At 38.3% G+C, this 70,872-nt stretch overlaps 4 protein-coding genes across 4 annotated transcripts; 1 reads left to right on the plus strand and 3 right to left on the minus strand.

The window, feature by feature from the left end:
• Positions 1 to 4,374: 4,374 nt before the first annotated feature.
• On the minus strand, positions 4,375 to 5,361 carry LOC306761253 (olfactory receptor 1E16-like; the record flags this gene model as incomplete). The annotated part of the gene is made up of 1 exon (XM_079247376.1): positions 4,375 to 5,361. One exon carries the CDS (start codon positions 5,359 to 5,361, stop codon positions 4,375 to 4,377), a length of 987 nt encoding a protein of 328 aa, XP_079103502.1.
• Positions 5,362 to 8,475: 3,114 nt separating this feature from the next.
• Positions 8,476 to 9,444, minus strand: LOC306761149 (olfactory receptor 1E16-like; the record flags this gene model as incomplete). The annotated part of the gene is made up of 1 exon (XM_079247246.1): positions 8,476 to 9,444. The coding sequence occupies one exon, from the start codon at positions 9,442 to 9,444 to the stop codon at positions 8,476 to 8,478; it is 969 nt and encodes a 322-aa protein (XP_079103372.1).
• Positions 9,445 to 17,852: 8,408 nt separating this feature from the next.
• Positions 17,853 to 19,223, plus strand: or30bu1 (odorant receptor, family 30, subfamily BU, member 1; the record flags this gene model as incomplete). The annotated part of the gene is made up of 4 exons (XM_079247377.1): positions 17,853 to 18,075; positions 18,237 to 18,414; positions 18,502 to 18,805; positions 18,930 to 19,223. 4 exons carry the CDS (start codon positions 17,853 to 17,855, stop codon positions 19,221 to 19,223), a joined length of 999 nt encoding a protein of 332 aa, XP_079103503.1.
• A 6,387-nt stretch (positions 19,224 to 25,610) lies between these two features.
• ubl3a (ubiquitin-like 3a) lies at positions 25,611 to 60,374 on the minus strand. The gene is made up of 5 exons (XM_079247767.1): positions 59,736 to 60,374; positions 34,625 to 34,733; positions 30,897 to 30,983; positions 28,071 to 28,148; positions 25,611 to 25,932 (listed from the first exon to the last, which is right to left on the minus strand). Exons 1-5 carry the CDS (start codon positions 59,757 to 59,759, stop codon positions 25,880 to 25,882), a joined length of 351 nt encoding a protein of 116 aa, XP_079103893.1. The 5' UTR covers positions 59,760 to 60,374; the 3' UTR covers positions 25,611 to 25,879.
• Between the last annotated feature and the right edge of the window lie 10,498 nt (positions 60,375 to 70,872).

Genomic DNA, 70,872 nt, shown 5'->3' on the forward strand with positions numbered 1-70,872 from the left:
TATTTGCCCCAACCAGTTGCCCTGCTCATTCCAGTGACATTTTAGTGTCAACCTCATCAGTATACCTTTGAAACGTTCAATACATGAACATTTAGCTGGAAGGGCAGAGAGAGGAGAAGCTTGGTAGTTAATCTCTCTCTGAATCTCATAGGTAAAAAAAAAAAAAAAAAAACCCCACAAACTGATTTACAAATAAATGTATTTTACCAATATTTTTTGGTTTTTTTTGGTTTTTGCTGGGCCCATTCTGGTTGTGCACAGTGTAAACAGGATTCTTCTTGTGTCTTCTTTCTATCACCACATACACATTATCTTCCCAGTATAACCTGAGCTTCCCACATCTGTCCTAGGCTTTGTCTTCAAAAACCTTGCACTAACACTGTTTCCTGGCTCCAGTTCTATTCCATAAGCTCTCCAGTCATACCATACATTTGCTCTACTTTGTTCCTTCTGAAATGTCTCTGACGCCAACTTATAGGCCTCTCACATCCGTGTTTTCCACTTACTGGCATTTTCACTATGGGAAGCATTCTGGTTGCTTTGAGTCAATACAAACACGATGTCCACAGGTAAGCGAGAGCTGCTGCCACATAAACACTAATATGCCGTGTATCCTGTTGCTTCACTGTTGCAATGGCATACATGTACAACTGTGGCTAGGGAGCTCATCCAATCTGACTTAGCCTCCTCTGCCAGGTTTTTGAGCATGGAAAGCAGTGTCTGACTGAATCTCTCCACCTGACCAATTACACCAGAGTGGTGGGGTGTGTGAACCCCAGATGCCACAAGATTTCCACCTTCAATGTAAATTTTCCAAAGACCTTCTCATCAACATATAAAACATATGACTGGTATCGGAGTTTGGTCCACATATCTGGCAGTAAGCTTGATCTGTTTGTACTCCAATCATACTGTTCCTTGTCTGTTCTGAACTTTTTCTTTCTTGACTTGTCCTATTTTTTTTCCACCTCCTGTCAAAAATGACATACCCAAAATAAATTTAGTATGTCTCTGGACTTACAAAGTATGCATATCTTGGTCACAAAAGAAAACTGAGACAGATATGATTACACAAAAATCGCAGAATCAAGATATTTGTTATTTTATCAAAGTATATTCACCTAGACCACGGAGGAAAATTAAATTACCATTAATTAAAAGGAACATTTGCCACTCTTAGGTATTTTATTTCATTCTTGACACATCAGCCGGGTAGGATTTTCTTCTCAGGTGGATCCAAGAAGTATTGTGTGTTTGGTCGGACATTTGAGGTGGGCGTGGTTAACATGGAAAAGCATTAAGTAAACAGTTTCTGCTTCTGCATTCTGTTCAGATTGACCATAAAGTTATAGTAAAACAGCTGATCAAGGTGGTGACAAAGTATGAAAATCTTTACAATAAATGTGGCGTTTAAAGACATAGACCCATTCATATGCACAACCTGCCCTGATGTGGACGAAGTTTATTCTTAAATATGAAATAACCAGATTCGTTGCACATGAAAGCACAGACATTCCCCCGCAGGAAACCTTTCCTGTTGCAGACAAACCTTCTTGTGGAGTATGAATTGACCAAATGAAAAGAAATTTTTTTCTTGCTCTTGTGGCTTCATGGGAAAGAAAAAAAGTTCTTGCCTCTTGTTGAGTATGTAACAAGCTTAAATGTGGTAGAGGGAGGGGGGATTGCAGGGAAACTGAAAATCCTGGCAATTATAGTGTTACCTAGAAATCACTTCTTTACAACTAAGCCAAGTGCTTTGGAAGGGTCACAAGCATTTTAGTAGGGCCATGTTGTAGAAAGGACAGTTTGGAGCACATGGGAGACGTACATCCCTGTTACCATTCTAGCGTATTCAACAGGAGTTTGAAGTGTTTTTTGAGGCTGTAGAAACTGGAGGGGATGACAAGGTTTATGTTCAGTGAATAGAGGCCAAATCTGCTTGCCGTTTGGTCTCCTTTGAAGATTGCATTATAATATCGAAGGAATTTCACATTTATACTCACCCTTATGTAACAGTATTTTGGAACAGCACTGATCTCCTTTACTTTAACAAATGCTCTTCCCCTCTCATAGTACTTTTATGCCCAAATGTAAGGAGGATGGCCGATATGTGCAGGGATCAAAAACTGTCATTCAGGTTTCAAATGTTTTAGTGCTGCAACATAAGTGATTCAAATTGATCAAGTTTGATTAAATTTTTTGTTTGTTTGTTTTTGAGGGCTGGTAATACTCCTGACAACATAAAATGTAAATATAAAAATTTTTAAAATGGCATTAAAGAAAAACTCAGTTCTTTAATTAATTTAGATCACATTCTTTCATGTGGAGTAAATATCCCTTATAAACCTATGAGTTGTATTTTTCTAATAAACAGACCTGTAAAACAGCACTGTTTACAGTTTAACCTGATCCTAGTTTGGTCCCAGTTTAATATCATCATGTTAAAGACACTAGCAGTTTATGGAAACTGTGTTCAATAGGTGTCTTATTTTTGGTCTGAACACTGTCAGTGGAGCCAGTCTAATGGAGTTAACATAATTTTAATTCAAAATTAGTAACAAGCCACTATGGCTTTTAGCTATTTCGAAACACAGTTGAAACATTAGCTTACATAATGCAGTGATCAACCTTTCCAGGTGTGTTTTAAGGTGGATCAAGATGGACCCAGCATCTTGGATATCACAAATGCTGCTGTTTGTTGCACTCATATTGATTAGTTTTTATTAAGTTTTTAGTCTTAAATACCAAATGATTACAATGGTGCTGCAAGTCTGGGGAAATGACAGCAGACACGAGATCAAGACTGGGAGGAGATCATGAAGAAAATAATGAAAGATTGTTCGGGAGTCTCGAATTACAAGATTGAGTCGAGTTTCACGTGTTGCTGTGAAGATATGATCATAAGTCTGGATCTGTGAAGTTCAACAATGTTTATTTAAAAAAACAAATTACACTTGGCCAATATGAGTTTGACATAGAAGCTCAAAGAGGCCAGTGAGATTTTAAAGATAGAGATGATGTGCAAAAACAGTTACCCACAGAGAGAGGAAATATGAAACTGTTCTGTCTTCAGGGCCATTCATATACTGTTCAAATTAGAATTAGTACCACATCAAATGAGAAAAATTATGGTTACACAAGCATACAAAGGATAATGAAAAGATTTCTTTCACACAAGTATTTTTAGTTTACAGTTGTGCTCATATGTATTCATCCCCTTTCATTAAAGAAAAGGCTGAATTTAGAACAGTCACTCAAATAACTGGAGACTTAAAAAACGGAACAATAACTACAAATTTCCAAAAATATAATTTAGTTAAATAAGACATGTTTTTTTCATTTAATTGAGTTGACGGAATTAAAAAAAAAAAATTTAAAAATTGGTCCTGGAAAAATTAAAGCACTTTTCTGTTGAACAGTGGGACAAAATACCTGTCAACAGGTGCAGAAGTCTGACTGAGAGGAACAGAAAACACCTGACTGGAGCGTTAAACATTAAAGGATTGTTCAACAAAATATTAATCATAGTGATGTAATATGTAATAAATTATCTTATTTGTTTTCTTTTTAAAAAAGATATTTCTATTGAACCAGAATTAGAAAATAATGTAAGGATTTTCATAAAATTTTTACTTATTATTACTTTTGACAATTTCAGTTTATTTTACAGGCAGCTCTTTTTTTCCCTTCTTTAATGAAAAGGTATGAATAAATATAAGCACAACTGTAAGTCCAAACTGAGTCTCAAGATACTCTAGTTTTAGAAATGTAACTTAAGCACGAATGGAGTCCGAGTCCCAGATTCAAGTCCCCATCTCTATAATTAACATCCATGTCATCAAAAGTTTAATTTGTATGAGCTTTATCAGACGAGGCACAAAAAAATTCATACTTGTTTGTACAGCAGTAACTTTAAATGTAAAAACTAATCCCTGCGATGGACTGGCAACCTGTCCAGACCCTTGATCAGATTAAGCGGTTTCAGAAAATGAATGAATGTAAACTAATCTTTACCACAGAAACTCATGAGTTACATTTAAGTTTTAAAAAAGATAAACAGGCACACTCAATAAGTCAAGTATATATCCTCAGTTGAAAGCAAACATAATAAAACATTACTTCAATTTCTATTTCCAACATGACATATATTCTAATTTGCTTTATTTACTAAACACTCACACAGTTTTGTGATTTATATGGGAAGGTGTATGTAACAGAAACATGAGCAATTCATTATTTTTTTAAACATATGCAGTTACTTTGTGAAGGGAAAATGTGTAAAACAAACAACAACATATTTTGATTTAGCAGACTTCTGTAGTGAAAGAGGTTATGGTTTGACTTTTTCTTTGGACCGTAATGATCAAGTTACATTCACCTTGTCAGTGATTTCCTATTATTCACTTTGGGTCTCCCAACGACTTTTAAAATTTTTTTCATTGATACTTTGATTTCCTGTGTCTGCAGAACATAAATAATTGGATTTAACATTGGAGGAAAAACTGAGGTCAAAGACAAATTTATAATCCTGGCATTTGGATGTATATTTGCACCCATGAAAAATGTGATAATTATTGGGGTGAAATAGATTGCCACTAATGAAAGATGAGCTGTACAAGTTTTAAAAGCCTTTGCTCTCTCTTGAACTGTAGCTACTTTAGCTAAAGCCTTGCCGATTAAAATATAACTACACAAAATTGTTGCAAAGGGAAGATAAAGAATAAGAACTGGCAACAAATTGCCAATGACTAGGCTTGGAGTACAGTCATTGCATGCAAGTCTAAATATCTGACCATGGTCACAGAAGTAGCTGTCAATAACAACAGAAGATTTACAAAAGGAAAGTCGTGTAAGAAGACCAACTGCTGTGAGTGTAGCAGTTATCACAACAATCCAGAAAAATGCAATCAAGGAGATCATAAATCTGTTGGTCAACTTCATTTGATAGTGCAGGGGATAGATGATGGCCACCAGTCGGTCATAAGCAAGAGCAACCAGATTAAGAGCCTGCATTGAAAGGCATGTGTAACAGAAAAAAAGGAATGTCAAACAGTCATTGTAAGAGATGTAGTTGTGATTAAATAAAAAGATGTCTATCACCTTTGGAACTAGAGCAGAACTACCTAACAAATCCACAAAAGCAAGATTAAAAACTGCAACATATTTAGGGGTTTTTAGGTTATGATCCAGGTATATTATAACCATTACAGCTGTGTTTCCCAGTACTGAAACGATGTAAAGCAAAAAGAGAAAGACATAGTAATACTTCATGTTGGGTATACCAATAAATCCACTTATTATAAAATATGCAGGACGGACAAAGGTGATATTTTTTCCAGAAGCAGAGTTGAAAAAGTCCATAGTGAATGGATGGTCAAGCCTGTACTGTCCACAGTTGATGTAGACAGCAATATTGAACAGCACTGTAAAATATGTTGTCTGCTCTTCTCGCTTTCTTTCTCTCTCTGATTCTGAAGCTCCAATGAGTTTTAACTATTTTCATACTAGATGGATGTTGATGTGTGAGATCCCTTGAGTTTATTCTCTTGGAAACAAAGTCTCTCAACCAGTTAAGGAAGTTGTCTTTTCTTAGGTCGTAAAAGTGTATTATTTATCTGTAGATGTGCAAAATCAGGTTTTTCATATAGGAAAATCTTCTATTTCAATTATAAATTTTGATTTCTGATTAAATTATGTTGTAATCTTGGACTTGAATGGTAATGATTGTTATGACTCCCTCTCCAAACCGTCTGTTATAGGTAGATATTTACAGGGAGTACAACATTGATAGATTCTATTTAATCGTTTCCCGTAGGTTCTCCTCCATTAACACATCCCCACCCAAGATAGTTTTTTTCTGCTTTTAAATGAATAAATAGTGAGATAAACTCTAAGCACTCTTTGTTTCCTTACTTTGGTGAAAACACTTTATCAGAGACATTTCAGCCCTCTTCCTGTTTGATCTAACTGGAAAGGAAAGGAAGTTGCTAGTAAGAAACTAGCGTGGTAGTTAATCAAACCACAAACTGATTCACAAATATATATATATATATATATATATATATATATATATATATATATATATATATATATATATATATATATATATATATATATATATATATATGCTGCAAAACCTTTATCACTCTACATCCAATGTGCACATTACAGAAAAAAGTTATAAGGATCATTAACAAAGTGGGATTTCGAGAACACACAAACCCACTTTTTATAAGTTCACATGCATTAAAGTTCATGGACTTGATTAATTTTAAAACAGCTCAAATAATGTACAAAGCAAGAAATAATTTACTGCGAAAAAAATATTCAGAGAATGTTCACAGAAAGAAAAGGAAATGATAATTTAAGGGGAAAGCTACAATTTAAAAACCAAAAAGTAGGAACAACAATGAAAAGTATGTGCATATCAAGCTGTGGAGTGACTTTGTGGAACAAGTAGATGGATGAGGGATAAAATAATGGAAAAAAAAAAAAAAAAGATATAAGGAATATTATAAGCAGATGGATATGTAATATTTTGTAGATATGGTTGTAAGTATATGTATGTATGTAGAATATCTGTGTGGATGTGTTTATATGAATGGAGGTATATGGAAATGTGTGTGTAAGTGTAAACAGGTGAATGAAAATATAGATTGTAAATTGAATAAGTATGTTGTGACGTGCAGTAACTGAATGGAAAACTAGATGAGTAGAAAGGGTGTGAGAATACCAAATAAGTGTACACTTCTTCCCACTCCTTTTTTGAACTCCTTTTATCTCACAAATTTATTTAATTATGAAATTGATGAGGAATTATTATCATTATTGATACTAATATTAATATTTGTGATTATTATTATTATCTTAATTAGTATGTGTATGTATGTATATACATATGTGTATATACATATTTAGATATGATAGATGTATATACATGTTTAGGTATGTACGTACTTTTTTTTTCTTATTTCCTTTCATTTGTTTGAAATAAATAAACTAACTAGCTAATAAGTATAAGAAAAGCATGACATTTTACATTATTTTCAAGAAAATGCTATTAAAAATAGTTAATAATAAATTGAAGCTATGGTACATGCTCCTTGAGCTGTAAATATAAGCGCTTGTAAAATAAGTAATCAAAATTTTCTTTCTTTATTTATTTATTGTAATAATTTCCCAGAACTTTTCTTCTAAACAGTAAGTGTTAACATTAACTGTGGTCACAGTGACAATATCAAAATGATGAGATGAACTGAAGATGCAGTGTGTGACAATCCATTTCATCCTGCAGCATCAAATATTAAGTATGACACAAAAGCTGGCAATGCATACATTTAATAATATGAGTTTGACTGGGCTTTGCAGGTCCGGGCCTGCTGAGGACTGTGGGAGACTCTGGTTGGGGCCCCCCTCTACCACCTCCTGGGTGAGTGCATAGCTGGCTCTGGAGTGAGGCCGTTGGGGTCTGTGCTTGGGGATGGTTGCCGGCTGCCCGGGTCTCTGGGTTCTCCCGGCCTGCCTCTCGCCTTTATGTGGGTCGGGTCACATCGGCACGATCAATCTTCTCCGAACACGTTCCACTCTCTATGTTCTGCATGTGACAGTCACTGAGTCGTCCTGCAGGTTTATTCACTAACAGCAGCTGGTCTTCTTTTTATGTCTCTGATTTAGCTTGTTAATTTCTGGTTCTCCTGACAGTTGATGGTTTCGTCCTTGTGCAGGGGGAACATGACTTCGATATGTATCGGTGTATAGGTGTATGTTCTATTCTATTCTATTCTATTCTACAGTCATTTAGCAGACGCTTTTATCCAAAGCGACTTACATATGAGTGAGAACAACACTAGCACAAAATTAAACAGTAGAGGACATTGTAGGAAGATGCTAGTGGACTGTCCACTTGGATGCAGATCCTTGCATGAAGTGCTACAGGCTTTTTTTTTTTTTTTCCGTTTTTTTTTTGGGGGGGGGGGGGTTTGTTGTTTTTTTTTTTTGTTTGTATGTATATGTGTATATATAGGTGTATGGTAATGTATGGTTTATGCTAATGTATGTAGGTTGTTCTCTCTCATTCTCTCTCTCTCTCTCTCTCTCTCTCTCTCTCTCTTTTACCCTACGAGGTGTTTTTGTTTTGTTTAGTCTTCTTTTTGATTTTCTTTCGTTATATCTATAATGCTCCCCTTGGCAAAGTAAATTTGCTCAGCAGAATACAGCATCCGGGTTATCATTCTGCTTGCTTAAATGCAGGATAAGACAAAAGAAATTCATGATTTTGAGACTGCTTAACGATCTGTTTGGATACACGTCTTTTAAAATCACTGTAATAAAATATACTACCTCATCTTAAGAGTGGATTAGTTATGAAAGCCTCAACTCAATCTATAAATGTGTGCTCTTTAATTTAAGCATATTAAACACCAACATAACAACAAATGATTACTCAGGAGAAAGAAAGCTCGCTTTCCTCTAAACTCACTTTAGCAGAATTTTGGATTGCCTCCTATCTTTCAATATTCTTTTCATTGATACTTTGATTTCCTGTGTCTGCAGAACATAAATAATTGGATTTAACATGGGAGGGAAAACTGAAGTCAAAGATAAATTTATAATTCTGTCATTTGGATGTATTTTTTCACCCATGGAAAATGTGATTAGTATAGGAATGAAGTAGACTGCCACTAATGAAAGATGAGCTGTACAAGTTTTAAAGGCCTTCATTCTTTCTTGACCTGTGGCTGCTTTAGCTAAAGCCTTGCCAATGCAAATATAACTACACAAAATAATTAAAAGAGGAACATAAAGAATAAGAACAGTCAAAAACTTTGCAACTATTTTGTTAAAGGTATAGTCATTGCATGCAAGACGGAAAATCTGACCATGGTCACAGAAGTAGCTATTAATGACCACAGATTTACAAAAGGAAAGTCTGGTAAGAAGACCAATTAAGATTAGCATAGCAATAATAGCAATGAACCAGAAAGTGACAATCAAAGAGAACATAAATCTGTGGGTTACCTTCATCTGATAGTGCAAGGGATAGATGATGGCCACCAGTCGGTCATAAGCAAGAGCAACTAAATTAAGAGCCTGCATTGAAAGGCATGTATAACAGAAAAAGAGAAATATCAAACAATCACTGTAAGGGATTTGGTAGTGATGAAATAAAAAGATGTCTATCACCTTCGGAACTAGAGCAGAACTACCTAACAAATCCACAAAAGCAAGGTTAAAAACTGCAATATATTTAGGGGCTCTTAGGTTAAGATCCAGGTATATTACAACCATTACAGCTGTGTTTCCCAGTACTGACATGATATAAAGCAAAAAGAGAAAGACATAGTAATACTTCATGTTGGGTATACCAATAAATCCACTTATTATAAAATATGCAGGACGGACAAAGGTGATATTTTTTCCAGCAACAGAGCTTAAAAAATCCATTGTGTATTGATGGTCAAGTGTATGCTGTCCATGCACTGTTGGTACAGAGAGCAGCACTGTACATTAGAGCTGTACCTTATCTGTTGTCAGCTCTCATCTCTTTTAGTCTCTCAGACTATGAAGCTCTGATATGCTTTAGTTTTTTATGCCTTAGTCATGGTGATGTGTCAGATCCCTTGAGTGTACTGTCTTGGAAACAGTTTAGTCAATCTGTCTTTGTAATAGAAAAGGTTTTTAAAAACCTGTACATTAGAAAAATGTTATTTTCCAGATAAAACTTTGTTTACTAATTTAGCAAATGTCATCCTACTTCTGTTATTACTTAACAGAGATGACTGAACAGGAAAAGCTCTTATGTTTATTTTGACCTGAGGATTTCCCTCCTCTGTGACTTCCACGATAGAACAAGCAATGAAAGACAGGCGAGCGGCTGCTTTCACTGTTACAGAATAATGTCACAATATAGTGATCACATGAATTTAACTGTCATCCATTCCTATCAAATCCCTTTAGACAGGAACGATAGAAGTGAGAAATGAGAGAGCAGTTCATCTTCTAACCATTTGGTATCATGGGTTGACCATGGTAGAGTAGGTTATTTAATATTTTAATTCAAAGGTGGCCATTTTTTTACAACTTAAAATTTAGCCATTATTCACAAATGATCATGATTAATTTACATATTACATGACATCTTATCCAGGTTCCACATGTGAAACAGAAGATATTCTGCAGCCTCTTATAGAAATCACAGCGAACAATCATCAGGAGCACCATGTAGGAAGCCATACAGTGGACAGTGAAAATCATAAACAACCTAAAATATGTATATATTGGTGGGTCACTTTATGAAATTCTTCATAAAAAAAAAATAAAAAAAAAGACCCTATATTAAATACAACTGTGTCACATTCATTCATGTTTCTGTTATTTTTTTAAGCTGACAGTGTATACACCCAACACCCCACTTGTTTTATTATATGATGATTTTTATTTTGTTCACTTTCTAATGTCTTTACACTGCCATCTTTTACTACATCCCCTGTTCGCATCATTTTACCAACATCATTAACATTTTCACAAATTTGCTCCCATACAGCGTTTATTTGTGTGGCAGTCAGATTTCTTTGCTGTATCACATCACGGGCAAAACCATCATATTGGGAGTCTCAAACATGTTTGCACCTGCTTCCCATTTACGCAATCATTCTTTATAAATCACCTGCAAACTTTGGTTTGCCCCCCCACGCAAAATTCTAGATTGTCTGGGTAGCTGCGGGGCCATGTACTGTGGTCCTAATGCCTATGATATGGGCGTGTTTTTCTTTTTTTTCTTTTTCAGATTGAACTCTGTTGGACTGGTTGCATGTCTTCAAAGACAAGAAAAAGATAAACAAGTTGATCAAGAGGACTGGGTCAATAATTGAATTGACAACAGACTCACTTGAGGTCATTCCTTCATTCATTTATTCATTCATTCATTCATTCATTATCCTAACCGCTTTGTCCGAGGAAGGGTCACAGGGAAGCTGAAGTCTATCCCAGCTGTCTTTGGGCGAAAGGCGGGGTACACCCTGGTCAGGTCGTCAGTCCATCGCAGCCCTTGAGGTCATTGTAGAAGAGATTAAAATCAATACTGAGAACAGTTCCATACTCTGAAGCCTAACCCATGTATGAGAGTTTTGAGAGACTCAGAAACTCTTTTAGTAAGTGTCCAGTGTTGCATCTTCGCTTCACTTGGCAACTGAAAAGTTATTTTGTCCTTATAGCTGTTAGAATTGTTTTATTCATGGTGTTTTAGCTTTTTAATCTCTTTACAGCTTTTAATGGCAGAATTATTGTTTTATTGTTGTATTTGATTATGATGTTTTTGGTTATATGGGCTGACCTCCATCTATCCATCCATCCATCCATCCATCCATCCATCCATTCAATTTCTGCCACTGATTGGGTCGTGGGGGCAGCAGCCTAAGCAGGGAAACTCAGACTTCCCTCTTCCCAGGGATATTTGCCGGCTATTTGGGAGCTGGTCCACTGTTCTGCGACCAGGACAAAAATTGCACTTCTCCTTCTCAATCCAAGATTTGACTAGCTGATGGACCCTCCTCTCCAGGACCCTTGACAGCCAGGACACCCCCACACCATCCAGAGCCTTAGGAAACTCAGAATTTCATCCACCTCTAGGGCCTTGCCACCAAAGAGCCTTTTAACCACCTCAGCACCCTCTGCCTCAGAGATAGGAGAGTACACCTCTGAGTCCCTCAGCTTTGTTTCCTCATCGGAAGACATGTTGGTAGGATTAAGGAGGTACTTGAAGTATTCCCTCTAGTGATCCACAACATCGGAAGGGGAGGTCAGCAGCTCCCCATTCCCACTGTTGACTGAGCACTACTTCCCCTCCTGAGTTGCAGGATGGGGAACCAGAATCTTTTTGAAGCCATCCAAACACTTTCTCCATGGCAAAAAAAATTTCTACAGTGGGATTAATAAAGTATTCAATCTATCATCTACCCCATATTGGTTTTTTTAGCAGGCTTACCTCCTCCTGTATATTTGTTCATCCAACCATTTCCTATACCACTTAGTCCAATTCAGGGTCATGAAAATCCAAAATCAGTCCCACCAATTGGCAGGCAAGAGGCTGGGTAAAACCTGCATAGCTCACCAGTCTATCAGGCTGTATTTTCGAGTAACTCACAAATCCCAATTATTTGAATTGTGTACTGAACAAGGTTGGTAATGTCAACCCACTCACTGACTCCTAACTACAAATATGTTCTTTAAGGCACCAAATCAGGTTGTCACCCAGCTGTCTTGCAAAAATGGATATGGTGAGATCCTGAATTTTGCATGTCACCATTTGATGTAGTATTTTCATGAGTGGTATCAATTCAAGGCCTAAGTCCTCTTTTAAGTAGGGATACATAGGTTTAGTTTTATTTTTAATTCCATGGTGCTCAGTATTTTGTAGTGAAAACAATATCAGAATGTTGCTCAAGATACCATTTAAGCTCCCAGGAATGTGAAGAAAAACTACTGCATCAAATATAATCATAGGATATCACCTCCCATGGGACTCAATATGTTAAAACTAATAATAATAGTTTAAAGAAAGCAAAAAAAGGAAAAAAAAAAAAAAAAAAAGAACAAACAAATCCACACAGATATTACATGGTGTCTTCATCTAAAGGGCTAGAAAGATAATCTGGATTTCAAACTGTTCAATGTTCAACAGGTAAGAATAATACCAACAACACTTTGGCATATGTTAAAATTTATTTTACAAACAAATATACTAAATCCAACCTTAGCGACTATCTAAAAATCCAAACATTCTTCTATTATTTTTTGTTTTTAACATAAAATATTGTGTATTTCATTAAAAAGTTAGAGATGTACAAGTAAAAGTACTTGTGCAAGTATGAAAAGCTGCACTGCCCGACACAACTGTTTTTCACTGACAGGCTGATGAACTAAAGAAAAACTCATTAATTAGGCTGTTAATGAGTTGTTTGTTGTTTCTCTTTCATAGTGATGACACAACCATGGTAGTGATGAGGGACTCCTTGTCTCCAACTGCAGAGGCCTCTCAGGGGAAAAAGGAAGGTATGTTAGTTAAACTTTAAAACTATAAGAAGTGTGTTTCCTTGTTACGTCAAAAACTTTCCATGGTCTGGATAATTTCTTTCAGACTGTCTCGAGAAGAAACCCTATTTTGACAATTCTGGTTAAAGGACAGAGGGATTGAATTTATAAAGCACTTCAATATATATTTGACAATATACACTGCTCAAAAAAAATAAAGGGAACACTTAAACAACACAATGTAACTCTAAGTCAACCACACTTCTGTGAAATCAAACTTTCCACTGAGGAAGCAACACTGATTGACAATCAATTTCACATGCTTGTGCAAATGGAATAGACAACAGGTGGAAATTATAAGTAATTGGCAAGACACACTAAATAAAGGAGTGGTTCTGCAGGTGGTGACCACATACAGGCACATGGAGGCCACACACACACACACACACACACACACACACACACACACACACACACACACACACACACACACACACACACACACACACACACACACACACACACACACACACACACACACACACACACACACACCGAGCCTCATTTTGACTTGTTTAAAGGACATTATATAAAAGTTGGTAGATAAAACCAATAACAATAAAACTGACCTGACAGCTAAACAAGTAATGAAACAAGACAAGTTTTAACAGCATACTGTCTGAGCTATAAGGACAGCAGCATAGATGGACACAAAAAGTTAAAAAGAAAGAAAAACAATATTAAAAAATCCTCAAACCCATCATTTATGTAAGTTTGTGGAATACTTGCATGATAAAAACTACTCATAGAAGCATCATCTAAACAAGATGCTCCCAGTCTATTGCTTCTGAGGACTCATTTCATGCAACTACCAAAAAGCAGTGGATTCCCCCATTTGCCCCCCTGTTAAAATCATGTTTGCTTTTATGCTTTTATTGTTTATGCTTTTATTTGCTGATTCTCACTTTAAATGGTTCCTTCTAATTCCTTTCCTTTTATAAAACAAAGTTAAGGTAAAAATTAACAAAAATAAATAAAAAAAAGAGAGATAAATCATGTGCATCGTGATGTTTCTCAGACATGTCTCATTGATGAAATGATGCAAAGTTTGTGTTTTGGGGCTCCTACAATACTGACTCCATATGTGACACCTAATTATTTTTAAAAGAAAAACTTTCTCATCTCATGTGAACACAGTCTTAATCTAAATCCCACTAGTCTTGAACAGTTGAACCTCTCTGGACCCTCTGTGGTTTTTGTGGGACGCTTTTGAGGGTCTAGGAACCAGGAACCCCTGCTCTCAACCAGCACACAACAGGTTATGGTTAATTACTCAAATTACTTGATTACTGTATGCATGCTAATTTGTTGTCAAGGTTCCACACTACTTTTCACAAGTGCTTGCTTGAAAAAAATACAAAAGGCTGCATATTTTACTAACTTGGCCAACATGGTCCATATTTGAAAAAAAGCCTTTGGAGCAAACTGGTCATAATCTCTCATCTTGCAAATGACAAGGACCACTTCCCTTCCAAAATATTCTGTCAGATCAATTCGAAAGAAAGAAAGAAAGAAAGAAAGAAAGAAAGAAAGAAAGAAAGAAAGAAAGAAAGAAAGAAAGAAAGAAGGAGAAAGAAAGAAAGAGAAAGAAAGAAAGAAAGAGAAAGAAAGAAAGAAAGAGAAACTTCAAACCACTTGAGAAAACAAATTAGCTATAAATATTATTTGTTATCTTGAAAATAATCAGATTTGTGTTTGCTTAAAGCAAAGTAGATATAAAACAATAATTTAATTAAACTTTGTGTATATGTAACCCAAGCCAGGAGGGAGACTGACCAAAGCCAATCTCATCAGGAAACACCATCTAAATAGCTGGGATGTATACATTTATTATTATTCTTAATTCCATGGGGCCTAAAACAATATCAGAATGGGTCCCAAGAGACTATTAAAGCTCCCTCTGAAGTAAAACTACTCCATCAAGTATTATCCCAGGAATTCACTGTTAAGGCTGTTGCCAAAATAAATGAAATTAGTGCCATGGGTACATTACAGGTGTTTAAATTGTCCCCCAGAGAGGGATCAGTTCTGAAAAATATGTGTCAGTGGCCTTTCAAATTTATCTGTGGGTACAAAATAAGTCAAATGTGGATCTGAATTTGTTTTAAAATTTGTCGGACTATTAGGACAACATACAGAGTCCTCGTGAATGAGCTAACCCTGGAAGCTACAAAGCTAAGGCGAACAGAAAAACAAATTATTCACTATGTGATCAAACTCAAACCTCAAAAGTTTCACAGTACTTTGATTGACTGTAATATTGTGTATGTTTAATATTTTCTCAGTTTGTTATCAATAGGTTACATGGACTGGGTCTCTACCATTTTCAGGATGTGAACAATATTTGTGCTTTAGCAACAGAAATATCAGGGGGGGAAAGCTGTATTTGAAGTAGTCTATAAGTAGTGGCTGTTTGTTCAAAACATTTCCAACCTATTCATCTAAACTGCATGTTTTTACATGGGCCAAAATTTATCATGTACTTCAGAGTTAACTGAACTTACTTATCTTCATTACAAATAGGTCTATGTAAGCCTCTGCATGCTGACCCTGGAGAATTCCACCACTCTGCCACTGTAGCTCCTCATTTACCCTCAGGTGAACCCTGTTGTTTTTTCTTTCTCCCAGAAGGAAATTTTTTTCTCAATGGACAACAGTGTTGCTTAAACTTGTTATGATCAGCTGGATAATTGATCCTGAGAGGTTTTGTGAAACAAATTCTTATCCTCTTATCCACAAACAAATATGCACAAATACAAATATTTATCACACAGATGATGTAAATTATTATTGTTGAAGTTTTCTTTGAAAGTTTGCCTGAAGTAAAAGTATATATATATATATATATATATATATATATATATATATATATATATATATATATATATATATATATATATATATATATATATATATATATATATATGGATAAAAAATGTATGAGAGACATTAGTTTACTTCAGGCAAACTTTCAAAGAAAACTTCAACGATAATAATTTACATCATCTGTGTGATAAATATTTGTATTTGTGCATATTTGTTTGTGGATAAGAGGATAAGAATTTGTTCCCAGGCCAGGAGACTTCCCCGTACTGGCTTGACACACCAATTGTAATTGGCTAGTTATCCCACATAACACATAAATAAATAAAGAGTATTTTCTTGCCCTCTAAGCCTCAGCTGACAAACTGTTTCCCTGAGATTGTGAAGCAGCCTCTTTCTGTTTCATACAGCATCAAACTGCCAAGCCTAAATTAGCTGACTGCACCTTCTTAACAAGCCACATGCTATTTATTCATCATTAGTTAATGGATGCAAGAGCAGAATCATGTTATTTTTTAGGGCTTTTTAAAACTTAGAAATTAAAATTTAATTCTTCTTCTAATTTTACTGAAATTTCTTAAAAGTTGCCCACACAGTGGTTTGGTGGTGCTAAATCAAGCATGAAGCTCCATTAGCTACATATATTATTTTTTATTAACCAAAAGTTATTTATGTGGTACAATACTAACAGTTATCTCATGTTCACCTTAATAGGTTCTTAATAGGTTGTAAAATTTTGACAATAATCATAGTAATAAGCACTAATAAGCGCAAACCTCCGGCAAGCACAATGTGTAAAGAATCCTTCAAAAAAATCCTGGATCCAAACAATGATCCAGATCACCACCAAAATCAAATCAATTCTTTCTTTTCACATTTCCAACAACTCCTGAAAATTTCATGAAAATCCATCCATAACTTTTTGAGTTATCCTGAACACAAACAGATAAACGCCGGTAAAGACATAATCTCCTTGGTGGAGGTAAATATCCACTTAATATTTGCTTGCAGAACACAGCAATGTAGTGGGGAAAATAAGCTGACATTCTGCAGAAGAACACACACTGAGGAGCAATCCTCTCTCCAGATATGAGACAATCAGTGGTGCACGACTCGCACCTGAAGGGTACAAAGCGAGAAGAAAGAAATCCCATCTCACCAGACAGATGTGGGAGAAAGACTCACTTACAAAACATTAACAGTTGCTGCAGGATACTGAATTTTTATTAATCGATTTATTTAGAAAAACAAATTTTAGTTTGAGATTTGCATTGGGGTCATTACGGAACAAAAAACAGGCTTTGTTAGCACAAATAGTGCCCCCGTACTGTTCTAGCATGTATTCAGGAAAAAGAGGTAGATTACAAGAAGTTTTTCAGGCATGAATATGACATTATCAAAGAATAATGTTCTTTGAATAGTATGTGGTATATGAGAATAACACTAACCTGCTTGGCCTTGAGGTTCAGTCTTTTCTTTTTAATTAACCACTGAATGTATCTGGATTATATTTCCTTAGCTGTCTCAACAGTGGGAAACTTCATCAGTATTTTCAATCATTTTAAGCATGGCAACATTTTTCTCTTTAAAAACCTGAGAAAGAGTAGAGAGTTTAATTCACTTCTGTCATACCTTTAAGTCTGTCAATACCAGATGCGTTAAACCAACCATAATGGTTTCTAAAATTAACTTGTTGCTGAAGGGTTTCTTACATCCTCTGAATGAGCAAATTACTCTTCTGTTTCTAAGGGAAAGTTTAATCAACAAACTAAACTCTCTGACACAATCTCCCAATATAAGTGAGAGCTTATAATTACCAGTCAGTGTCAAATCATTTGGAGGAGGTAAGGACTCATACGCTTCTCATAATTCTTCCATTTAGCATTCATTGATATGCTGTTGCTTTGCTGGGAAACCCTTTGCTTTGCTCTGCTTTTAGTATGGCTCAAGTGGACGAGAACTACACACGGGTGTCAGAGTTTTTTATTGTGGGTTTTCCAAGCCTCCAGCCGGAGTATTTCTGCATAGTGGCCTGGTTCCTTTTCATCCTCTATGTGACCACACTGGTTGGCAACCTTGTGCTGGTGGTTGTGTTTGCCTTGGAGAACAGCATCCACAAGCCCATGTACATCATCATGGTCAGCCTGGCTCTCTCAGACATTGGTAAGAAAAGCATATTTTTCATTTATTAATTATTGTCCATAAAGTTTATTTATTTATGTTGCCTTTGCACTTCAAAAGTAATTAATAATAATTATAGCTTTCCTTTGCAATCTGCAGTACACGTCATCTCTCTTGATCTTTTTTTTTTTTTTTGTCTCCAGGTTTTATCACAGTGGCTTTACCGAAACTTATTGCTCGTTATTGGTGGAACGATATGAGTATTGGCTTCCAAACCTGCTTATTTCAAAGACACATGATCCATTATTTTGGCAGCTTGAACTCTTTGATTTTGCTGACCATGGCAGTGGACAGATATCTGGCCATCTGTTTTCCTCTCAGGTGGTAAAGACAAAACGTTTTAAACCTTATGTCTAACCACTCTCTTGAAACCGAAAACACCTATTGTTTCTCTTCTTCTCTTCCCAGATACCCCATGTTAATGACGAATCAAACTATGACAGGCCTGACTATCTTCTGCTGGGCTGTGGCACATGTCTTTCCAGGCGTCAGCTCCATCAGCTTTATCTTTGTGCCGTTCTGCGGGCCCAACCAAATCATACAAAACTTCTGTGATAGTGCTTCGCTTAGAGCACTTGTCTGTGCTGACATTACCCAGCTAAAAAGTGCTTCATATAGTACAGCAATGTTTATTCTCTATGTTCCTTTAGGAATTATCATCTTCACTTACTTTTGCATCATCGTCTCTGTCTTGCAAATGGGAAGCACACAGGTGAGGCTTTTTTCTTTTCATGTTATATGATTTTTGTCATTTCACTTTTTTTTAAAATTCCATTTAAATTCAATTTCATTTAATCATTGACGATGCTTTATGCTGAATATACTACTCTTCTCAGGGCAGAAAGAAGACTTTTTCCACCTGTGCTACTCAGAGCATCATCATTTCTATCTACTACTTACCACGATTCTTTGTCTACTCTGCCCCATACTTTCCAAACTTAACAATGACCCCTGACAGACGAATGGCCACAACTCTTTTCTACAGTTTCTTCCCCCCACTCGTCAATCCATTTGTCTACTGCCTGAGAAATAAAGAGATCAAAGAAATCTTCAGACACTGGTTCCAGAGACAAAAGGGCATTACACCCACAATGCAAGTTACAAGAAACACACTGACAAGTGTTCACTGATTATGCATTGTGGTTTATAAGTATTTCCATAACAATTTATCTTATTATAGCTTACAGACTATAATAAGTTAATTAGACTTATAAGAAATTCAGGATCATCATTTGCATAAACTGACACTCTTGCAAACAAGCTCATAACTTTTACTCTAATAGTATATGTATGTTTCTACTGTCTGTATGCATATTCTAAATATACTGTGTCTTGCTTTCAAAAGATACATTCTGGATTCTGTTTCATAAATACAGTAAATATCTTCAAATTAAAGAAAAAATATGCTAACGTCATAGACAAGGATTTGGAAAATCAAATGCATATTGAAAGTTATGTTTAATGTTTACCTCTTTTGCAATCATCAGAACGCAATTAGTTTCAACAAGAAAAACAAATAAGAAAAGCTAGAAGAACAACAATTAGCAAATGGTGGTCATATCACTTTCACAATATCACTTTAAAGTGTCCTGTTTTTCCTTCCACTCACTAAATTACTTCAGCATTTCACCTGTTGAATGAATATATATAACATAACTTAGCTCACTTCCCCTAGTGGGAACAAGTAATAAGGCGGATTTTTATCTTTCTGCTAACCTGATGTTCTCAGCCATAAAATAGAAATCCACTTTAATTTCATGGTCTGCATGTCCATAAAGCAGATTTTTAAAAAAAAAAAAAAAAAAGAAAAAGAAAAAGAAAAAGGAAAAAAGACATTAACATAAGTGTGTTGTATCAAAACAGCAATGATAAAAAGCACTATAGTGGAAAAAATAAACTTATGACTGCAGATTAAATGTTATTTAAGTCATTGTAATTTCATTAAGTAATATAAAACTATTTGATATGTTTGTGTGGTACTATGTTAATCATTTTACAATGATGTCTGACAATATTGCTTGCTATGACGATGAATAAACACATAAACTTACTATTCTACTCATACGGACTTCATACTTTGAGTACCATAAAATATCATTGTATGAGATTATTAATAACTGTATCATAAATCCTTCCATGACCTCTAGGACAGAGGTACGATCTAGACTTACTATATGAATGTCACTTTTGTTATAATGTTAAATTATTTAAATGTTTTTAAATAAGAAATGTGCATCATAAAAAAAAACTTTTTAAAAAATTATTGGAAGTAAATTGCTGCTTCTTCCTTTGGTATCGTCATATACTGTTTTAGTTTATTTAATTGTATGGCAAGCCAAACCTGCCTTTATCATAATAAATAAATGAGGAAGTGTGTCATTTTTTTTTTTCAATTTGTTTATCCATTTATTCACCTGAAATATTTTTGACAAATTGTCATGAAGCTAATCTGCCAGAAGATGGCACCATCCACAATCTTTACGGTGCTTTCCAATGAAGTCAACTTACTGAGAAAAGATATCACGTCTTATGTAATATCTGGATTTGACCCCATAATTACAAATTGCCTACACACACGTCCCCCTCATGTGTATAAGCAGCAGATACCACCATGCAAAATCAAACTGGTGTCAGACATCTGTGAACATCAGACATCAGATTCACATCAGTTTTGTTTCTATGTTTATACCTCTTTGCTGTGTATGTCACATATATTTCAAAGATACAGCAACATTTTCCCTAACCGTGACCGACACAACAACTACTTTAGAGATGCAATGATTCCAGAGACCAGTTCCATACAAACAGAATGGTATTTTTGACTGGAGCTTCTGTACTCACAGCCCTCTCTGTCTGCACTCAACCTCTTTTCATGAAGGGATAATAGTTGTATTCATGTCTGGCCCTTGTTACTGGGTAGTGGATGCAGGGTGGAGAGATGGGAGGGATAAAAAACAGGGAAGAGGGAAGAAAAACCACTTGCGACTGACAGCAACAGAGGTACAGTCATCAAGTGCAAACGAAGCTTTTCACAGCTCCTTCCTCAATGTGCTGCTATGTCTTAGTCACTGATTTATTATATTTTAAACTTGCAACAAGCCCTACATTAATGTAATGCTGTTTGCTTAGTGTGTCATTAACCAATTCATCAGGCATAACACGTTTGCAAAAACAGCTAACAGGATGGCAGACTGATCTGTACTCTTTGTTCCACGTCGTTCTTCCAGCTGCTCTTTGGCCCACTCAGTGTTGTGCAAACTGGACAAGTGACTGAATAACATCACATGTTTGTCATAAAAAAATGATGCAATTTGATTTTAGTCTCTCATGTATTAGAACTTAATCAGTTTGAAGGTTAAATGAGTGGAACAAGTCTTTTCTTTTTTTTTTTCAGGAGCTCTAATAAGCTTTTTGTCTTTCATAAGTTGGATGTCAATAACATCAGTTCTAAATGACAAGTTGCACTTACACTCCTGCCTTTAAGGGTTATCAGTAATACTACAACATAGATAAACAAGTGAAAAACGTTTGACTACTCACAAAAAACATCCCCACATTTGAAGTGGGATGTTAGTACTTTTGAATGCAAATGTTTCGGCAACTTGGTTGAAATTTCTGTAACTGTAAAGGTTAATCAAGTAAGATTATCTGCTTTTCATAGGTTACATTAAAGTTAATAAAAATGAATATAACCAATTCCTGTTTTACAGTTTCTCAGTAAGAAGAAAGAGGAAGTAATTAAAAAAGCAGAGTCTCTGTTTTGTAATTTTAATGAAAATTATTCAAGCTTGTACCTAAATTCTGTAGACTCTACAGTCCCTTCTCTAAAGAACATTTTATGGCTTTTGACTTATTAGTTTATAGTATTATTGTGCTAACAGAAAAAAATAACCTCAATAATCATAAACATCAACCTCAGCTGTTGTGGAAGGGGGGGAAAAAGACAACAGTCTGTAAATATTAACTTCTTCCATGGCAGAAGAAATGCCAAACATCAAACATGAATCACTTAGATGAGCCACACACTTTCTCAGGTAACATTTTCATGCTTTGCCCGTTATATTTTTGAAGTATGTTGGTAAAAAAAAAAAACATACTCAGTCAACTTCATAACCTCTTTGGCTGAAGTTTTAAAAGGGTCCACAGTAAAAATGTACTTCATAAGTCTTTCATAAAGTCAAGTGTGAGGAAGAAAACATAGCATCCATCAGCTCTAATGGTCAACATATCCAGACAAAAATCCTCGTCCTTATCAGATTTTAAAATAAAGTAAATATCAGACGAGGTCTGAACTTTGATTGACAACTGAAACAGCTTGATTGTTTCGTGTTTTGTCAGACAAAATCTGTTGTATTTTCTTACTGCTGTGCTTAGGATCATTGACCTGTTATATGACCAAGTTTTGGCCAAACTTTCGCAGCCAAGTGGCCTGGAATAATTTCATATACAGAGGAGCTGATTCACTATTTAATTACTGGAAGATCCGGTTCCAGGTGATGTGGTTTCCAAACCAAGTCACCATCCCTCTAATAGGCTTACTGTGTTTAACAGTTAGTCTAAGGTGTTTGTGCTGATATGTTGTTTAGTTTTCACTAAAGGTGGGGATGTGGATTATATCCAAAACATCTCCACTGAAGCAACATTCCCTAAAGACAGAAGGCACTCTCTGCTGCACATCTTCTAAACTACTTCCACTTTTTCTGACGAATGTCATGAATTGAACATTTAGCATGTTAACCTTTTTTTTTTAGATCCTTGACATTAGCTGCATATATTTGTTGTTTGTTTTAAGTTTATCAGAGAGCTGCACAGTCTGAACTCAGGGCGAAGTTGCCAGAACATCAGAATGTCAATTCCTGGAAAGATTGGCAACTTTTTAATAATACCTTATATCTATGTCATTTCAATGGCCTTATAATCCCCTAGACTGATGGGCACCAACTCTTCTTTTCTTTTTTTTTTTTTTTAAAGATCATTGCCCATGTACTTTGCTCTTGTCATTAAGTAACCATGCATCTGCAACTTGCATAATAAGCTCTTACTTTTATAGAGGAGCTCACACATGCTGATGGTCAATTAATAGAGAGAATTTGATTGACATCAGGCAGCTACTTCACTTCTTAATATGGAAGCAGTGAGGTTGTACCTTTTTGTGATATAATTCCTCAATATTTTGGCTAAGTATTTTTTAAATAAATAATGATAGAGTGATATATATCTTGCTTGAAATGTTTTTAAAGGTTCCACTTGGTCCTTGGTGAGGAAGTCCCATAGAGAATTTTGATAAGTTCAGGCCATAATTTTTGACAAATGGTGACATGTTTGTTGTTCAGAGGCATTTCATATTAATTTATTTCTCCTGCATTTTTCAAACAGTAACAAGCAGTAAATAAGAAACTCCACAAAACTATTCACATTATCAGAGATCTAGACCAGGTATTGTTCTGACTTCATTTCAGACCAGAATGCTACATATATTTTAGTCCAGTTATCTGCAGTTGTACATACACTGCACAATATTTTATACACAACACTGTAAAATTGTAGTTTTTCAAATAACTTAATCAACTAGAAGATTAAAACATATAATTTTAAAAGATTATCTTTAACATACATGAGTATAATCAGATAAATATACTCAGATGTTTAGTGGGCTTTTATTAACTTCACTCCTTAAATCTAAAAAAAATGTGATTAATTTCAATAATAATTTGATCAGAAATTTAGCTAAAAATAACAAACATCTGGTTTAGTATTCTGTTGGTTCTATTGATCCCACAGTAGCAAAACTCTTAACATAATTTATGCGCAGTGAGTCATGACAGTAGAAAGTACACTTCAATAACTTTTATTTAGTTTACAGCTGTATTCCATTTTGGAGACTGGAGGGAGGAAAGGGAGCATTAGTGCTATTTACAATCGGTTTGAAAACGTTTATCTCTGTACAGATTTGAACCCTGATCAATATAAACAATATTTTAAGACCTAGTGCTGTTAAAAAGCAATTCTTTAAAGCAAAAAAACCACAAAGGATTACATTAAATTATGAACAAATGGAAAAATAACAAAAAGAGCACAAAAAAAAGAAGAAAATCCATCAGTCCATCAATGATTAGGGAGGATTTGCTGCTGTTAAGCACAAGACGTTGTCAGCGAGTGACTGTGAACTGGCTAGAAGTTAACCGTATACACAATCAGACTAAACACCAATAGAATGTATATCACCAAGATCTAAAGTCATCATGTTCTATATAAGATTCATATTAAATATATTCTACACGTTGCCTAAGTTTGGAGCATAACTTCCATTGGAAACATATAAAATAAAACAAACCTTTTTATACATTTGTATTAATCTGATGAAGGAGCACATGCTTCAGGTGTGCAAAGTGGACTTCATTAAAGTAGAACATGAATTAAGGAGAGAGAGAGAGAGTAAGAAGTAAATTAAAACAAAAAAAATTGAGCATTTTCATTCATTTCTCTGCTTATGAAGCAACCTTCGAAAAGATCCTTCAGAACACTGACAGGAATGAGGAAGCTGGGATCGTGGAAGGAGGAAAGGTGACATACTGTTTTTAGATCACAACACTTGTCGGTCATTAATATGCATGGACTGTCAAAATACAGTCACAAAAGTCATGGACAAACAAATATCCAAAACAAGACGACCAACCCTGGTTGCCTGTCTGTTAGTTTGCTTGTTAGGCTTTGTTTGGCTAAAAGAAGACGGACTGAAAGAGCAGGATGTGTTCGGTCTGTACAGCGCTCTGCAGACAAAATGGAGTCATTTCTCTCTTGTGACCTTTGAGGGCACATGTAGCGAAGGGCAGTAAAAAGAACACAGATGTGCGGGTGTTTGTGTGTGTGTGTGTGTGTTTACTGCTTGTAAGTGAGTGTGATCTAGTTAGAGTTCTCTGATCAGGCACATCAACGCTTCGTCTGCTGCACAGAGGGATTTCACACAAACACATATGGTTGGATGTGGAGACTGGGTGTCACAGTGCGTGTGTGTGCACGTGTGTGTGTGTGTGTGTGTGTGTGTGTGTGTGTGTGTGTGTGTGTGTGTTAGTGAGCTGTTAGTGGTTCAAATTCTCAGCATTCTGTATGAGATAACAAGGCCACACGCACAAACTCGGGCACTGCATTACAATGACAACCAGACAGAAAAAGAAGCCAGTTAGAAACTAACTTAACGGACAAGCCGAGGCTCATTAGACAAAGTGTGTGTGTGTGTGTGTGTGTGTGTGTGTGTGTGTGTGTGTGTGTGTGTTGCTCATGCGTGCTTGTGCACATGTAAATAACAGAAGGCTTAAGAAATAAAGAAATAAAGAAGAAAAAAAAAAAAAAAAACCACATGCAAATCCAGTTCCCTCCTCCATTTTTTTTGTTTAGTCATGACAACAAATCAAGTACAACAAAATAAATCAACTCTTCTTTTTCAATTTCCTGCTCCCCAATTCTGGGTCTTGGATCAGCCTGATCCCACTGTGTTCCTATGTTTGTGAGAATGAGCAGTGTGTGTGTGTGTGTGTGTGTGTGTGTGTGTGTGTGTGTGTGTGTGTGTGTGTGTGTGTGTGTGTGTGTGTGTGTGTGTGTGTGTGTGTGTGTGTGTGTGTGTGTGTGTGTGTGTGCGTTAGGGGATACAAAGGAAAGGTGTGCATTCGTCTGTGTGCATATCCGCATTGTGGACAGGCTCCAGGACAGGGGACAAGCTCACTAGATCCATGACATTGATGGCATGAACAGATGAGAAGGATGGAGGGCTGGCAGCGTAGGTGTGTATTTACAGGATGACACAGCAATTACTCTCCCCAGTCTTCTCTCTATTCCTTTGACCTGAACAAACACACACAAACAAGTATTATTATCATGACAAACTATGATCCAACACAGTCAAAAACTCATCCAGCTTACCAGCATCACAGAACATGTCATTTCATAACACACAACATGTAAATGTCATTAAATTTGGTTGAAAATGACTTTTGCTGGATCACAGTGTTCAGTCATCCTGCAAAGGGTTGTGTTGATCCAACACATATTTACAAAAGCACAATGATGGAATATTAGTTTGTAAGATCCATTTTCTATCACTGCTTTTTCATGTCTGGATGGAAAGTTAATTCAGAATGACAGGGTGTGTCCAAACTTTTGGCTGATACTGAACGTTACATATATAAAGTATGTGAACTTCAACCTTTGGTCCTTGAAGGTCACTGTCCTGCAGGTTTTATATGTCTCCCTGCTTCAACATACTGACTCAAATTAATGGGCCATTGTGCAGAATTTATCATGTAGTGTTTCTCAGTCCTGGTTCTGATCTACCACTGCCCTGCATGTCCTAGACATGTTCCTACTCCAACACACCTGAGTCACACTAATGAACCTACTCACAAAGGTCTTTGCAAGCTCGCAAATGAGACACTCAATTAATTCAGGTGTGTTAAAGTAGGGTTGCATCTAAAACATGCAGGGCAGCATATGGGCAAAACATATGCTAATGGATCCATTTTATGTAAATCAGGTGAGTTGGACCAGGAAAGCATCTAAAACCTACAAGCCAGTGTTCCTCGAGAACTAGAGTTCAAGATCCCAGCTCTAGGATGAGCAGTGAATTTATTAGTAAGATTATAATAATGTATGTTTGGTAGATCAAAAGAAATCCAGGTATCAGGTAGACTACTCACAAAAAGTTGGGGATATTCAGCTTTTTGCATGATGGCAGCAGCATGTACCTAAACACCCTAAAACCCTTAAAGGTAACTTGCTTTTGACATTCTCTCTCATTCGAAAAGCACATGTACGTCTTTTCAGTGTTTAAGTAAGCTAAAGCACTGTTGTCTAACAAGGAGCTGCAAAAAAAGTGTCCGGACCGTGAAGGGAGCAATAAATGTTCTGCTTCCATGACAACTTGTATCTATACAGTCATCTTCGTCATACTGTTTGCATTCTGATATCACCACACCAAGGCAACACTTAATGGAGGGCAAGTTATTGACCTGTTGTGGTATACCCACATGTTAGCTTTTGCACCAGTAAATTTCTTTAAATGAAGGAAGTACCATTGTATAACTTAACTTATATGTCCTACATATAAGTAGAATCATACAAAGGTACAAGGAAAAAATGGTTTTCTTTATAAAATGCATTGCTGATGTTTTTCATAAAGACTTGTACAAACCAGAAAACTGTTGGAAAAAAAATCTTTGCAAATGAGATCTAGGTCAGAGTACTCTGCTGCACCTAGATTTAAAACGTATTATGAATTACATCAGTAAATTATAAAAAAGAAAATGTCCTTCAGATTGGCTTCTGTCCATTAATTATATAACATAAGGTAAGTCATGCAAAATGACAATAAAGTACCACCAAATAATGTGTTAGGAGAAATTATGTAAGTGTTTTGGAAGGGCCAATTTACACATTAAACTACATAAAGACCTAAAGGAAGCATGAAAATCCCCAACGTCATAGTTAAAACAGTTAAAGCTGTTGCAGATGAATGTTCAGGATTGATCAACAGTTTCCCCACAGGATCAGATTAAACTTGAGCGAGAGGAAATCCTTTGTAAAAGAACCAGTTATGGTTTCATGAAACATTTTCTGACAAAAAGAAGCTCTTCAGTGCGTTTCACGAAGTTGGAAAATATTTTTCTTCCATGCTTTCTGACTTACTTTCTAAATCATTCTCCGGATTTGTAAATTTAAAGATTTCAGTTGAAATCAGTTTTTTTTAAAAAATAGTCAAAACGAAGACGCTTGTTATTTATTATGATTTAGAGCAGCTGTACATTCTGCACAACGTGTTGTATCTTTGGGATACTCTTAAAAGAGACGATTATTTGCACTAGTGACTGTTTCTGAAACAGAAGCCATGTGTAGAAATAAATAATGGCTGAGAGCAGAACATTTAAAGTTTTTCAGTGTGTGAAAAGCCCTCTGAAAGGAAAGAGGGGAGACGTGGAGCTGGTTACCTTGGGAATTTGGCTCAGGCAAAGTCTCTCTGGCAACTAAATGCATCACTGTGGTCTTCCCCAGGGGCAGCTTGAGAGCTGGCATTGGAGAAAGGAGAGCACCAGAGAGAAAGAGAGAAGATGTAAAGGTCATTTTCAGCAGGCTACATTAAATCTGTCTGCACAATGTCATTCGCCGTAAGTATCATTTGACTCTTCAGTAGCTTTTTGCTCAAAATTGAGCATAAATCATCATTGACCAGACAGGATCGAGCTCCACACTAAAGCTGTAAGAAGTGACTGAAGGTATCAGGATACATGACTGAGAAGTCATTATGCTGCACAATAATAACCTTTATAGACTAAAGAAAACTTAAAAAGGATACAACAATGTAAACATGTGTAACAAAAGTACTTAAACAATGTCAGTTACTTAATGACAGTGATTTGCTCATTTCTTTCACTTTAAAGGCAGAGTATGGTAAGATTTCAAGATTTCTTTCCACCACCAGGTGGCAAACACCAGGTCGTGAGCAAAACCACAAAACTGCTACCTCCACAAACGACCACAGGTTGGCAGTAATGAGCAAAACTTACCCCTCACCCCTCCGCTTTGCCAGCTCCAATGAGGGCAGGAATCGCTAGTGAGCTGTAGCTCAGAGCCGCTCGGCAATAAATGGGCTTAAACTCACCCTACTGGTGGAAAAAAAAAGTACTTTTTTTTTTTTTTTTTTTTTTTTTTACTGGTCAGAAAACATTCAAGAAGGGTCTTTGTCATTAATTAAACTTGTAATTTAATAACGCATCAAATATGGACATACTGGAACGTACATGTTTAAAAAACTATCTAATTATGATTGTAGTTATTTTTTTAGTTAATTTATTTTGAAAATATTGAAAATCTTACATACTCTACCTTTAACAGTTAAATACAGTGATTGAAAAAAATGAAGTGAAAGAGAAGATCTTGAATCGTAAGAAAACATTTGACATGTTTCAGTTTCATTAGTATTAGTCAGGGGATAAATCTGAGATTTCTAAATCAAGTGATAACAGTTTAGTCTTGATGTCCAATTTGAGCAGTTTTTATTTCATGCGAATAATCTTCCTCATCATCTGAAAAGTTACAAAAATTCAAACATGAGTTTCTCAAAAAGAGGTTTACGTCTCAGGACTAAAAACATGTTTGAGCGATATATTATTCGTGTTCAGAGATATTACGAAACTATACTGCAGGAAATATGTGCTTTATACCAGATGGTTACTCTGGATTAGAAGGGTAAAAGTAATTCAGAGGCAACCCAACATATCAATACACAGAGTTTTTTTTCTTGCCTCATTGTAATTCAGTTGTTTAAATATGCTACAGTGTTCCTTAATATTGTTTTTACACTTCAAAAGTGAACAGTGGCAAGTCTTACTGCCTCTATCGAGTGCCCTCATTCAGCATCATTGAACACAGCATTGTTTTCTTCCCATCAATGTTGATTGAAACTAGAGGCAATAAGTACCAGACAGCTACTCCACAACCGTTTAGCATGGGAATGAATGCTGATTGAACACATTCCTATTTGAACCTAAAAGCACAATGTTAGCGCATACTGGTGACTTTTTTGTCCTGCATTATGATCATGGTCTTCTGGAACGCTGCAGACTGCTTTCATTTCCGTGATTGAGGAAAGAACATTCAACACATGAGTGGCAGGTTTGGGAGGTGACCTTCAGTCGATCTACAAACCAAAGAGATCCTGCCAGCTCATCCTTAATGACAGCGGCTCAGACAATACCCCTACTCCACTCTTTGTGAGCATCTTTTGAAGCTGTGCCCTGAATCCATTACTGATTAAGCACCAGTCTTTCCATCTGCTATATCAAGAGTTACATTTCACCTATCCATAAAGTCTTTGAAACATCTGTCATCAAGTATTTTTCTGGCCCAATTTCAATTTATCAGGTTGTGAATTTTAATTCAGTGGTAGTCGTGGTTCTGCCTTCTTAATCTTGGACATTCAATTGAGTATTAGATACCTGGTACTTCAGGAGTCCAGGGATATGGTGGAAATGGAGGTCAAGCGGTACAATGACCACAAATGATATCATACAAAGTATTAGCCCCACTGTAACACTTGATGTTGAAAACCTAAATAAATGGAGGAATTTTGTCTCTTAACGGCTCAACTCTGAGCAGTGACTCGTGTAAGCCGAAACAATTCTTGTTAGTCTGATGATACTTTAAATCTATCTGTTTATATTTCAGAACCAATGGGAGTTTTGGCTCGACTGCAAGTAGATTCGGTGTTATTGTGCAAACACATTACACCCACAATAAGAGAATTATCAGATGGAGAGCACTGATGGGATGAGTGTAAAAGGGGTTATGGAATGCCATTTTATAACACACACACACAAAGAATTACATCGAAATTCAGTGAGGCGGATAAAAAATAAATAAAAAATGATAAAAATGAAACCGCTAAAAGCAAGAGAAAAGCGAGGTGGGATTGCTACATTAGAAGGCAGCATCTTTACTCCTCATTGGCAGCGTTCATTTTCAACGCCTCCCCTCCTCCTTCCCACTCTCTCCCCATCTCTGATCCCTTCTTTAGTCGACTCTAAAGCTCGTCTTCCCCCCCTTTTTTCCTGACCAGTTTCTTTCCCCTTTCTGTATTTCCTCTCTTCGTCAAAGCAGGCTTGTCCGGAGCACTGAGGTACCTCTGTTCTGCGGCTCAGGAAAAGGATGAGAACAGCAAAGAACTTTCCAGCAGCACACGGCTGTGATTTTTGTGCAAATGTCTACGAGCACATAGGCGTTTTTCTTTGGGCGGTGCAGCTCCTGTATTTTCTCACCTCCTAGTGTTACGTTGCCATGTAGAAAACGTCCCTGGTAGATCAGCCTCAAGATGTTAGGACTGCTGACCTGCTCCTCCTCCCAGTCTGATAGAAAAAAAGAAAGCAAAAATACAAAACATCATGCATACTGAAGATAAGTATTTGACAATATCATTCTATCATCAAAGATTGCATAACCTTTTTTTATTTTCAATTGAAGCTGAATTTGTTTGCACAAAGAAAAAAAAAAAAAATCTAATGTTCCCAAACACTGAAGTGGCATTTCTGCGGAAGACCCGGATGAGCAGATATGAAAAGAGGTTTTGAATTTTAAAGCGTTTTCGTCCTGAACAGTGTCAACACAAGACACAGTACTTCATACGGTGTAGTGGAACAAAGTTTGTCGCTGTTTGGAGAAAAACAGGACCACAGACAACCACACTGAAGATAATTTCATACATTAAGGCCTCTTATTTTATACCATTATTTCTGGAATGTGTAATATTTGGGCTTTGTGGGATGAGCAGATGCACAGGACTTGAGAAAGAGTTATGGCCAGAGAACATTAGGTGTGGCTGGGGAAGAGCTGGAGACAAGAGTGAAGGCATTACATGAAAGAGAAAACAGTGGAGGAAGTTGCATGGCAGCAGAGTCTGGCCACCAGATGTTTGTCTCTAGCTAAAGCGAGGGTGTTGCTGCTGACTGAGTGCCTGCTCTGGTCTCACAGGGTTCCACTCTGTTGTCTGGGAGGAACACAGGGCGCTTCCAAAACCGGCAGGCCTGAACAGAAAACTCCTGTTGTCGAGGAGAACCCAGGTCCATCTGCGTAATCTGTAGCTTTTTTCTTGCATTGTGGGCTTCTCTGAAGCTGGGATACATTCACAGCACCGTGAGAAAATACTGCACTTGGTTCAGTTTAGAAAGTGGTGAAGGGTCGGCAGTATCAAATGAATCCTGGTGTTGGAGCCTTTGGGGAGTGGGTGTATTACACAGATCCAACATTCCTGGATGCAATGATAATCAGGCTGAAAAGAGTTCACTCTAGTTACCCAACACCAAAGATCTAAGCATTCCCACACTGCTACACAGTCATACATGCAAGCGATCACAAGCGCCCATAAAATAACCAGTAAAACATTATACTGGCAGTGTTAATAGTCGTGAAAAGAGCAAATATTCTAGGATCTCATACTGAAATGAGCTCATTTTAACATATCCAAATGAGCCTGTTCATTAAAAGCATTTATTTTGTTTTTTGTTTTACAGATACATGCCCAGAAGTTACATTACATTCAACTCAGGTGTAACTACTCCTGAATAATATACAGCATGAGAGCACACGTAACATGATCATTAACAACTTCACTTACATATTCAATCAAATCTACAGTATGTAGATCTCTTCTATAAGGCAATGAGCAAATAATTTTAGTTTTGCAAATCCATGTTAAACAAAACTACTGTATGAGTAGCATTGACTATGTAAAGTCATCATGGAGTATGTAAGCCAAGCTTTCTATGTCACGGTGTCACATACATAATGATGTTCATTTGTCTTAGAATATTAATTTAACATGGAGCAAAGAAACCAGTCATTTGTTCATCTATAGGTCATAATTATGAATGAAGTTTTTAAGTGGATCAGTGGTTAGAAATTTTTTAGGGATGCTGGTGATTATAGACAAAATTGTATGGCAATATTTGCAAAGCAGAGAGCAAGAGTGGCATGCTGCAGCAAAGGAAAGGAAGGCATGCCTGGGTCTGCAAGCTAAAAATAAATAGCTTCATAGATGATTCTATGAAACAGAAATCCTTAAAGGACCACCTTTAAGGTAAGTTTTATTTTGGCTTTGGCATCACATCTGCATTTCCATCAGCATTTGTTTCTGGGCTTCTGCAGGATGACATGCTTTGATTGCTGTGTGAAAATGCTGAGTGCTGAGCTGATAGAATTAGAGTCAAGAGGAAGGCAGGCAGCAGTCTGAACAGTGAAGCTTATTGTCCGAATGAATTGGGATGGAAGAACCCACTCAGATCATCTCTCATTGGTCAAGTGCTGACTCGTTACTTCACTGGCACCAGGGCTTGGTTTTAAAAAAGATATTTTATAGGATGTATGATAAATGTAAGTCGATTTGAGCGCCACAATTTAATAATTCAGGTCCATTAACGTTTTACTTTTCATTGCAGAAGCAGATATAACTCGTTACAAATAGGTTGATGACTACAGCTCCTGCAGTTTTTGTGTTCAAACCTGCAAAAATTACTGTTGGTGTCATTAACTTATATTTCTCTTTTTTCTCTCAGCAGGCTGGTTAAAACTTGTGGCGCCTGTTGATCCCTTCTTCCTATCCTCTTCATTCCCAAGTAGTCAAGGTAGGTGGCCACCCCCCCCCATCAGCCAAAATCTGGGGTTTTAACTTCCTGCTAAAGAGGAAATCTTTTCCTTTTCATTGTCGCCCGTAGCTCCGTGCATACTCAGGATGGGGGATTGAATTAAAGCAAGTCTCAATTAAATTAATTGGTTTCCCTTAGCTAGGCAATTATTTTTAAGAGTAAATGGACTGTATGAAGAGCATTATTACTATAAATTGGTTTTAATTGGATAACAATAAGTTGAATTGATTTTATCTAAAAAGTGCCTTGAGATGACTTTTTGTGAATTGGCACGATACAAATAAAGCTCAGTTGAATTAAGGTCAGGTCAATTCAATCAAACACAATGGCTGCAATTATAAAATAAATTACAAATGTAAAAAAGAAAGAATCTCTTTCATTAAAAATTGTAGTTTGATTTAGTCTTGATTACGATGAAAAAATGACAAGACATGCATGCAAAAGCTCATATTCCACTACTCTGTAGCACTCCATTACACAATGTATCACATGGGAAGAATTCAGAAAAGTTAATAAAAAATAAATCAATTTTTAAAAATGCAGGAAATGAACACAATGACTTTTATTTTGGGAGCCTGAACCTGAATGTAGTAAGGAAACACTTTGAGTGTTGGTAATGCAAAGAGTCAGCATCATGGAGTACTTGAATGATTGTTATAATAAAAAGATATACAGAGCTTACACCACAATTATCAACTGTTAATTCCTTAAAAACTCTAAAGTTACTATACTTGTTTGACACTCAACTTTACTTCTCAACTTGCTGAGCAGGAAAGGATTTCTCTCTTTTTGCAGCTATGGGGAAGTCTACCAGGCTACGGGAGTGCTGAAGTCCCTCGCTTTGTCAAGTAGCTCATACCAAAAGTGATTATCTCACATCTGTCTCATAGTGTACAGCAGGTTATGAACTCTTTTCTTAATCTTAGAACAAAAAGAAACACAAGCTTCCTGCTGTAGCTGAAAGTAACACTACGAGAAGTGAGAAGGAACATAATCAGAAAAAAAAATGGCAGCTGAAATTAAGTTGTAAAACCAGGCTGCATTTTCAAAATAATTTTAGTTTTTATTTTTAAATAACCGTCTTTGACATCTGCTTAAAAGAAACTCAACAGTCTAATCAGATAGACATGGGTCGTGTCAGTTATGTTAAGTTTGATGTTATCCTGCACTATTCAGCCAATTAAGCAAAGGGGTGACCTATTTCTACTTCTTAATAGGAACTGTTCCATTACACATTACTTCTGATATTATTTATCACTGAAAAAGTTAAACATCACCTTTATTTTTTTGCTAAACAAACATCTGTATTATGTTTCACTTTCCACTGCAGTATAGCAGGAACTACTCACCCATTGGCCAGTTGTCATAAACATGTTTGGCAATGTCTGCTGCAGAGTCGTTGGGAGAAAAAAGGAACTCTTTCGTCTTCGAACTGACTAAAATAAGCCGCAGGTTTATCTGGAACATATGAAAAAAAACACAATTGTTGCATTAGTATGTGAGACAGAATACAGAAAGCATAACAAAACTGCATTACACATAAAACACTGTCCCACTATATATATATGTTGAAAGCACACAAGATCAAAAAGTTCCTATTAAAAGTCATTTTAATAGGAAAGAAGAGAAAGATGTGAGAACCCTGTGGAGCATATGTCTGTCGGATTAACTCTCAAATGTCTCTCCTACTTCCTTCCCACTGCCCCCCCCCCCCCCCCCCCCCCCCCCGCCCCCCCAAAAAAAAAAAAACCATGGCTCTACTGTACTCCATTGTCTCCCAGGTTTTCTCCCTCATTGACAATTCATTTACTTCCCACAATTGCCATTAACAAGACTGGTGGATTTGGATTTGCATGTTTCTTTTTTTAAACATATGATTTACAACAAGGAATTTTCCATGAGACCAACACCACTATCAACCCTCTGAGTCAGATGCAAATTGGAAGTATTTTGTTGTCTACTTTGCTTCTTGCAATTACTTTCAAACAATTAGGGCAACAGGTTTTTGCACTACAATTTTATACAGATTTGGTGATTTTATCTGGAAATGGAGTGCCCTTTTAAAACCTTGGCTTAGGAGGCATTCGGCTACTTTATAGACAGAAACAAGAAACCTTTTATAAAGTGACCACAACCAAATTTGGATCTAATTATTCTTAGAAACATGAATTTTTAGATGGTGAATCCTGACACCAAATGGATTATAATCCAATCCAATCCAGTTTATTTATAAAGCACCGTTAAAAACAACAAAGTTGACCAAAGTGCTGTACAGAAGAAACAATAAAACATACATATTTACATCATAATTGGAGCATCAGCACATTGTTAATAGTAAAACAACCCTTTAAATTAGTAAAACGCCAAAGAGAAAAAATGAGTCTTCAGACAAGACTTAAAAACAAGAAGCGATTCAGCCTGTCTAATGTACAAGGGCAGCTTATTCCACAACTTGGGACCAATAACAGAAAAAGCTCGGTCACCTCTCAGTTTACGCTTCGTCTTAGGAACCACAAGCAGAAGTTGATCTGTGGACCTCAGAGAGCGTGTAGGGGAATACCTCACCAGCAGGTCTGACAGGTAGCGAGGGGCCAGACCGTTCAGGCATTTAAAAACAAATAAAAGAATCTTAAAATCAATTCTGTAACGGACAGGGAGCCAGTGAAGGGAAGACAAAATTGGTAAAACATGGTCAGACTTTCGAGATCCAGTTAAAAGACGCGCTGCAGCGTTCTGCACCAGCTGCAGCCGTGCGAGAGAGGACTGACTGATCCCACAGTACAGGGCGTTACAATAGTCAAGCCGTGTAGTTACAAAAGCATGGATCAAAATTTCAAAATCATGTCTTGAGAGTGAGGACCTTATTTTTGCAAGCTGTCTCAGGTGGAAAAAACTTGCTTTCACCACAGCACTAATTTGTTTGTCCAATTTAAGTTCCTGATCCATTTTCACACCAAGATTGCAGACAGTAGGCTTAACAAACTGTGACAAGGATCCAAGGTTAACTGAGACAGCATCACCAACACTGCTAGGTCCAAGAAGAAGAACCTCTGTTTTATAAGCAGAAATGGCCTGTCATGTGACACTTCCTTTAGGGCAAGTAACCTCTGCACTGATGTTAGACTTTGATGCTCTCTGCAGGAGGTGGGAACACTTCAGCATTTGCACAAAAAAAAGGATACTGAGACAGAGCAAAAAATAAGTGGTAGCTTCCGTCTGTCAAAGAAAGAATGAATGACGATGGATGGTTCTTAAGCTGCATAAGTGCTTGGTTCTCCCACTTTAGATGCATTTAGAAAATGCAGAAGTGAAGTGCACACATTCAGTTAAAATATTAATCTGCACAGTAATTAAACTGACTTGCATTAGGATGCAGATCAGTTTCTTCCAAATATGGTATAGTTTGTTTATTAATGGCACAGTATGCCTTTAAGACCCAGAGCAGCAGTGTGTGTTGTGTGTTTGCCTCTGATAACTGTATATGTGTGACTGGCCTGTAGGCACACGCATGGCACAAGCACATGTCTCATTGTTGCTAGTGTGTTTCCATGTGCTTAGTGTCTGCTAGCCCCACCAAACCTACTCAGCTGAATGGCGCACGCACACACATACACACACACGTGCATATGTAAAAATCATATATAAAAAGTCACTGAGCCTGCTGCGATGATGTAACAGGGCTAACACCAACGGATTGAAAAGAAGATCTCTGTAAACACGTCGCCAAATCAGCTTATAGGTTCAAACAGGGACAAGCCATACAGAGACGTAAATACGCAAGCACACACACACACACACACACACACACACACACACACACACACAAACATGAACACACTCAAACACGCAATAAAAAAATTTGAAATGACTTTTTGTTGTTTTTTTATTTTTTTTACCTCAGCAGCGACAAACTGTCACAAATTTACGAAGCATAAGCCTCAGAAAATCTGTCAAAATGGAGCCAAGTCTGTTACCATGGTGACTCTGTGACCCTAAAAGCTCACAGGCAGGTTTTTCTTCAACAAACTGAGTTTCTCTCTGACTTCTTCCTCTTGCAGATTATAAGGCAGCTGTCAAACACTTTCAATTCCTCTTTCAAACATCTGATTCGAAATTATACATAATCAGGCAACCATTTGCAAGCATTTTGTATTTAGAGCCACCAAAATCCTGCTTAGAAGTGAACAGAGAGCTAATAGACCTTTTGGGCTGTACAAAAGAGCAGCAGGACTGCATATATCATCAGTCTCCATCAGTGTACAGAGGATTCATCTACAGCTCAGAGTTAAGTTAATACCCTCCATACAGAATGACTCGCTGTCATACGGGAAGTCCTTCACCACCAGGCTGCAACATTCATTCTTACATTTACTGCACTTTACCATAGAAATGACAGTTTGAATGAAGCTAACAAGAAAAGACAACAAAAGAACTCAATAATTATTTATCATAGTGAAATCAGTTTCACTGATCATATTACTTTAAAAGTCCAAAACTGGACTAAAATAAGTTTGAAAGTGAGTTTGTGACTAAGAAATGCATTTAATCTTGATCTGTTTATGTTTTGGCTGCAGGTTACAGAGTTGTGACCCTTCTGATCCAACAGCAGCATCAGGTTATTAATAAAACATGCCAATGTTTTAAAAAGGAGCTTTAAACTTACATCCAAAACTATGCTAGAAATAAATCGTTCATATTACTAAATCACTCATTTAAATAAATTAGTTACCTAGTTGTCTATTTTATATTAATTTCTAAGCAGATTTGTAGCATTTCAAAAATCAAAGCACACTGTACAGGTGGAGGCAGAGCTTATCGCTGTGAAAACCTTACATGCTCAGCATGCCCTTCATACTTTACAACACAAAAGAATAAAAAGATAAAACTTGTTTGTGAAGCAAACACTCCAAGGAGTGGAAGTCATTTTCAGCCGTTTAGAGCAGGAAAAACTCCAGACACTCGCTGGCAATTTCCAGAGGAGTGATGAACTTTAGTAGACTCCACAACAACACAACAATGCTTTACAGAAAAGTTTCTCTTTTTTTCGCCAAATTTCATCAATCAACCGTTATCTGTCATGGAACTCAGCCATCCCTCTTGTAAAGTCAACACATGATATTAATTGGAAAAGCATCACCAAACTTTTCCCTTCAGGACATGGAAATATAGCAGACAGTGATGAGCTGTTCAATAAAACCCAATATAAGCTAATACAATAGTACCACCATCGCCACCAGTATTACTTAAACAGAATTCTAGCCTGCTGGTGTGTAACTTTCTGCCTGTTGTTGACTAAATCATGCATTTTGCACCATAAGATTAGAGACTGTGCTCGTCATCCATCTTTTGGCATAATAAATCTACGTCGAAAAGCTCCAGTCATGTCTTTACACACAAAAAAAAGCAGGAACCAACAAAATATCAGTGTCTGTCCTATTTCTACTGTAACATGTCCTGACTGATAAGAAAATATAAAAAAAATCACAGAAGAAAAGAAGAAGTTATATTAAATACAAGACAGTCCTATTCCTTCTTCTCTAAATACCTGGCCGTAACCATGGTGTCACCATAGCGACAGGCAGTCGTGGGTGGCTTAACCTGATAACACCTACAGGATAGTTGCACCCGCTCTCAGACCACTTCTCTACTATGTCACATCATACTGGCTTCCACTCCTTAGAGAAATTGCTGGCTCCCCTCTCTCACTTTGTTTCACTTAGTCATCACTCAGCCCCCCTCCGTTTATCTCTGTATCTGTGCAGCTCACAGTAGAGAAATGGAAAAGAACAAAGAACCAAAAGACACTGAGCTAACTTCAGTTAAAAAGGCAAATCTGGCTTTTCTCCTATCAGAATTTCACTCTAGTTCCTTTCAGGAGAAAGAGGACACATAAAATCTATATATGGAACCTGCGCTGATAAGGATGTTTCTATGCGTAGTGTTGATCGTTGGATGGTTTTAATGATGTATGAATATAATAGAAATCAAATCATCAGATTTCCAATAACTGGACTAAAAACCAGTGCTTTGATCAAGAAATACTTTAAATGGTGTTCAATCTTAAAGATTTCATGAGCATCTCAATCATCTAACTTGATCTTTTTGGCTCCAATTCTTCTTTTATCTAAACATCTTCTGTCATTTAATCTCCCCTTTCTTTCCCTCCTCTCGATGAGGGTCACTGTGCCTTCTTCCCAGGTTCTCCTCTGCGAAGCGGCAGGTAATGAGGTTTCACAGCAGCTCGGGGAAGTATATTCAGTTAGAATCTATTTTCTCTTAGGAATGTGAAAGCTCCAGGTATTAGTGAGGGCACCGCTTCAAGCATAAACACAGCATGTTATGCATATCTCCAGGCCAGCTGCTCATGCATGAAAGGAATATGTCAGAATCAGCTGAATTAATGTTTCATTAGCTTGTCGAGCTTACAGAGAGCCGAATGAAGTGAACTATGTTGCTATTTGTACATGTGAAGGCATCTGTAAGCTCTGTACTCAGAATGCTAAAACATCCTGCTGCCTCTGTCACAAAAATCAGGTTTTTCATGCCTTTACTGCAAACATTCAAACACACAACAATAATGTGACCCTACTGCTGCCAACTGGTGCCATGAAGCAAATAAACTCACTTGGCTAAATACTGTTTCCACACAGAGGAGAGCAGGAAATTCAACGCCATCTATAATTATTCCACCCAGAGTACAACTATCAACTTTTTCTTGAAGCAACTGGATGTGTGTGTGTTTGCCTCTGTGTGCATTTATGTGTGCTTGTGTTTACAAGTGCATTAAGGAGTATTTTTTGCTCTTTAGACCCTCTGCAGCATTCAACAAATTACAGAGTGGGAAGCCTTCCTGTGGGAATATATTAGAGCGGTTTTATATGTAGTCTAGGCAATAAGGTTAGGCAGTGCTGTCGGTGTGGATTTCTAACTGTATGAATGAATTTAATAGAGGAGGCAGAAGGGGGATAGCTTTACTGTAGTCTGTTTAGTGCGAGGCAGCTGAATCTCGCAGCCTGCTTGCTTTGACATGTCCATAAAATTTCATCTGTAAACTCAACAGTGCAGATGCATAATAGTTTAAAAACAAATGCCACCATAATTGCATGTTGATTTTCACTGTAATTATGGATGGGAACTGTACTTCATGGCACTGATGTCTGGCTTTCAGTGCATAAAGAAGCTGAACTTTAATACAACAGAAGATGTATGGCTTGTTAGAGTGTGAAAAAAAAGCACAACCTGCAAGACATTTAGTTTTTATAATTCACTTCAAAACAGCAAAATTCCAAGCAATTTTGCAACTGTCTCAGAAACTGCAGCTTCACTTTCTAAAACATAACAATTACGAGCCAGCTATGGAAAAATGAAGTCTTGATCTGTTTTGTAGCTTATTTAATGCAACACTACAGTTTTTCTCCCTCCTATCGGCTGTTTGTTTGTGTCCCTTCCTTTATGTAAACACAGAGCAGTTATGTAACCACTATGACTGATAGTAAGATATAAGACACAACGCTGAAGGCAATAATTTTTACTCTCAGATCCTCTGAGTAGAGATGTGTAACAATGTTGAGGGGAAACAGTACTTTGATTTAATTTATCAGTCTTGTCATCCCTCCTGTAAACATAGTCATTTTAATAGATATAGACACTGAAAACATGAGCAACAGCAGTTTACTGTATCAGCTGATATTTGTCGTCAAGTAGAAAAAAAAACAAAAAAAAAAACAGATGTGCCAGGCTGTAAAAAGAGTCAAGTAATTTTTAAATATAACAGTGACGATTTGATTGATGTTACCGAAACATCTTTGGTAGAACATCATAAAGACAAAAAGCACATTGCTTAAAACCATGTGGCTTTTAGCAGCTGACCAAAGGATGCAAAACCTTTCATCAATTTATTTTATCTTAGAATATTATAATAAAAGCTTTCGTGGGAATAACAAGAACTGAGAATCAAAAATCCTTGCTGTCCAACTGTCTTTTTTAAACTCAGGATCAAATTCAGGCTAAACAGCACACAGATGGAGTCAGGTGCTGCGAGAAAATGAGGAAACATTTACATTCTGAGGAATGACTGGATAAAAGCACAGCATATCCACCAAGGAGGATTTTTGAGGTCATCCAAATACAGTATCCGCCTTACTTTAGTCTGCGGAGGGTTACAAAGGAGATTTTCACAATCGGAAAGCTACAACAGAAGAACCTTGACCCAGCTGGAGTTTGTTCATCATTAACTTCAGCATTTTTATAACAGTTACTTTGCCTTGAATTACTTCACCAAGAGTTGGGGCAGGGGTAGTATTAAAGGACAAAGGTTGTAAAAAAAAAAAAAACACATCAAAATATAAACTATGACTGCAGCAAGACAAGAACTTTGAACTCATCACCTTTATGTGTAAACATCTACTCCATGCAGTGTAGTTGGTCAGGGTGTTTTCCTAAACTGCTAAAGCTAAGCTGGTTGCTATGCCATGTTAGCCATGAAGGTAGGTAGACATGTTGGTCTTTAATGCACACCGTCTAGGTTGTCGCTTAATTAGTGAACAAAACAAAAAAAAAAATTGTTTTATTATTACAAAGTAAGGGTTTTGCCCTTTATTCTATTAACATGTTTTAATTTCAGAAAGCCATCACACATTTTATAAGTTTCTTTCGAGCATCTATCTGTTGTAGCTCTTCTTGTAACATACTTTGAAATGCTAAAGAAAAGTGACATCTTTTTTCTTTTCTTCTTTATTTGTTTTTTTGCCCAATGATTTGGTGCTGCTAAACCTTCACACCCCAACTGTCTGTTGGGCCACTTCGATTATACTTTAATTTTTGTGTTGTAAAGTGGAACAGTGAAAAACAATCCATTGGCAGATATTTTCTCAATTGGAAACCTGTCACCATTTGTAATGCTCTTCACTGTAAAAACAGCAAACGTGTGAACTTGTTCGACTGGGATCAACACAGCATGATTTTTCCTTCCTGTATTTTCTTGTCTCTGAATTAAGTGAGCAGCCTCTTCAGTGACCATAAAACACAGTGGCCTTCCTGTTGGGTCATTAATCATTAAAGAGAGTATCTACTGTAAGAAAGATAGCAACACTACAGACCTTTTACCACATGCACTTGCAGGTCTGGCTCCTTGGCTAGCTTTCCGTAGCAAAGACAGCTAACAGTTACGTTATAGCTACACTAGCATTGGATAAGGGTTCCTTACTTTCAGTTCAGCCTGACACATAATGCAGCATTTTCACTGCATAAATGAAGAAACAGGCAACTTATTTAGAGATTAGACATGGACTGTGAATAATGTTATTATAAGGACAACTTTTTTAAGCAAGTTCAAGGACTACCATTTTCCTGCAGCTAAACTTGGCTTTTTAAAGGAAATGTGCAACAAATCTCCCTTTCTCTTTGAGATGCTCTCATCTATCAGTCACACTTCTCATTATTCACTTGCCCCATCATGCCTCATCTCTCTCCGTTGGGGCCTTATCTTTTTGTATTGTCATTTAAAAAGACATGTCTTTAGAAATGGCATCACTGCCAGAATCGACCCTGCTCGTCTTCTTTCCTCCCTCGCCTTCCTGTCATGGGCGAGATCGGCTGTCTCCTGCACTCTGGCTTGTGCTGCACCTGGCAGTTCTCAGTCCTGTCACTACATCTTTCCCTTCTACCTGTATACAGACAAATAACCCTTTAATCCATCCGCTGCTCCTCCTGTCTACAGGCACAGGTAGTGCTGCCTTTCATGGCATCTCCTTCCTCCCAGCTATCTTCTGGGAGAAAACAAAATGTCTTGCTTCGCATGCACACACACACCCAAGACTTCAGTCCTCCCTTCTGACAGACACCCGGTACTGTATGCACCTTTGATCACACCTTCCTCGTATCACTTCCTGTGTGTGATCAGAGCTGCCACAAGGAGTTGAGGCAGGTGTATCCTGCAGATCTGCTCCCACTTCTCCTTCACAGCTCTGTTAAATGAGAAGCTTCACCTAGAAATGGCTGCTCAGCAAACCCTGGCTAAATGAATTAGCATGGCAAATTCAAAGCATGCCACAACAAGCAAACCACTATGCATACTCTTTAAACCCAGCCAGACACAAGGAACAATGTGGGATGATACAGAGAGATAAATAGATCTTTATCCAGTGCTTATGTGTGTGACCACAGAGCCAAAAGATGTGACAGTGGTGCAGGAGCTGATGGGCAGTGCCATACACTGCTGTGTTTGCTAACCTGCTGAAGGGTAGTGAAGGCAGCCAGAGTGTTCACGGTTCAGTTGCTCTGTCTAAATCTGTATGGCATCCCTTTCGCTCAAATAGATTGTCACGTGCCATTTAATACACATGCACCAGCATTTAAATGATTTTCTAAGTCTGAACAGAGAAGTGCGGCTATGCACATGTCTCACCGCTTTAGTTAGTACTATTCAAAAGGGATTTCACGATGAATGTTACAAATCAACTGTTAATGCTGACACATAAAATTATCATCTGCGCTTCGAGTCAAAACATGAGAATATGATTTAAATCCTGTTTCTTCTGAGCAGGTGGTCTGTTAATAAACAAGCATTAGAAGAAGTGATAAATGTATTTCCTCCACTTTGGGCAGACGCAGGCTAGCTATCAGTCTGCTGTCTGAAACATGGAACAGATGTGACTTTCAGATGTTTTAACAGACAAACATCTGCTTACATACAGCGCTTTGACATTTGAGGTCGCCACCAGTTCCTCTATGTGATCAAACACAAGCATGTCATCTGTGTGCGCACATATTTGAAATACTTTCCAATTTACATGTGTAAATAATGCATAAACAAATAAAACTGTGTGTAGAAATATCATACATCTTAGAGGCATCTTAGATGTTTCCATTGTCTGTATTCATTTTCACCCGTATATATAAAAAGAAAATTAACATAAACCTGCCGACTCAGAAGACGACCTTGGAATATTTTAGTCTTTTCCTTCCCTAACATCTGCAGACCAAACATTTAAAATCCATACTTGGACATTACTCAGATAGTGTTAAGTGCAAACTATGCTTCTGAGATGAAAAACAAGTATGTACCATGTGTTGTCAGTACTGATGGAGTTATTTCAAGAAATGTGTTTTTCCACACAAAACCACCAAAAATGCTACACTATGTATGCCAGGTGTGTAAGTGGCGCTGTAAAACTGCCAGTGAAATACACACAAGACGTACAGGCAGTGGTTATGATATTCTCCATGTCCACCTGCTGCTGATGGTGATAGTACAGGTGCAGCAGGTTTTGATGTGGAAGGCACGTCATGCTCAGGAGCTTCTACACTTAAACTCCTCTCTGTGAGACCATGGAGAAAAAGTCTTGACAATGTAGGTGCTGCCCACCTGTCTGCTGCCCTACTTTGCAGAACCATGTGGTGTGTTAGTGATGGGGTTTACTGCATGACACTGGTTACTGTTTAGTGTTTAGAATATAAACCACATTTTTAAAAAGTGAGCACAAGGATGAAGAATATTTCAAAATCATCATTCAGGAAAGTATGATGTATTTTTGCAGTGATACGTATATCACACTGTATAATACTATGACAGTAAAGGATCTAAGAAGGAAAATACTCCCATTTGGAAAATCTTGAAAGACAAAGAAACATATGAAAGCAAAAGAGAGACCAAGTGTGAAGAAAGACCAGATATTTGTAGAGTCCCACAACGCCGCCAAAGTGCTGACGATGTACAGACAGCATGAGTGCAATGACGAGGTCTAATGCTATAGGAGGACAGAGGAAACGCTGACACTTCAGGAGGCGAGCCTGAGGGGCCGGGGAAGGAAATGAGAGAGTGCAAGAGGAAATGGAGAGTGCCTCAAAGAGGGAACAACAAAGGTCAGACAGAGGTAGTGACAAGAGGAAACATGACATTGGACAAGCAATAACATCTACCAAGTTCTTTCAGTTATCTGCTTGCTGGATGGTGTTTTACATTTTTATATGAGCACGCACACGTCAGTGTCATCTCCCGAAATGGTTGCTGGGGGTGTTACCTAGGCTCCGTTTCAGAGGGTAAGAGCTGAGATATGAAATAGCTCTTGCAAGCTTCAATAGATTCTCTTCTCATCCCTTTGTCAGCGTATCTTCATCCAGTGCGCCCACTGTTGCACTGGGATAGTTTAAGGGGAAAGATAAGGCAAAGAAGCAAATAACCATGTCTGAACCAGTAGAATAAGAAGAAAGCTGCAGCATTAACGCCAGTGGTTGTGCATAAAAAGAAAGACATGGACTCAAACACATAATGAGACTGCAACTTCCCTGTTTTACGTCAAAAGGTTAGCAAGAAAAAGCACATCTGGAGCTGATAAAAGATTTTCCTTTTAAGAGCTTTAAACCCACACGCCTCGACTGAGCGACAAATAATTTGTTGCACCAGATACAAACTGTGAAACCATCAGTTTTCACTTTTATCCAGGCAGATGTGCCTCTGAAAAGGGGCCATGATGGTGATGCATAGTAATGTACAGCTGTAAAGTTCCTGAGGATTTAAAGCGGTACCTTAATGGATTTTTAAAAAACAGTAAGTCTAGTTTGCATCACTCGCATGACAATTTACAGCTACTGCAGTGACGTAATCAATAATAAAAAAGACATTTATTTATTCATTCAATAAATAAAGATGATTCTGAAGTTTCATTTACTTCCAATAAATACAAAACCAAACTTTAATATGATGCATTTCTTAAAGCACTGTAAATAGTAGTATGCTTTGGAAACCAACAGTACAACATACAGTCTCTGCTGCCAGCATCTTACTGTTATTTTACAGTGATTTTTCTTTTTTTTTTCCCCACAGCGTATGCTCCATCAGCTCTGCATGTCAGATGGTTGAATGGCCCCAGAAATCTTCCCTGCCACAATATTCCCAAAGTCAAGCATGCAATGACCTTCAGAAACTGACAATCTTGCACTTTACTTTTTCTTCTTTTCAGATTCATCTCCCCCGTTTTAATGGAAACAATGTTGTCTAGCTGTGAATCCTATGTACCTAAAAATGCACATTGTTTTCCTCACATTTTTTCCCCTCTGTAACCACTGAAGTTTCATGCCACTGGGGAGTGTGGCTGTCTTAATCAATTATAAGCACTTGTGCCTTCTAACAGGGTCATGCAACACATTCTATTAACTGTTTCTTCTCTTGCATCAATGTACAATATTAAAACAGTCATAAATAATATTTATAAAAAGCATTTTTTCTAGACAGTGCATCATGTTCTAGCTGACTGTCTATGATCTGTTTGCATTAGACATCATAGGAACAACAGATACCAGAAAACACACAAACTCAAAGGCCAACATGCCAACATGCTGCCAGTGTGAAGGGACCACACAGAGGGTTGCTGATCCCAGATGATCCACCACAGAAAAACCTCATGTCCTCTAACTCATCCTACCATTTGCCCTGCCACAGTTCTGTCTGCTCACACCCCCTCCTGTTGCTCTCCTTCACTTCCATCACAGGGTGTCTCACCAATGTGACTTCCTCCCTCGTGTTTTCCTGCCCCCTACTGCGTGAATACCCTGGAGTCATGTAAAGCATCCCAGTGCAGAGTATGGGGTGACCTCTGCTCCCCCCCCCCCCCCCCCCCCCCCCCCCTCCATATCCTTCCTCCCTGCAATGTCTACACAAACCCACATGTCCTCTTTCCTAGGTGGTCTCCCCAGCAGTGTGTAGCGGATGCCCCGCTGTCAGGATTAGCTTGATTTGTAACCTTTCGGGTTGTCCTTTCCAAGCACAAGCTTCTCCTTGTACTAGTAACTGAAATAACTAAAGTCAATTCTTACATGTTATTTATTAATCCAAACTCCTAGATTTGTTTTCTTTTTTTTTTTTTCTTTTTTTTTTTTTTTTTAAACAAATGTCATCAACAGAGATTCATCTTTGCTGTATCATTTTCTTTTTGGCAAAGTTTTTAGTGCTGACAGACCAATGCAAATCAGCTTTTTAATGTTGAAAATTAAAAGCAGGCCGAGCGGCAGTTTAACAAGCTGGCGTAACATGTGAGAACAAGGAGACATCAGTGCAGAGAGTAAGAATGGCTGCGAGACAGCAGTTATATCCACAACGCTGCATTTTCTCCTCTCCTTCAGAGCACTGCCCCGCAGTCACAACTCACGTGATGCTGAGTGTGTGTAGATGAAACAAAGTGGGAGTGTACATGTGAGCGTCCGACTATGTCAGCGCGAGAGGGAGAGAAAAAGAGAGGCACACACACAGAGATAGCTGGCAAGCTAAAATGCCCTCTGTGCTGGAATTTACCAGATGGTACTGGACAGAAACCAGGGCTATTACTCACTCTTGCACACACAAACCTACACAGACACACAGGTTCATGGCCAAATAGCCCACTAAACATGTAAGCCAAATAGGCTTTTTTATGACATGTGTGTATATTTGATGACTAGTAGATTTTAGTTTAAACAATGTGAGCATGATTGTAGAGAAACGTGCCTGTCTGTCTGTATCAGGCTCTGTGTGAACACATGTACACACTTAGCTTCGAGCTTGTGTCGTGCCAAGTAAAAAGTAGAAAGTCATCTTCATCATTTCACTGGTTATGTTTGTGTGATTGATGTATGCAACGTTTTACTGCAATGTTTCATCTTATCAACATAAATCTTTGCTCAGACATCAATTCTGAATCATAACAAAAGTTTGTTCAGCTCAAAAGCCTGTTAAACAAATATCTTGCTCGTTTTATGTTTGAAGTTTACTTTAATCAGCTTCTCTTCCTCCTGCTCCAAATTAATTTCCCCAAAATGTTAACTAATTTATCTGCCTATATTAGCAAAAATAACATCTGTAATAAGTTTAGTCTTTTAGCAGAACTGGAAGTGAGTCTTGCCTAACTGAACGCAGGGCTCCTTAACACTTGCTGCTCTATGTAAACAAGCCCCCTCATTTAGCTACTCCTCACACACACTCACACTCATCCACAGGATGGATGGGTTCATTTCCAAACAATGCTATTATTAAAAGCAATCTAATACTTCATGCAACTACCATCTCTTTAAGTGGTTTTCTTGTTTTACCAACCAGGCATTGGTTAACACCATAAGATGGTGTCTAGATACAAAGTCGTTTGCAAAAAAGAAAAATGTTTAACTAATGTTGGCCATTGTTAAGCTCCAGTTCAAAGTGTGTTGTGCTCTAAGATATTATGCTAATGGGGTAAAAACCAAATAAATAAATAAATAAATAAATAAATAAATAATGATGAGCCAAAGAAGAAAAACACCAAAAAGTTCTGTGAAGAATCCTTGCCCGCAAACTTTGCCAGGTAAAGTTTGCATATCATTAGTTAACCATTACTATGCACAATAATTTATTAATGAAACATTCGATTGAAGGCCTATTTATAGACCTGCAGTCAGTGACTACCTTTATCACCAAGCAAAGTATGCTTGATGTTCATATGGAAAGATGGTAGCTAAAGACCTGCTTCCTTTCAACTTAGTTGAAGGTGAAGACTCCCAAAGTTTGATGGAATTTGTTAAGTCCAAGTTTACAGTCCCGTAAAGAAAAACCATTAGCACAAGACTAAAGAAACCGCAAGATGATACTACAGGTAAGCTGCAACTCGTTAGCAAATGCTGTAAAGCTGTTTCTCAACAGATTCACTGGCATACAATGGAATAAGTATGTTTTTGTAGCATGTGATGAAATTCAACTAGAAAATACACAGTGCTGTTCTGCAGACCAAAGCCCATCCAGCTAAAAATGCAATCATAAGCTGTGTTAAACCTAACAAACAAAAACATGACCTTAAAAGCCAATTTCCTCCTCGAGCCTCCACCTCCTGCAGTTTGCATGATACATTCAGAAAAATTTGCATGGGGCTACCACAACAGTAAAACAGCATCCAACACTAAGCCTTATAGAGCTAGACAAAAAGTGGAGTGTGTACTGTTCCACTTGAAACCACATAATCCATCAACTGTATGAAAAAAACTCTACAGCTGAAATAACGTCTGAGCTGATTCAATGCAGAATCCACACCGCAGGTCATCTCTATAGACATTAGGTAAGTTTTTCCACATCCACTCTCAGTAAAAACATAATAAAAAGAATCTATCAAATGATCAAAACAGACATGAGTTTAGTGTGTGACTGTGTGTGTCTGCATCATGTAAAACATGCGCCAATGGGGCTTTGTTTCTGCTTTGAGCTACTGGTTACGCTTATACATTGTGCACAACAGGAAAAAGGAAGCCTCAGTGGGGAGACAGTGGTGTCAACCAGTTACACATGCAACAACAGGAAGGAACAGGGCAATGATGAGGGGGGGGGGGGGGGGGGGGGGAGGACAGCTGAAACCTTTGACAAACAGTGTTCTATCACATGGCAACAAAACTAAGGAAACATACAGGATGACATAATCAGCTAGGGCGTACCGTTTATGGGAAGATGTGTTGCTTGTTATTTGACCATCATCAAGTTCTTTATGGACATGTAATATAATCTAAGCTTTTTCTTTACACATAACCAAAAGGGTTGACAGTTTCACAAAAAGCTAGCAGAGGACTGAGTACACTAGAGCCACACATTAAGACGAAAGGTGGAGGTCGTGTATTCAGCAGCGCTGGTTTGTCTGTCGGCCTGCCTGTTAGCAACTCTGAAAGTTACAGAGGGATTTGGATGAAATTTTCAGGAAATCTCAGAAATAGAACAGGAACAAGTGATAAGATGCGGAGGCTGATCTGGATCAGCTTGTTGTCATTAGAGCTTCTAGTGCAGAAATAATTCAATATAACTTTATTTGTATAGCACCACTTCACAACAATGTTGTCACAGGGCACTTTACATACACGAATCAACATACACATCATTTTGAGCCAATTCATACATATCCTATAATAGAAACCAACTGATTGCATCGAGTCATGACTTTGATCCAATCCCCCATCCTGAGCATGCACGCGGCAACAGTGGGAAGGAAAAAACTCCCCTTTAACAGTAAGAAAACCTCCGGCAGAACCCGGCTCAGGGAGGGCAGCCATCTGCCTCGACTGGTTGGGGTGGAGACGACAGAAGAGACAGATCAACATGTACAACTGCACTTATACAGGAAGACCTGCAGAAAAAAAGCAGAAATAATGCAAACAAAAAAAGTTTTTTTTTTAAAAATTCAACAGCTTGGTGGAGGTCTGCAGTCTCTCAGTGCTTCGAGTTCAAAGCTGTGACCTTCAGCTTAAAAATTAAACAGGTTATTGCACCTTTAGGCAGTTATGGTTTCAGTAAACTTTAAGCTGCTCACTGAGGAGTCACTGTCAAGTTAAACAGCAGTAAGCAACTCGCCCACAAACATCAGCACTTTTAAGCCCAATCACTGAAAAAAAAGGGCTGAAAGAGCTGGTGAAAGCTTATATCACTGCTTATTCTGATCATAGGTCGCAAAGGGGAGCCACACCGTAGGAATATCCGGCTAAACTTAAAAGACTGACATTTTTTCCTTCTTTGTCTTAATTCTGTAGCTTCCCGTTTAGAAAAACAACTTCCTTGTTACAAGACAAATATAAAAGCAAGAGTTTCAGACCTAAACCATTCTAGTCCAAAGTTCAGTTTTATTTACAGAAACCTAGCTCTGATAAGACCACACACACACACACACACACACACACACACACACACACACACACACACACACACACACACACACACACACTGCTGGGATCATTAGAGATATTCATAGTCAGAGTGCTCTATAGCACCCAACATGCAATGACAAATTTGTGCAAGACAACATGAAGGCCAAATATACCCTCTCTCCATGTTCCCTGCTCTGCAGCACATACACACATCCTTCCTCTCTGAACTATATAGCTCCCTCTGCGACCTCAGCTTCTCTATTTTTTTTTTACCATTTTATTATTCTGTGAGCATCCTAAAATCAGAAGATGCAAAGAGGAAGATATTATCATTTCCTCTGAATTTACGGTAACAAAAACAGTCACCAATACCGCTCACCACTACAGCATCAACGAAAGCACTTAGTGTTCAAGAAGTACACACATTCTTTAGAAACTGGGCTGTGTAACACTTGTGATTACTCTGATTAATTTTAGTTTTTGTTACAGACCTACATCGAGATTACGGCCTCCCCTCATATCACTTGGCAACAGCAGCAACCCTCTGTCCTCATAGTGCAGTTTCCATGAAGATGCTTGCAGCAAGCAATCTAAACAGATTCAATGTTTTGTAATACTTCACAATCCAATAACAAGAAACATTACAAGAACAATTGACCTAAACAATGGTCATTAGTTTCCTCTTTTAGCTATAACATCATGCAGACATATTGTGAGATGTGGTTTCTGAGTCAGGCTGAGATGGTGTTGTTTACGAGAGCGTGTCAGTCTATTTACATTTTGTGAGCATAAAAAGGAAATTGTGAGACAGAGACTATAACAAAGTAAATGTATGGTTAAAAGACATGCAGCGATGACTGGAGGTCACCAGGTCCTTTTGGAACATCCAGTCAATGAAACTCGACCTTTGGATGACTGCTCTTGTGTGCCCTGTCTGGGATCTGAAAAGTCTTATTACTGACCCTGTAAATCGGTCAATAGTTGACTGTCTGAATATGTAAACACATGACATCGTAATATTCAGAACAGATTAAATCACTTATTAAGGAAAGACATCCTATCAGGAAAAAAAAACATGCGTCAATTCATGCTGGCTGCTCTGATGCAAACAGTCACACACATACAGTGTATGCAAGGAAAGCTGAGCTTTAATATAAATGTCCCCTCAGCTGGAAATTGTTTCCAATGCAGCTGAAAGGCTCCTTTTATTGAGGTAGCTAAACACCCTCCTCCCCATCCTTTACTTCTCCTACACACAGCCATGTGGACACACACACACACACACACACACACACACACACACACACACACACACACACACACACACAGTCTATTTTTCCTCAACATCACACCTACAAGCCCTGCGATGGACTGGCGAGCTGTCCAGGGTGTACCCTGCCTGTCGCCCAAAGCCGGCTGGGATAGGCTCCAGCTTCCCCGCGACCCTGAATTGGAATAAGCGGTTCGGAAAATGAATGAATGAATGAATGAATGAATCACACCTACAAGTAAACCTTTTTTCACTCCACTTTGAGTACTTTATTTTTACATGTATTAATATCGTACACAGGAAAGTAATAAAAGCTGCATGGCTTTATTTAAAAGCTCCTCTTCAACATTTCAGCTGAACACAAGCAAAACAAAAAGATGATGTCAAGATCTCCAAGTTTGTCCCTGGTGTAAAAACTGCAATCTGGCTGAGCAGAGGCAGAATTTACATTAGAAACATTTCATCTAAACATGTTTTGAGTGGAATGGTAAAACTTTTCACTCGATTAAAAGTAAAATCTCTGAAAAGTTTGCAATGCTACAATATAAAGCAATGTCTGATGTTAAAGAAAAGACTACGAGAAGTAGAATAATAGGCTTTCTGTGAAGCTCCTGGGCTTCTGTTTTTACTGCTACTCTGAACACTCAAGCCTTATAAAAGTTTTCTATTCCTGCTCTTAGTTTGCAATGAACTGGCTAAGTTATTTTTTACAAATTTGATTTCTTTATAAAGATACTATTCCTTTTTTGTCTAATCCTAGAGGCAGGACGGCGATGGAAGGCTCGCCTCGCGCATTACAGTCAAAGCGGTTTAATTAATGACATCATTAAAATAAAAATAAAAAAATTGTTGTAGGAGTGAAGTTTTTTTTAAACTGGCTTTTTAAACAGACTTTTAAAAAAAAAAAAACTACAGTGAGATATCAAGGATCAGATGGTACAGTGCCACCAGCAGACACACAATCATTTCATGCAAACAATGGCCCTCAGAAGCAGCTCAGTTCGTGCTGGGATGTGGAGCAACAGTGAACTGGTGTGGGTGTTGTGCCACTAGCAACGCCGACGGCACACACGTCACAGTCAACAGGAAGGACAGGTTGTGCTTCAGCTGGTCTTTCATGCAAATGTTCACCAGTATTTCGAAACAGGCTCCAGGAACACCAGTTCTAGTTAATACTGGCTGGTGTGTTAGTGATTGCTTGCAGATTACTCACACCCACACCCACACATTTATGTCATCCTTGGACATAAAATCTGGCATAAAAACTGAGGAGTGTCTTTACTTTATTATTCTCCTGAGATATTCTGGCTCGGGAATGTGGTACAGAGACATAGGCCGTTTCTACCATCACTGCTCCTACTGCAAAAAGGTGTTAGAAGAATCCAAGTTTTCTCTAGAACTAGGACCCCCCCCCCAAAGCGACTGAAGTTCTTTAGCCGATGCAAAGCCTACCTGTCAACATCGACAGACAAAAAGAGAGGGGGGTTTTTGGTTTTTTGGGGTTTTTTTTTTAGCAGAACAAGACTTTTTCCCAACACCATCACACTGACTTTCCTTAGAAATAATCTGAGTAACTCACAGATCCGTCCAGCCCTCTCCCTGGGCTGATCAGAAATGCAAACACACAACAAAAGAGACAGGGTGGAGCTTTCAAGCCTGGGGACGTAGGAATCTGAGAGGCAGCTTCACACTGCAGATTTAATCTTAGTGGTTATTAAAGTTTGCTTTGCAAAATCAGCTTCCGGCCAAAATGATTAAGAGGTTCACAGTAAAATATAGAGAACTTCAAGTTTAAATGATTTCCTTGCTTTAAAAACACCAAAAGCAAGGTGGCATTTCAGCTGATTGCACATACAATAACCCACAGGGAAAGCCAACTTCCCATTATCACTCCTGGTTTCTTTTCCCAAGATGGGCAAGAAAAGAGTGAATTAAAATACTAACAATCCAAAAAAAAGGTTAAAAAAAATTAAGATTTCCATACTGGAAGTGGGTTTTGCCTATTTCAGAAAAGTCGCCTGACGGAAAGAAAAAAATAAATTCAACTATGTAAATCAGTTCTGATCGAGCATAGACGAAAATGATTTGCCTCAGCTGGCGTTTGCAGTCTGAACTAGCATAAACGAATAAACTGACATGACCGAGCAGCAGTTGATAGACGTGTAATGCCACAACTGCACACCAGCGCACCATTTTTCTTAGAGGGCAGCACACAGGATGCACATGCCCAGACACATGCCGCAATAATGATCACAAAGACAAACATAAGCGGCTACAACAAAAACAACCGTTGCATAAGCAATCAATGGATGAGAGGCTCTCAATGGAACTTCCTATTGGTGTCACAGACGTGCATCAATACAAAACTGAATGAACTCCACAGAATCACAGACCACAGGCGGACATATATATTGACAAAGGCTTTGCTAGTACCAGCACCTGTCGATACAAATACAAAATACAATGCCATCTTCTTGTGGAGACAAAGCATCTACACACAGATCGATGAACAAACTCTCTTATTTATTTAACTAATTTTTAATTAACGTAATTTAAACTATGTCCTAATGTTTTAAAGTACTTCATCCTCAGTAGAACAAGTGTATTTGCTGCTGCGCGACACAATCTGTCCCCGGTTTGACTTTGAGTCACAGATTTCCTGACACATTCAGAATGACTATGAATCGTGCTCAGTCTTTGCACCTTCAGAGCTGCCATCAGAACTTTTCATGGCTCTACAAGTCCTGCATGTGACAATGTCAGAGTCAATACATCAGCTGCTGCACCAGGGCAGAATGACGTAATCCTGGTGTGTGACTCAGGCTGGCAACACATGGCATCTGCATTACATGCATATCCACCGACATGTTTCAGTCAACTGCCGCTGTCAGGATTCAGTAGGGTTGTTGCCTTCTTTAGGCATGTCAGTGACCCCCACCCTACCCCATTAGCAGCACCAGCCTGAGGCTGAAGAACGCCTGCGCACCCCTTTCTGTCTCTAGCTGCTCTGTCAGACATGCTGAGCTCAGCTCGAGTTGAATCGGGGACAGGGAGGGCTGTTTTCAGCAGCAAGGATTCCCCATCCATTGTTTTTTCATCAGAGACCAACACACCGCTCACCTCTGACCCTGACCTTTGACTCCTTTGTGTGTTTCTGTGCAGCCTATGGGGTCCATGTGGGAATCAACTATGAGCTGCTCTCAAAGCCACACACAGAGAAGCTGTAAGGCACACTGACATAATAAACATTAATCCATTACCCTTACACATGTTTAGTTTATAAAAATAGTCACGGCGACACAAGTAAAACAATCAGAGATATTTAAAATAACATTACAGATTAACACACTTGTGGAGGAAAAGAAAAGAGGCAATAGTCCCAATAACTGGTCAAACTTCAAACATATTCTGTCTATTTTGGCCAGATTTGCTTTTGGCTTCAAAATTCTATTCAAATTCCTAAATTCTACAAATCTGCTGATATTTAATAGATGAACGATTTGATCTGACGTCCGAGGAGTTAAAATGTTCTGTCATCCCTTCCTGCCTGCTTGACTCAGGCCTGTGATTGCCACCTCCGACACAAATTAACATGTTCTCACCACTGCACAAATGACAGGGTGTCTGACTTCTGCCCACTGAGTGTGCATGACCGAGTGTGTGTGTGTGTGCCAGCAGTCGACTTTTCTTCATCGTGATCCCGTGTGTTTTCCCGTAGCTGTGACCTCCTTGCACCGCAAGAAGCAACAAAAGTCGCATAAATAAAAAAATGTAACCCGGAAGTTTGTCGCACCGATCCCAAGTGTCGGGTTCTTTTTTTCCGTACGACCTCTGATGCTCTGATTTAATCCCTGCTTGTCCGAATTTACGTCTCTTTCCCTAATCCTGCCAACAAGGACTCTGGGTGGTTTCCCAGACTAAGTTTTAACTTTCCTTATCCGCCAATCATTTGCTGCTTGGTTTCCTGAATGTTTCTGTAAAATCTCTGCAAAACAATGCTGCGTTGATCTACTCGTACATCAGCTGAGGACATAATAACCGGAGTAATAATCTGAATCATTAAAAACACGTGATATGTGAAGAGTCGTCACCGCAGACGTTTTTATGAATGATTTTAAAAAAAAATAAAAATTTAAAAAAAAAAAGATGGTGGACTTTCAGGATCTGGTGTTACCTCCCTGCTATCTGTGCAGCTGAATGTCCCTGTCCTATCTGCCGTGCTGGCGCTCACTGAAAGCAGCAATGTTTGAAATTCCCTCTGCTCCCCGAAGCTCTCTCGCATGTCTGCTGTGTGTTCATTCAGCAGGTCTTATCAGAACTGAGGTGCTTTATTCCCACCCTCCATCTATACAGCTCTCCCTTGTCTCTTGTTGTTACAACATGCATACCTGCAGTGCAACCCCCCTTTCTACGTAGACTCAAATGGGCCTCCAGACCTCAGACTCAAGCGTTCCGCTGTTGCCATGGGGACCATTTCGACCCTGTCAGCACTTCTGAGGTCCGCCTGGAGCGAGGTAATTTGCCCCTCCTCATCCTTCACAGTTTTTGTATCCTTTCACCCTTCCTCTTTTTCTCCTTTTCGAAGAAGGGAAGAAAAAAAATCCCATCCTCCATTCTCGAGGGACATGACTGTTCCTTCTCCTATTATTTCCCTCAGATTCATTCACCCACAGTGTTTGGCACCAGCAATCTCCTCTCCTCCTACACTCACTCCCACTCTATAGTCTCACTGAGAATGTGTGTACACACTTGCTCCTTCCACAGGCTGAGAGAGTTGAAGAGGGGGGAGAAGAGGTGAGAATGTGTATCTGCCATTCAGAAACACAAGATCGGGGAGATGCCGATAGCTGATATTTCCCTCAAATTTCCTTGGGGATCACAAGGAGCTCATTTGATGAATAGACGGAGCTACACCGCAAAAGGGAAGTAGCTGTTGTAGAGACGGGGAAACCTGAAATGTCTTACTAATGTTGGGAGTCTGACCTTTGTGAATCTGCTGCAGGCATGTTAACAGCGTGAGCCCGGAGCCGGCAGCTCTGGAATGACTGAAACCAATTTAAAACAATGTCTGAAACTTGGCAGCTGAACAGAAAATGCACAGTATAGATGAACTTCATGCCAGACAATGGCAGTAAATTATGTAATAATAATAATAATAATAATAATAATATACCCCCCACCATGAGGAAATTCTCAGAGTACAAATCAGGACTGAGTTCTAAACCAGATGAGATTCAGAACCTTAAGTTCTCAATCGTCACCAGTCTAACACAGAGGAATAACACTAGTTGGAAGGACATTACAGTCACCACGAGCAGAAACTGACCCATAAATTTAAGGAACGTTAGGACACTGTGAACCAGCAGAGCCAAACCTTCTTTAAGTGTTCTTTTAGATTCACATTGATTAAAGTTTCCAGTCATAACAGACCAGAAAATGAAAGATTTAGGTCCATAATCCATGGGAATTCTACCTGCAGTACTATGTGGTGTGTTTGCGCTGACAGCACATATACAGAGAGGTTGGATCACGTCTAACTGACAACAAAATGGACCTCAGAGGAGTTTGGACAGGCAGGAGCACGCACGCACACACGCACACACACACACACACACACACGCGCACACACACACACACACACACACACACACACACACACACACACACACACACACACACACACACACAGAGCTGGGATAGCTGATATCTACGTGGAGGGACACAGTACGAGGTTTATCCTTTCTATACATAGACCTGGGAGTATTCTTAGTGCCACTATGCACTAACAGCAAAGATGACGAGCATAAAACTGGCAGAGGGGGAATTATTAGTTCTAACTTTGGGTAAGACCCAGCTAAATGCACTTTATATGACTTTAATTTGTGGAATGGCTTACCCATGTGAGATCAACATAAATCTTTATGGTAAGACCTCGTAACACACAGCCAGTGAGCAAAACAAGTTCATTTGTCACGAGGATGGCGACTCAAGAGGGTATGGATAGACTTCTTAAGTCACCTGATGATAACCTGGAGCCACAGAGGCCGCGGGCTTGCTTCTGTTTAAAGTGCCACTACGTCATTAGGTATGACAAAGTGGTGCTGTGACAGCTGCTATGCAATCGCGACTCGCTTGAAAGGAAAAGAGTATCAAGCTGTCCAAAGCCAGTCTGTCTTCAATCTAGTTCTCTCAGAGATGAAAGAGAGCTGCAAAATGTTCAATGTAATAGAGCAGACATCAGTGAAGGGACGGAGCCTTGATTTGTCCACAGTGTAGCTGACTGATATAAAAGGTTGTCGGATGAGGGGGCAGCATGATCAGAGGCAAGAAAGTGCTTTGTATTTCCTTGCATATGTGCTGGGTGGTAGTTTAACATGCTCTAATGACTTTAAGGCCCTATAACCAAGGGTAATCATTTGCAAACCACCTTGCTGTGTTGTTTAAATGACCAGGTATTTAACCTACTTTTCCAGGATGCATTGTAACACTGTTCTCCACAGTCAAGATCCTGTTATCATTAACTCATTTAATGGCTTCCTGTCAGGAGGAAGAGCAGTCATCTACCAGGCTGAAGGTCGGTGGTTTGATTCCAGGCTTTCCGTGACTACATGCCAGAGTGTCCTTGGGCAACACACTGAACCTAAGTTGTCTACTAATGTGTCTATTGGGGTGTGAGTATGTGTGTCATCTTGACATGTAGTGTAGTGGTCAAGATGACCAGATAAGTGCTATATAAGTACAATCCATTTACAATTTAATAGCACAAAAAAATTAAAAACTTTCATGGTAGACTCATGAAAGTTTGTCAAGAGTAAGTGCTCAGAATTAAGATCCCAGCTTGGTGTTTAATTCAACCTGTTTATCTTAGCAGAAGGGGACAAGAAAGTCTGAGCAAGGACCTGATTCATTTTTACCAAAACTATAGTTTCATTTTTTTTAAGCTGTTTTATTCTTTTTACATATAAACACAGTCACCTTTTAATCAATATCAAACTGCTGCAATGATAATTTTTTCCTCATTGGCTTATTTACCCTATAAAATGTTGGAAACCACAATGATTACTAATCACAGCTCACAATGAAAACTGTAAGGAACCTCTTTGGAGAGGTCCATCAACTAATCTACAAATCCCTGAAACATAAAAGGTTGAAACATAATTTGATGTAAGATGATGAATGCCGACTTGATGTTCAGTGTGGAAAGCAGAAGATAAAGTTTCAAGAGTTTCCTGACTGAGTCTCATATTAAACTGAATCAATGCTAAAGCTGTACATGTTGGCTTTTTATCAAAAAATGTTCTGGAAAAAAAATATGTCAGGTTCAAATTAAAGATTTAGCCATGTCATTTGAGATATACCTGCTTGTGTCCCAAGAAGCCCTAAAAATCTAAAATTACACGGTTGAGCCTGACAAGGAAGTGTCATTTCATTAAACATAGTCTATGGCACAACTAAAGAAACTTAGACTAATAAAGGCAACCTCGAACTATCTTCATAAAAGCTCCTCTGCTCAGGCAGATGAAGGATTGTGGAAGGTAAAGTGTTGTGAAAGAACTGACAGTAATTTATCTCACCATGTCCGCTGGGGTGCTGCTCATCTTCAAGGTTTTCCTGGTCCTCGCAGGGGTTCACGCGCACATAAAACACACTGACACAAACCAATGTTTGACGCAAATGTTTCCCCCCCTTTTGTCTTTCTTTCAACTTGTCCTCGTAAAAGCTCCCAGAGGCTCAGAATAAACACGTCCTTGTGTGGATCAGAGCAGGAGACAGACACAATTTATTCCTGGTGACTTGCTCTCTCCAGTCACAACACTGAGGTAGTCAAGACGGGTTGCAATGCCTCTTCCTCTCTATTGCACAATCATTTCGTCGATTATTCCTCACGAGAACGGATATTATTGGGATTATAGCTAATGTAAACGGGGTGAGTTGTCGACCCGAGGGCCTCCCTCGACCCTCCAATCATCAACAATACCCTGCTAAAGAAAAGGTGCCTACGCCATGCGAAAAACCCAACACTGCTGCCTGGCACATCCGGAGACGGACCTTTTTTTCCTCTCTTGGTAAAGAAAAAGAAATATCCGCAGGACTGAGGGCTAGCGTCCTTTGTTACACTCAGCTACGTCTGAGGGTTGACAGAAAAAGGCAATACGCGATGAAAAATGTGTCGGCCCCTCTGTCTAAAGCGCGTGTATGTTTGTTGTTGGTGTTACGGACCGCACTGCTGCACCTTTACAACCCGCTCAGCTGTCATTCTGCCTCGCAGCCATCAAGTTACAAACAGGATGAGGGGCAAAACTTCCGGTCACATTCCTTAAAAAATAAGAGGACGCGGGGTTTTTCTTTTTGAAACAAACTCGCAAACAATTCTCGGTAAGGATTTAAAGTGGTGATTGTTAGGGGGATGTTTATCCCTTTACGTTCCATGAACTTAGGATACTTTGAGACTCGGTCACTTTCTGTTTAATTTTGAAACTATCATTTTCGCTCTCTTGTTTGCTCTCCTTGCAAGGTAAATGTTTGTACATACATACACAGCACTACTGTTCACATTACCCAATGTATACCATTGCCATTACTTATTACTCCTATTGATATTATTACTATAATTTGAATACTGTGTCTACGTTTGCAAAGTTTGCTTATTTGTAGTGTAGTATTAGACAGCATATGATGCAGCAGATTACTTTAATATAACTTCTTGTCATTATTAGTATACCTGTATAATTTATGTAATAATCTAAATATAGTATATTAATGTATCATTATAGATATAATAATATATATGATATATATAACATCATATATAGATGTATATATATATATATATATAGATGTATATATATATAGATATGTACACACGTGTATATATATATATATATAGATGTATATATATATAGATATGTACACACGTGTATATATATATATATATATATATATATATATATATATATATATATATATATATATATATATATATATATATATGTAATAATGATACATTAATATACTATATTTAGATTATCACAAATTATACAGGTATACTAATAATGACAAGAAGTTATATTAAAGTAATCTGCTGCATCATATATATATATATATATATATATATATATATATATATATATATATATATGTGTGTGTGTGTGTGTGTGTGTGTGTGTGTGTGTGTGTGTGTGTGTGTGTGTGTGTGTATCTGTAATAATGCCCAATACCAAGTGAATTTGGCATGTCTGCTTAAATAAGCATTTATGCAGTGTTTTCTCTCCAACTGTTGGCATCATCTTGGCATCAATGAAATTTTACTATTTGTTAATTCAGGCATAGACAAGTTGTTATTTTTAATTAAAAATTACATATAAATTATAATTTCATTTATCACAGACTGTAAAGTCAAAATAGTAAGAATGGATTGACAATCTTTTTAACTAATGGTATAATAAGAAACATGAATTATCTGTTTGCTTGACTTCTAAGCTAAACTTGCCGTCCACCAATAGAACTCAGATGTAAAATGCAGATTATATCAGAATATCCTAACTAATTTAATAAAGAACTGATTATTTTTATAGGGTTTGTGTCCGGTTTGTGTAGACATCTTAATTTGAAATGACAAAAACTTTACATCCGGTTGCTCACTGCTGCTTCAACCCGTCTCATTTAATAACATGGCGGCAGGTCCTAAGTTAGGGATAAAACAGAGAAGAGAGTGTTGAAAGTACCGGGAGCATGAATGGAGTTTGGTGGAGCAGAAAGGGAGAAAACAGAGTTTTTGGGTAACAAGAGAAGAAGTGTCTCGTCATAAAAAAATTAAAAAAAAATTGACACTGGAGGAAAAGTATCGATTCCAACAGAAAACACTATACATTTCTTTTCCACATCAAACACAAGAATTAAATTTAATCTTAGCTGATACAGAAACAGTCAGTCATTAAAGTCATTGCTAAGCATTTTGAATAACAGCAACGAGTAAGAATATGATACTTTATTGATTGGTAAGGATGAAACATTGCTTGATCGTCCCCTCTGGTGTTGGTAAAAGGTCAGGGTTAGAAGCAAAATGCACATCATGTGCTAGATTCATCGAATTTTCAGTCAGTTTTTTTTTTCTAGTTCACAAAAAGTAATCAAAAACGTCAAGTTAACAAACAACAGTGCATAAAGAACAGTGGGGAAAAGAGATGAGACTGTACATCAAGCATACCCATCAGATAATGACTTAATCAATAAATTAGTAAATCAGTACTGAGAATTGCACATGTTGCCGTGGAATTAAATAATTTCTTACAAAGGTGAAATGATACAATAATAACCTTTGTTGAGAGGCAGAGGGGATTTTGGGACCAATTACCTCTTGCGCTATATATTTTATATTACTGGTAAGTTTATTACATTTATTCTGCAACAAGTAATGCAATGAAGTAGAGGAAAGCAAACAGGTCATTACTTATTTAATGCTCAATATTGTGAGATAAATATGGCATTCATTTAATACATATGGAATATAATATGCTGTACTTAGTGAAGATTTCCTTAAGTGTTCGTATATAAGCACTGTGTGCCTCCCTATTTCCGTCAGAGGTCGAGATGCCTATTGACAGCAGGTCTGTCCTCTTTCTTGTGGACTGAGTGAAATCCATTGTGGCATCAGGAGAGGCTTTTTCTCTGAGATCTACTGGATTAACAACCTAATCTCCCCACCATAAAGGGAGAGTGGAGAGGGGGTAGTGAATCTCACACACTCACACTCAGAGGCACACACACAAACCTTGAGCATGCCTGCATAAACACAGCAAGGTGTGAAACTGATTTTGTTGGCTGTGTTATCAAAATTAAGGTCAGTGTTTGATTTTCACCAGGGCAGCGACTAAGTATTATTGCTATTTCTGCTTTGTCTCCTGATTATTTTCCGATTAACTTATCATTCTAATGTATAAAATGATAGAAATAATTGGAAATTTAATTTAGCTGGGGATTAACATTGCTTGTTGCTGTTGTTTTGTTTTTTTTTACTTAAATATGTAAAAATAAATTAAAAAATAAAAATCACTGAAATTCTTTACATTTGACAGGCTAAGATTAAAGCCAATAGATTGACCAGGAGATCAATTTGCCTATATTTTCTATAGAACATGGCTATTATGGTAGATGTGACCTTTAGTCTCTGAAATCATCCCAGTTGCTATGTTTTGTGCTGCATTCATATCTTCTATCTAGCACACTTTCAGAAGATAATATGTCTTTTAGTACATATCAGTTTTGGTCCCACTCGGGTCAGCTGACCTTATGCTGAGGTAACAAGGCTTCCTCATTCTTGGATAGTGCTGCTGTGATCGCAGATTCTGTTCTGATCATTAAAGCATCAGGTTGGAAATTGTTTCTTTGTTAGTTTAGATGTTATGTTGCTACATCCTCTGACCCCTCTGAATGGAATTGTGACTTCTTGTTGATCATTTGGAGTGGAAAAACAGATACATATTGCAGCATTTGTTATGATATCCTGTGTTGCTGAAATGTTCTGTTTGTGCCATTATTAGTTGTTCTTCCTGTGATTCTACTCCACACATGTCCAATTAGCTGACCATTCATGTCTTCAATTTGCCATCATTCCTGTTTTTTTTGTCCTTGCTACATCTGTCTTATCCAGTCCTTCCGCTCTTTTTTTTTATTTTTTCATTGACTTTAACACACAAATTGGAAAGAAACTATCACTGCAAAGAGAAAATGGGTCATGTTGCGAGACAAAATTAAGTACAAAAAATTTGATCAGTCAATGTTTTCGAGTTGCTAGTTAAAAAAAACTGACCTTAATCCAACAGAAATGTTGTGGGAAGGCATGAGGCGAGCTTTTCATGTGAGGAAATCCATCAGCAGAGTTGAAGCTGTTGTGTTCGGAGAAATGGACTAAAAATCCCTCCTATTTGCAGGACTCGCCAGCAGTTGTCAGAATGAAATGTAAGTAGTGTTAGACTAGTATGACATGCATATATTTGCCATATCAAACATCATATTTAAGTACCAGGTGCTCCATAGGTGTAACTGATACCAAAGCATCTTACACTAAAGGGTAATAATTGACTTTGTGGTTGTATCATCAGACTTCTTGTATGAAGTCTATAAGACTTGTCACATGATCCATGTCACGTGAAGAGTTGGGTCAGATGGAGAGGAAGATTGTTGGACAGATCTGGTGAACCTATCCACGTGGAGAGGGTGAACTGGCACTGCTAGTCAGAAACTCTTGTTTATTTGATCATCACACTTTGATCAAAGCTTCCATTACAAAAATGTCTTTTATAAGTTGGAATCAGAAAGTCTTGGTGGTAATCAGAAAAACCTAGCGGCAAAAGGGAAGAGGAAGAAGTTGTGTTAGTCCAGGGATTTACTGACCCAGCTGATGGATATCAGAGATCAGGGACAACTGCAGTGCTGGCAGATCCAAAAACTTAGGTGTGCAAGGAGTCTGGAATACAGACTTTCAGTTGGCATCATGGTTATTTTTGATCAACTTTCTGATGACTGAAAAATAGAAAGTAGAACAGAAGTTGTATTGTTGATCAGTGTACACATAGGTGTGGAAATGGGTGAGGATGTTGGGAACGTGTTCCTACTAATATCTAATAACTCCTGAGTTTTCCTTACTGTTTTCTGTCACACTAACCTCTCCGCTCTCTCTTTGCAATTTTGCTGCTGTAAGTCTCACCTTATACCCCTTGTTAGGCTTGTTTTAGCCCTTTATAAAGTAGACTTACCCTGTTTTACAAATAGAATTCTTTGTTTAGTGAAAATCTCATTATCATGTTGTGTTCTGTCATTGTTCCAGTGGCTCTGTACATAAAGAGTTTAGTTTGTTCAGTTAGCTAATATTAAATAAAGAGAAAAAGTATTAATAATATTCATTCCTTTACTTCAGCTGTATACAGACTGAGACAGGACAGGAATACAGAAAGGACTGAGACATCTGCTGAGGTCTGAAGGAATTAACCAGAAGTCTGGCTCTAAAAAAAAATGGGGTGGCTCTGTTACTTTAAGTAATTTAAACATCTAAACATCAGATGTTTAAATTACGAGACAGAGGAGACTGAACAGCAGACTACAAGACAGTTTTGGTGCACAGAACAAACCATTTAATCTTTTCCTGTGGTAAAATGTGTTATGACAGCGTAAATAAGTTTGGCATTTATGAGTGAATGAAAAGATGATTCTGTGCAGCTATTTCCATCTTGTTAAATTTCACTATGAGCTTTAAATTCTCCCTTGGCCTAATCTGTTGTATTCTACATGAAAATAAACCTACAGAGTAAAATCACACTTTAGCTGAATCAATCTGCAGAGCAACGACGGTGTAATTAACTTTCTTTCGACATGCATGGCAAGCTGCTTGATGGTGTGCCGGTCAGTTGTCTCTCAGCGAGGAGGTTCTTGGTTGGAGTCCGTCATCTCCTGAGGGCCCAGCCCCATGAACCCCCCCACCCCGCCCCCATCAGTAGTGGGTTTTTTGTAATGTGATATACACTGGAATGATGTTGATGATTGCATCATAGTCCAAACTGCTTTCTTGCCTGGGCATATTTGCATGAGGCAAATATGTAGCAGATGTACTCAACTCATAAAATTATAGAAATCAGTAAGTAAAATAGTCTTCTATTTAGAAGCCAAAAAAACAAAAACCCCAAAGCTAAACCTCCAAGAATAGAAAATTTTATGCATTATAAAACTTCTGCTAATTCAGATGTTACATCCACTCAATTATATGTTATAAATAAACATCTGCTATAAGTGCAACAAATTACTTGTCCTTCAAAGACCTCTTTGGGACTCTTACATTACCTGTCAAACTTTTGCACTCAAATGTTTTCTAGTCTTTCTTTGTGACCTTGAGTTTTGGGTCATGAGCAAAAGAACGAGTTTCCTGAACAGCTGGCTACAAGACAGTTTTGGTGCACAAGAACAAGATGTGTCATGTTGGAGAGTGGTGCAGGACACAAACGCAGACCAGACAACAAACAAAAGAGGCAGGCAGGATACAGGTGTAGGGTTTTATTCCAAAAAATGTCAATGGAAACTATGGGGACCACAGGACATGACAACTAGAACGACGAGCAACTAAAAAGGTATGACTACAACACTGAGGACAACAACAATGAACCAGAAACGGACTGAAACCAAGTGGTCTGTGTAGAGGGAACACAACATGATATGGGAGGATTACAAGGAGGGAAAACTATTCAATAAAACAAGAAAAAAGGATAACGCTACAAAACTACAGAACCCCAAAACAGAACCCCAAATCCATAACAGGATGCTCAGACATCCAGAAGAGCCAGAGTGCATCACAGATTCTTCGCTTTGAAATGAGTCCTCTTAGGTGGCTGTCTCTGGAGGGTTTCTGATGAGACTGGCTGGCTGGCTGGATGGATGGATGGATGGATGGATGGCTGATTGACTGGTTGACTGACTGGATGGATGGATGGATGGATGGCTGATTGACTGGTTGACTGACTGGATGGATGGATGGATGGATGGATGGATGGCTGATTGACTGGTTGACTGACTGGATGGATGGATGGATGGATGGATGGATGGCTGATTGACTGGTTGACTGACTGGATGGATGGATGGATGGATGGATGGATGGATGGATGGATGGCTGATTGGTTGGATGGATGGATCAATGGATGGATGGCTGATTGACTGGCTGACTGACTGGATGGATGGATGGATGGATGGATGGATGGATGGCTGATTGACTGGTTGACTGACTGGATGGATGGATGGATGGATGGATGGATGGATGGATGGATGGATGGATGGATGGATGGATGGCTGATTGACTGGTTGACTGACTGGATGGATGGATGGATGGATGGATGGCTGATTGACTGGTTGACTGACTGGATGGATGGATGGATGGATGGATGGATGGCTGATTGACTGGTTGACTGACTGGATGGATGGATGGATGGATGGATGGATGGATGGCTGATTGACTGGTTGACTGACTGGATGGATGGATGGATGGATGGATGGATGGCTGATTGGTTGGATGGATGGATCAATGGATGGATGGCTGATTGACTGGCTGACTGACTGGATGGATGGATGGATGGATGGATGGCTGATTGACTGGTTGACTGACTGGATGGATGGATGGATGGATGGATGGATGGATGGATGGATGGATGGATGGATGGATGGCTGATTGACTGGTTGACTGACTGGATGGATGGATGGATGGATGGATGGATGGATGGCTGATTGACTGGTTGACTGACTGGATGGATGGATGGATGGATGGATGGATGGATGGATGGCTGATTGGTTGGATGGATGGATCAATGGATGGATGGCTGATTGACTGGCTGACTGACTGGATGGATGGATGGATGGATGGATGGCTGATTGACTGGTTGACTGACTGGATGGATGGATGGATGGATGGATGGATGGATGGATGGATGGATGGATGGATGGATGGCTGATTGACTGGTTGACTGACTGGATGGATGGATGGATGGATGGATGGCTGATTGACTGGTTGACTGACTGGATGGATGGATGGATAGCTGATTGACTGGTTGACTGACTGGATGGATGGATGGATGGATGGCTGATTGGTTGGATGGATGGATCAATGGATGGATGGCTGATTGACTGGCTGACTGACTGGATGGATGGATGGATGGATGGCTGATTGACTGGTTGACTGACTGGATGGATGGATGGATGGATGGATGGATGGATGGCTGATTGACTGGTTGACTGACTGGATGGATGGATGGATGGATGGATGGCTGATTGACTGGTTGACTGACTGGATGGATGGCTGATTGGTTGGATGGATGGATCAATGGATGGATGGCTGATTGACTGGCTGACTGACTGGATGGATGGATGGATGGATGGATGGATGGCTGATTGACTGGTTGACTGACTGGATGGATGGATGGATGGATGGATGGCTGATTGGTTGGATGGATGGATCAATGGATGGATGGCTGATTGACTGGCTGACTGACTGGATGGATGGATGGATGGATGGATGGATGGATGGATGGATTTCTATCAGTCAAATAAAGTATTTTATTGGTACACCAAATTAATTACTATCATTATTTACGATAAATTACACTATTTGAGGACTTAGCAGTGAGTTAACACATTTGTAGATATTAGACATATTTTTCAAACATTTCTCATTTGATTTCCATCTGCATGTCATTTTAAACCGTAAATATACATTATTATAAATACATATGTATCATTATATGCTGGATTTTTCCGACTCCCATGCCAAACATGCATTCAAGTTTCATATCATGTATATTTTTCCCTAGTCCTGGTGTCTGTGCAGTCCGTGTTTTCCTCCTCAGCACCACCTCCCCTGTACTTGTTGGACAGTGCAGGTCTGTGTAATATGAACTCCCCGGTCACCTTTACCTCAGTTCCCCAGTTCTTCTCTTTAAGGTCTGCTGATCAAATATAAATGTAACATTTAGAGCAAAGACAATATGCCTTTTGACTATGCTCGCCTTCAGATTTTCACGTGAGCACCTGCCGGCTTGCTCTGGCCACACACAGACATGCTGTTGACATGAAACACATTTATAGAACGCCACCTGGGCGTAAAAGAGAAAAAAGATGGCAAAGTTTTTGTTTGCTCTAGAGCTCAAAAGGCAATTTGGAGTTTAAGCAATTTGGTGTATCCACTTTCAGGGAAGCTCTCTTTCTATTTCCAGTCTAACTACAAAATAGTTGCGGCCTTTGGGCTTTGAAGGGTGGCATGCACAACACACTCAGTGATCCATATATAAACACTGACTCTTTACAAAGCTATCTCAGACATTCCTCCACTAGCCTCTACTGCCTCGCCATGTTTCCCACAGATTAATAACATGCGCTGGGTGTCATCAGCTATTCTTAGATTGTGACATAGACTTTGAGACTGGATTGTGGCAGAGGAAGCCACCAACGCAGCAAAACACCCTAACATGACTCTTCCCACCCTCGGACTGACGGGGCAACCCAGTTTCGCTCTCCCAGAGAAGGTGTGAGCAACTAAACCTCCATCATAACCACACACCGGTGTTTTATGCCTCTACGCTCATCTGCAGCCACCCCTCTGATCAAAAATCTCTGACTGAAAGAGATCACAGAACACTCATCTCATTCTGAAAAGGTGCATTCATCCACCCTTTTCCTTGGAGAATTTATCCTTCTTTCTTCTCTTTTCTGTTTTGTTTCTCTTTTGTTTCCTTGTGTGTAGAAATTTGGCACAGATATCTATTGTCCCCAGACTATTTACTAACGCATAAATAGGCCAGGTGATCTATTCCCTGGACGTTGAAGGCTCTTTCCTGTCAACAGCTCTCTTGGAATACATTTTCTGTGACTGACAGCTCTGACACAATGTCGCCAATGCTGAGAGAGCTGTCTTTATAACACAGGATCAGAGTCCCTCTCAAAAGCTACCTGAGTTGGATTTGGATCAGACTTACCAAGCGACACACTAAGCCTGAGCTTATCTGCAGCGAACTGTTGTTCTGTGGATAAAGGGGAGGTTGGTACTCCTTTAATCTGTCCACCTGTCTAACACACTCACTAGTAAACACACATATGAATTTGTCTTGTGATGTTGCTGACATGCCTTTTCCTAGTTTAATACTAGTTATAGTTATGTCAGTTTTTGAGTTTGGTATCTGCATCAAGTGCCGTTGCTTTAGTGGAAAAAAGCAGCACTAACACAATTACAAGCCTCCCCCCCATTTGGCTGTGAAAAACCATTTGTCATCATCTTTGAACATTTTTGCCATCTGTTTGTCACAGAAGGAGAATAAGGCTGATACTCTGTGCTTGTAATTTTTATCACAGTAGGCCTGTTACAGGGAGTGTAGATTGTTATTGGCCCTCTTTACGGTTTATCTGTCAGTGGGGGCTATTTAGCATTTAACATTTATCTCAGATCATATGATATGTACCAGAGAGTCTCTGTTCATTCAACATTAACTAGCTTACTCAGCTACTCTGTTTAGCTTGTGTGTAGCTTTCACAGTGGTTGTGGATAAAGCAATGTTTCACCACAGCCAAGGCCGGGGTCCTGCATACATGTAAGCATGTCAGGTATTGCCATTATTTTGGTATCATGTTTAATGGGTTTTACTGGTCTCTTAGAGAATTCGCATTACTCATTTTTTTTAAGACCTTTAATTTGCTTACATATGCTTGCAGTCCCATTGTTGGGACCTTACCCTTTAGATTGTCCATTGTTTTGGAATTAAGTATGTCCAAAAATACTCAATGCATTTTAATTATAGATGTTCCATGCATGGAAAAATCATGCATGGCATGATTACTTCTCTATTAGATCAAATTTTCTAGCAATAATGTTCATCACAATGACTGCTGAGTCTCTGATGACTGCAAAAAATAATCCCCTGCAAAGCTGAATAAAATTGGTTCAGACATGGTTTTCTGAAGCATAAATTTTAGTATGGTAATGAAATAATATAATCTATCAAAGGCCAGTTCTGCAGTCAATAGCACTTACACACAAACGTCAATCAGAAATTAATTTGATAAAGGCTACTTAATGCTACAGTATTACTCTGACACCCCCATCTGGCCACTTTCTACATTTCTTCATCCAGTAATCTATCTTTTTTTTCATAAGAAACTTTTCCTTTTTTTTTTAGTCTCAGCTAATTGACC

Source organism: Telmatherina bonti (assembly GCF_933228915.1).
Source record: "Telmatherina bonti genome assembly, chromosome: 10".
In the NCBI taxonomy this organism is placed as follows: Eukaryota; Metazoa; Chordata; class Actinopteri; order Atheriniformes; family Telmatherinidae; genus Telmatherina; species Telmatherina bonti.

What these genes read in the sequence shown, in the direction of transcription:
- ubl3a (XM_079247767.1), bottom strand. Translation starts at nt 59,759, where the DNA reads ATGAGCAGCACCCCAGCGGACATG. An exon ending in GCAGCACCCCAGCGGACATG is followed by an intron (nt 34,734 to 59,735) that starts GTGAGATAAATT and finishes CATATGTTCCAG; the next exon opens with ATAAACCTGCGGCTTATTTT. An exon ending in GCCTGAGCCAAATTCCCAAG is followed by an intron (nt 25,933 to 28,070) that starts GTAACCAGCTCC and finishes GTGTTTGTTCAG; the next exon opens with GTCAAAGGAATAGAGAGAAG.